This window comes from Setaria viridis, chromosome 2, assembly GCF_005286985.2.
Source record: "Setaria viridis chromosome 2, Setaria_viridis_v4.0, whole genome shotgun sequence".
In the NCBI taxonomy this organism is placed as follows: Eukaryota; Viridiplantae; Streptophyta; class Magnoliopsida; order Poales; family Poaceae; genus Setaria; species Setaria viridis.
This window is the reverse complement of record NC_048264.2, coordinates 32,413,982-32,470,091: the sequence shown is the minus strand read 5'-3', so window position 1 is coordinate 32,470,091 and position 56,110 is coordinate 32,413,982. Positions and strand designations below refer to the sequence as shown.

At 46.3% G+C, this 56,110-nt stretch overlaps 4 protein-coding genes and 1 pseudogene across 4 annotated transcripts; 4 read left to right on the top strand and 1 right to left on the bottom strand.

The window, feature by feature from the left end:
• The first annotated feature begins 4,114 nt into the window (after nucleotides 1–4,114).
• LOC117843035 (serine carboxypeptidase 1) lies at nucleotides 4,115–8,283 on the top strand. Its single transcript, XM_034723593.2, has 9 exons — nucleotides 4,115–4,237; nucleotides 4,331–4,499; nucleotides 4,590–4,697; nucleotides 4,833–5,107; nucleotides 5,215–5,481; nucleotides 7,502–7,611; nucleotides 7,708–7,806; nucleotides 7,916–8,024; nucleotides 8,122–8,283. Exons 1-9 carry the CDS (start codon nucleotides 4,115–4,117, stop codon nucleotides 8,281–8,283), a joined length of 1,422 nt encoding a protein of 473 aa, XP_034579484.2.
• Nucleotides 8,284–20,429: 12,146 nt separating this feature from the next.
• Nucleotides 20,430–22,602, top strand: LOC117845523 (serine carboxypeptidase 1). The gene is made up of 7 exons (XM_034726583.1): nucleotides 20,430–20,839; nucleotides 20,925–21,029; nucleotides 21,120–21,397; nucleotides 21,495–21,740; nucleotides 21,832–21,944; nucleotides 22,240–22,348; nucleotides 22,447–22,602. Exons 1-7 carry the CDS (start codon nucleotides 20,431–20,433, stop codon nucleotides 22,600–22,602), a joined length of 1,416 nt encoding a protein of 471 aa, XP_034582474.1. The 5' UTR covers nucleotide 20,430.
• Nucleotides 22,603–26,625: 4,023 nt separating this feature from the next.
• Nucleotides 26,626–29,116, top strand: LOC117845522 (serine carboxypeptidase 1). The gene is made up of 8 exons (XM_034726582.2): nucleotides 26,626–27,079; nucleotides 27,172–27,279; nucleotides 27,356–27,630; nucleotides 27,803–28,048; nucleotides 28,236–28,342; nucleotides 28,448–28,534; nucleotides 28,620–28,725; nucleotides 28,806–29,116. The coding sequence occupies exons 1-8, from the start codon at nucleotides 26,713–26,715 to the stop codon at nucleotides 28,959–28,961; spliced, it is 1,452 nt and encodes a 483-aa protein (XP_034582473.1). The 5' UTR covers nucleotides 26,626–26,712; the 3' UTR covers nucleotides 28,962–29,116.
• Nucleotides 29,117–38,299: 9,183 nt separating this feature from the next.
• Nucleotides 38,300–44,345, top strand: LOC117844278 (serine carboxypeptidase 1-like; annotated as a pseudogene).
• Nucleotides 44,346–49,762: 5,417 nt separating this feature from the next.
• On the bottom strand, nucleotides 49,763–54,013 carry LOC117845259 (polyadenylate-binding protein RBP47). Its single transcript, XM_034726229.2, has 6 exons — nucleotides 53,474–54,013; nucleotides 51,891–52,344; nucleotides 50,800–50,861; nucleotides 50,580–50,710; nucleotides 50,342–50,438; nucleotides 49,763–50,243 (listed from the first exon to the last, which is right to left on the bottom strand). The coding sequence occupies exons 1-6, from the start codon at nucleotides 53,873–53,875 to the stop codon at nucleotides 50,076–50,078; spliced, it is 1,314 nt and encodes a 437-aa protein (XP_034582120.1). The 5' UTR covers nucleotides 53,876–54,013; the 3' UTR covers nucleotides 49,763–50,075.
• Between the last annotated feature and the right edge of the window lie 2,097 nt (nucleotides 54,014–56,110).

The window sequence follows — 56,110 nt, the reverse complement described above, 5'->3', positions numbered from 1 at the left end:
ACCAGAAGAACAAACACGTAATGCGGCGATTTCATCTCATTCGAGACTTCGTTAACCAGGGTGAGATCAAGATATGCAAAATACACACGGATCTGAACATTTCTGATCCGTTGACAAAACCACTCCCGCAGGCTAAGCATGATGCGCATGTAAGAGCTATGGGTATTAGGTACCTTCTAGATTGACTCTAGTGCAAGTGGGAGACTGTTGGAGGTATGCCCTAGAGGCAATCATAGAGATGATGATATTCCATTTGTATCCATGATTTGTATATTGTGTTCATTGAATATCCATTAAAGGCTACTTGAATTGATTTGCAATTATGTGAATTGTATGTGAAACTCTTTACTTGTATGGTTATTCTAAAGTTTTGTCCCTAGTCGGAGTTCATGTGAGGACACACATGAATATTAGACTAGCACATGTATTAGTTGATGACTATGTTTCACAAGTCATGGACATGGAGATGTTGAACTAATAATGTGGACACATGTGGAGACATGTGCTAGGACTGACCCAACACGAGAAGTAGTTCTCTCTTTAAACAACATATACGCTTTGTCCTTAGACCTGAGATTGTCGCATGTATTCTAGATGTGGATCGACCTACTTAGGGGCTATCAAACGCTACGCCGTAACAGGGTAGTTATAAAGGTAGCTTTCAGGTTTGTCAAGAAGCATGCTATGAGACATGGTCAATCAAGATGGGATTTGCCCCTCTCTGATTGAGAGTGATATCTCTGGGCCCCTCGAGTGATCGGATCCGAAAATGCATGGCCATGCTACGTACGGTTAAGAGTTAACCTACAAAGGGATTCCGGATCACAGGATCGAGAAAGAGCGGTCGGCTTGAAGCTAGACCAAATATCGTGAGGTAAAGGAAATAACATGTATATTATGTTGTGATGGTTCATCTGATATGATCTTCGTGTGCGTATAGGAGTTGGCACATCTTGCTAGAGGCCGCTACCGACTATTGGGCCGAGTAGGAGTACTCGGGCCATGTCTATACGTATCCGAACCTATAGGGTCACACACTTAAGGGGCTGGAAGCCCAATTCGGATCTGATCCGAGTTGGATTAGGTTTAGAAGTACTAATGGGCCTCGGATCCAGAGCCCCGTCAGGAACCTCTATAAATAGAGGGGTGGGGGCGCCCTAGGGTTTACACCTTTTTGGCGAAACACACCTGCCGCGCCTCCCACGCCCTCGCCTGTTGCAACTCGCGGATCTAGCAGTCCGGCTTGCGACGCTTCCTCCCTGCACGTGTGGATACCTTGGAGGTGTTGCGCCTGCAACACTTGGACGAGCCGTCGACGAGCCGTCGACGAGCCACGACGAGCCGATGACGAGCCGCGGCACCGGAGGCGATCTTGCTGCACGTGGACGAGCTGCTAAGGAGTTGCTTGACGTGATCGACTACGTACGACTACGTTGATCGACTACGTACGACTACGTGATCGTCTTCACTGCATCGACGCATATCTACATCTTCCGCACCAGTAGTGCGTCGAGTGGTAATCCCGTGATCCTTATACGGCAGTTATTCCTGGTTATACGCGGTAGATTTTTTTGTATTGCGCTAGTGTAGCCTACCTCGTATCCCAACATACAAACATACAAGCAACAAACAAGTACAACTAAGAACAATACACCAAAATAAAAGATAGACTTTAAAAGAGCGTACTAAAGGACATGGCTCGATTCTAGGATTACTCGAACGTAGGAAACGCTGAGAACGGAACTATGGTTGAAAAGATAAAACTATCGAGAGTTTTGAATTATAAAAGAACGATAAGAGCTACAAGCTTCATTTATTTTAGTTGAGAAAAGCAATGTAAAGATATTTCAGAGAAATATCCACAGTTAGAATTAATCAAGTCATATTTATATTTTCATAAGAAAAGATGATGCAAAGCTTAGTCCAATCTTATTATGCAAAGCTTAGTCCAATCTTATTTATAAATATTTAAGTACAATTTATGTAAATTAACATTTGAGTTTAGAAGAAGCATGTAAAACCATCTCAGCGCATAACTTTATATTTCGAGTTTGACTAGCAGATTATTTTAAAAAACACATTTATATTTATGAGTCAAATTAATATTTAATTTATGAAAACTCAAGATATAACCTATGTAGCTTTTATTTAGAAAGCAAATTGAATAAACATTAATCAAATTGAATTTAATTTATGAAATGGCGAGGTATATCTCTAATTAGCTTTTAATTGGAAGAATTATTTATATAAGCATTAATCAAATTAACTTTAATTCATGAAAAACCGATATATAACCTAATTGACTTTTATTTAGAAAAGGATATGAAGTAGACATTAAACAAATTAATATCAAATTTATTTTCAAAAACATTCATGAAGGAAAACATCAACACTAACGTATAATTTATATCATCATGAACCTAACGCAAACTGAACGAGGTTAAACGAAGTTAAAGCATAGATTCTATGAACTAAGCAAGGTTGCAAGGACCTAGTCGTGATTAACCATATACTTAGGGGTTAGCAAGGGAGATTCACAAGACTCATGGAACGGTTCTCGCGAATAGATCTATGTTTAGGGTTAGATCTGTAAAAGTTCTCGGGTAGGACTGGTTTGCAGAGGATCTAAGGTTTTCGGGGGTCTGTCTGCAAAAGAAACAAGACACAGAAATCGTTGGAGTAATTACCAAGTCTTTCATGGGCCAAACTGCAAGACTGCCAGGTCTTCTTCAATCTCCCCCGGGGGGCTTGGCCGGCCGGCTTGCCGGTGCTCCGGGCGGCGAGGACCAACGGCGAGATTGGGAATTGGAAGAGGAGGTCGAGGGGATGTCGTAGACGCGCTCACCGGCGACGGAGGGAGACGGAGGCGCCCGGAATCCGGCCGGCGGCGGATGGCGAAGAAACTCGGCGGCGGCACGGGTCTTCACGCCATGGCGGTGCTCCGGTGGGGCCTTCGCGAAGAGGATAGGTGGCAAAGGTGCACCTCGACGTCGCGGAGCTCCCCGTGGCGTCGGCTCCCTCCGACTGCCGACGTACGCGGCGAAACGGCAGGCGGAACTAGCGGCGGCGCAAGGCTCGGCTCGGCGCAGCTTCTCGCGGCGACGCGAGCGGCTAGCTCGAGGAAAGGCGGCGGCGATTGGAGCAGTAGCAGGCGCACGGGGGCTCGCAGTTTTATAGGGCGTAGTGGGCGCTGGCCGGGCCTGGCACGTACGCCCAGGCAGAGCCTGGCGGCGGCGGCCATGTTGGCCACTTGGCCTGTGCGGATGCTGCTAGGCCCAGATGGGCCTTGGCCGGTCCGATGGCTGGGCGGGCCAAAATGGGTCAGGCCCACGGGCTCGGCCCAGAAGGATTGGATGGGGTATTTTTCCGTGAAAATTCTAGAAGTTCCAGATAATTCACGAAAAATACTTCAAAAATCCCCAAAATTTTAGAAAAAATCCAGAAGATACATTGGGACACGATCAATCCAAATAAAATACTTGGAGCTCATGAAAAGGATTCTATAGCCTTCCAAAAATTGGAGTTACCCTAGGAAAAGGAGAATAAATTTCAGAAAAAGTTGGAAAATTCTCAAAAGGTCTAGACATCATCTAAACGTATTTTTGAAACTTTTTTTTTGCACCCAAGGAATACCAAGATGCATCGTCATGAATGCACAGTCAGAGAACATCATTATTTAATTTAGAAAAATATACAATTATTTTTCTTATACTAAATTTCCTGTAAAGAAAAGAAAAGGGGGAAAAAATTTTAAGAATATGAGAAAATCATTGTTTATTTATTATTTTTATTCACATCCTGAAATTTGAAAATTTTATGGTGTGACAGTTTAGCAAAGTTTAGCTGCTAAAGTTTAGCAAACGGATCCAAACAGACCCTGAGTATTCACTATGCCAATCTCGCTAAACCATTAACCTCTGAACGAACAGTAAAACACTGGCCGATTGACGTGGTAGCTAGCTCATGTCGTTCGTCTTCCGGAGAACCCAAGCACCCAAAATTCCATTTGGTCCGGACTACTCCATGCCACAGTACTATATAATACCAACACCAAATGATCTTTGCATTCTCAGCAAGGACGGAGCTCGCAGAATCGATTTTCTGAGCAATCAAGATGACGAGGAACCAGATCTCGTACTGCATTTTCCTCGCGATCCTGCTCGCCGCACCGCTCCCGAATGCCGCCCTTGACCAAGCCGCGCTGCTGAGGCTGTTCATGGAGTCCCAGGCCCGGAGCGTGCCCTTGCCTGGCGAGACCCACCCATGGGTCGACCCGGTCAGCAGCTTCGGCCACCTGCCCACGCACTGCAAGAACCCCAGGGGCAGCAAGGAGGCCGACAGGATCACGGCGCTGCCGGGGCAGCCGCCGCGCGTCAACTTCGAGCAGTACGCCGGGTACGTGACGGTGGACGAGGAGCACGGCCGCGCGCTCTTCTACTACTTCGTCGAGTCCCCCTACGACGCCGCCTCCAAGCCCCTCGTCCTCTGGCTCAACGGAGGTAAATGGTTTTAGATTGCAAGGATGCACGTTCGTTTTAGCGATCGGAACGACGTGATTTTTGCGCGTGTTTTTGGCATGAGCGGCGCAGGGCCGGGGTGCTCGTCGCTGGGGATCGGCGCGATGACGGAGCTCGGCCCGTTCCGTGTCAACCCCGACGGCAAGACCCTGAGCAGGAACCGGCACGCCTGGAACAACGGTATGTACGTGGGTGGCGGGGACCTCGATCAATACTGTTGCGATGGCTAACAAGCTGATCTGCTGATGGGTAGTCATGCGCGAGACGACGAGAGACTGGTGTCATCTCACTGACGTCCGTTGTGTGGACATGCAGTGGCCAACGTGATCTTCCTGGAGTCGCCGGCCGGAGTCGGTTTCTCTTACTCCAACACGTCCTCGGACTACGACAAGAGAGGCGACGAGAGAACGGCTGTGGACTCATACGTCTTCCTGCTCCACTGGCTCGAGCGGTTCCCCGAGTACAAGGGCCGCGACTTCTACATCGCCGGCGAGAGCTACGCCGGGCACTACGTCCCGGAGTTGGCAGCCGTCATCGTGGCTGTCCGCAAACATACCGGCAAGGACCCCACGAACCTCAAGGGAATCTTCGTAAGTTGATCGCGGGCAGTAACCATGGCAAATTTAGGCAAACAGCTGCAACTAATTCTGTGAGCAAAATATATAGTATTCGTCACTTCTCGATTGATCGATTTCAGGTTGGCAACCCGTTACTTGATTTCCTAAAGAATTTCAAGGGCGGTCTGGAGTTCTTGTGGAACCACGGGGTGATGTCCGACGAGGCGTGGGCGAACATTGCCGAGCACTGCAGCTTCGGCCCGTCCGATGGCGTTTTGTGCGATGAGGCGGAGTCGCCGTTCAACCACTTTAACTTCTTTACTACAGTCGGCAACATCGATACTTTCAACATTTACGCTCCGATCTGCATCCAGGCGCCCAACGGGACGACCTACCCCAGTGGCTATGTAAGATGTCTCAATCTCCTAAATTCTAACGAGAACTAAACTATCCATCAAACCGTGAAGATGCATGGGCTAGCAATTATATATGAGAAGTCAGTTTAGCAGTTTGTTCATAAATATATATATATATATATATATATATATATATATATATATCACAGCTGATCAATATTGTTTGTCTTTGTTGTCTTTCACTTGTATCACGTTGGACTTTAGTCGTTTTGACATTTCTAGGTTTATAAATTTATTTATGCATGTAGACATATAAATATAATATATCTAAGTGGATAGTAAAAACCAAAACGATCTAGAAAAGTCAAGACCACGACCTACAATTTAGGATAGACTCTATATGCTTTTCCATCCTTTTTCTTCATTACATTGACCTCCATGTGTGCTTGAAATGTGTTTAGCCATACCTTGAGTAGGTGTTTGACATGAAGAATGATATGCGCTCATCCCTACATAAAGTATATATGTATTCTACATGGTGACAAAATATTATTTATGTATATCTTGAGTTAGTTTTTTATATTAATAAAGATAGAGGTGGTAATAATTTAGAAGCATATATAGCAATACCTTGAGATATATTTTTTTTATAATGATGGAGACTGATAGTTTAGATACTAACTGATCTAGTAGTGTAGTTTGGATTGTTTTTAATAGGATAAAGTTCATTTTACTACCCTCACCTATTTACTTTGTCCATTTAACCCCTTAAGTAAAAATTAGGCTTACTTTACTCCCGCGAACTATTTCATTTGGTCCAATTTACCCCTTAATTAGATTTCTCTTTTTATTTCTTCACGTGAAAATTGAGTTTTAATTTCAGATTTTTGTCACTTGACTTATAACATGACGCTCTACGTTAGAAAAATACATTAGAAATTTTTCATGATTACTTTTCGTACGGTTTTGTATATCTAAGATCAATTTCGTATTAAATATTCCTAACCTATGAAATAACTATGAAAAATTCTTAGTATAATTTTTTAATATAAGGCATCATGTTTTGTATCCACTCACAAAATTTGAATTCAAAATTCAACTCATACAAGAAAAAATGAAAAAGAGGAATCTAATTAGGGGTAGATTGGACCAAATGAAATAGTTCAAGGGAGTAAAGTGAGCTAAAATTTTATTCAGGAGTTAAGTTGACAAAATGGATAGGTGAGGGAAGTAAAATGGACGTTTTCCATTTTAATTATGGGTTGATGCATCTCTTTAGAAATATCCATGTTCACAATAATGCACACACACTCATCCCTATCACGTATACCACGTACCTATGAATGGTTATAATACACTTGGCTGACAGATCTTGAAATTGGGGAAGCCATAACTGACACTTGCTATCGATTTGCATGTTGCTACTAATGGAATAATAACTACTAAAAAGTACATTCACTTGTGCTAGGTCAAAGGTTCAAACCTAGATGGACATGTTCTATAACTTGATAAAGATTTAGGGGTTATTCTCTATAGATTATTTTTCATAATAAAATAAAAAGGAAAAGGACAAAAAGACTAAAGGGCCTAGCCTAGAAATGAGAGTGGTTTAGGCCCAAAAGTTTTTTTTAGGGATTTCCATGTGTTTGTCATCAAAATCTAAATCTAATTTATAATTTATTCAAAAATTCAAAAAAAGATGTTTTTCACACATAATCATTTACGTAGCCAGAATGAATGCAACAAACAATTTTTTTATGACCCAGGCCATCTTTATTTGAATTTCGAGAATAATTGTTTCCTACAATTAAATTATTAACTTATTTAATAACTATTGGGGAGAAAATTTAAAAATATGTGAAAATATTTAGTTAACAAAGTTATTTAGTGAAAATCCAAAATTAGAAAATTTTAGGTTGAAGATTCGAATACTATTGAGTTGATGCCTAGATGTTTCTGCTTTAGTGAGAATTTTCTGGATTTATCTATCTTTTCTAGCGCGCCTTGTGAGAATAATATGAAGAGAAGTTTCCTGTCGATCTTTGACACAACGACTCCTTCAACTGGACAGTTACCTGGATATGATCCGTGCACCAAGTACTACGTTACCAACTACTTCAATAGCCTTGATGTGCAGGAGGCGATCCATGCTCGTATCAATACAACTTGGTCAAATTGCACGTAAGTAGTTGGTGGTGTTACCCACCAACTCATTGAACTTGGAAAACCCGTATGCGATATGCCACGCCTAGCTAAATCCTTATGTAATTTGGTCAGTAAACTGCCGCACTGGAACTTCAACGAGGCCCCAATATTGACCATGGTGCCAACAATCTCCTGGCTTGTGGACAACGGATTGCGAGTCTGGTTGTACAGGTAACCTTCATTTCTACTTATGCTAAACTGTTTAAACTGGAAAACGAAGAATAATCAAATGGTCCGATTTGATGTTTCACATATATACCGTGGATAATTTGTTTGTTAGCGGTGACATGGACGACGTTTGCCCAATTACCGCGACAAGGTACTCTGTTCAGGATCTCAATCTGACCATCACAAAGCCATGGCGCCCCTGGTACGCCCCTGCCAACGAGGTAATTAAGGACCCAATAACACTCATATTCAGCTCTGACATTGAAATAAAATGTACTAGGATTTTGTATGAGCTAATTGTACCTTGTTCTGCCACAGGTTGGGGGCTATATTCAGCAACACGAGGGAGGATTCACGTTTGCATCAGTGAGGGGAGCCGGCCACATGGTGCCTAGTTTCCAGCCTAAGAGATCGCTAGTTCTCTTCCACTCCTTCCTGAAAGGCGTGCTCCCACCTGCAGTTTCATTGTTGCAGCCGTGAGAAGAGCTGATTTTATGCAGAAGTTATGACTCCAAGCCCACAACCAAGAGAGAAGATACCAACTGCAGCTTCTAACGAGTGTTTTTTTACTTGAACAAAAATATTTGATCCATGTGGGAAAGAAAAAGAGGCAACGTATGCTGAAAGGGAAACTGCGCGTGTTGATTGTGGCAGACCTAGCCTGTAGAATTCGTTTTGGACTCCACCCCTGGCACTGGCCCACCGATTGTCCAACACAGCTAACGGTCGGCTGTAATCCTGCCTCGCCGTTCTGCCCCGCCCGCTTCCTCGGCTGTCCCTTCCCGTCTCCAACGAAATTTTCTTCTATGCTCGAAATCCCATACATGTAAAGCCCCTCAATTGTACCACCTCACTATGTGCCTGAAACAATATAGAAGGAAACAATCTAGAAGGTGTGAAGAAAAAAAAAGAGTATCTCTAAGAATGTTCTTAACATACTCTCAATAACTTAATGTTGGACGTGGGCAACACAAGGGCTCCAACAGCTCTCAAAATCGACTCCTAATTCCGCTCGCCCAAAACACGCAGCATTGAGAGACAAATTTCCGCCGGGTTCTCTCGCACCCAATCATCGAGTTCGCGCTAGTCAGGCTCCAAAATCGACCGCGTGCGACATCATTAGCACTTTCCGTCATCCCACACACTATTTGCCTCACGCCGCACCCACCGCTGCTTCGCCTCCTGTCGTCGGCGCCACACCCGCAGCTGCAATGCTGCACCGTCTCCCACCGCCAGTGCCTCCGTGGTCAAATCGCACTCGTCACCGAAGTTCCCATCGCCTCCACACTTGCCAAGTTGCCATGTCGTCTGCACCCTGTCAGCACCTGACATGTGCTCCAATCTCCGTCCCACACCTTCGGTCCCGTCGCCTCCCGCTCCTGGATCTTCCTGCGCTAATGTCGTTGACTCTGGTCTCTGGCATTATAATTTTCTAGCAAAATCAATCGTAGTTTGTTGTTGAGCTATGTCACCTCTATGGGGAAGATTATAACCCAAAACTACAAATTTTATCTAATAAGCTTTTAATTGGTTACACTGTAACCTTTTTGTTGATCAGAAATTTTTGCTATATTTAGTATCGATACAATCTCAAAGGTACCAATTTGTTGACTTCCAACCTAAATAAAATATTTAAATCCAGTAAGCAAATCTTCGCAATCCTAAATATTTCCACTGTGGATCCACTTCTTATATCATTCCTAAATGGTCATTAACATCACAGCAGGCACACACCTAGAAATATAAAAAAAAGCTCATTAAAATTATCTAATCAAAGTGAAAAACAGTTGGTTTATATGTAGGACAACATTATTCAGCCAGTTTGGCAACAAGGCATTCGTAATACGTGGCGTATCCTGAGAGAGACGCACAAATATGGTTAAACTCCACAAACCTTCTAAATTTTTTATACAAATTTAAAGAGTCCGCTCTTGTCAAGTTTGCTTATTTAGTGAAGCCAAATCTTGAGAGTGCGTTAACAAATCAGAGTGCCCCCACGGGCAACACGGGCGGCACTGCAGTCAAACACCCCCCCCCCTCCCCCGTGAAGCGTCCCCACATCAACGGAGACTAAATGTGATACAAATATCAGTCCCAGGAGGCTAATAACACATTTATTCAACAGATAGTTCAAAAACCGTACAACTACCGAAGGAGGGGGCGGGCAAGCCACACCCAAAGGAGAAACAAACCAACAACGATACAGATCCAAGTTGCAGTCCAGTCAGACTCTGGGCTGCTATCAGAACTAAGCGACAGCGGAAGCATTCTGCAAAGGCTAACACCACAGGCAGCATTGGGTGCGGAAGCGACCTTCTAATCGAATTCCTCGGCGGCGAAGTCCGGGTCTTTCTCTGGAGCAACGAAACAAGGGTGACTACAAAAGTACTCAACAAGTCCAACCCCATCCACAGAGGGGATACAATCAAGAATATGCACAGGATATATCAAGGATAAGGCTCAGGTTTTTGCATCAAAGCTAAGTTTTTCAACACATGCAAGGGTTCATTTTCAAAAGATTTTTCACAAAATATTTTATTTAGCAACCTAATCATTAGGTGGGGTTGATCCTACACAAAGGATCTAAGTTCACACAGTTTTTAGTCCTTCTCCATGGTCTCCCGTTGCTCACTAGCTCTCCTGATGGCTAACAGACTAGCTAGTGGGATTTATGCTAAGCCGTCGCCCACACAACGGTCAAGTGGTTGCACGATAGTTAGGTTAGGCAAGATGGCACATCAACTCGGTCCTTAACTGTGATAAGATGGATATCTCCCAACCTTGCTCAACCAAAAAGGTACGAGCCCAACTTATTGGCATTTCACACAAGAAACACCCATCCATCTCATCTAAGCATCTCTTTTCTTTATTTCCAAAAACCCATTTTGCTCATTTGAAAACACTCACATATTTATTATTTAAATAAACCATTGTAGTCATGATTGAATTGAGTAACAAGGTCCTAAGCATTCTAGCAATAATTATCATCCAAATAGAGCAAATCATATTTAGAGATAATTATAGGACAATCAAGGAATGTTCCTAGCAATCAAGGGGTGGCTATCCAACCGTGTTTCAGCAGTAAAACAATATGCAATTTTATAAAATAGGCCAATAGGTTGCGTTTGAAAAATTTGGGATAAATATGCATTAAAGGGTCAGATTGGACTTGCCGTCCTCGTAGTTGGTCGGGAATTCTTGCTCGTGGTGCTGGTCCTCGGGCTCGGGCTCACGGTCAAACTCCTCTTTATGCTCCTCCTCGGATACTCCGCGATCTACGGCACACACAATCAGGCAAACGATAAATAAAAGAAAAATAAGATTTTACCCGTTGAGGTCGAACAGAGAAAGCGAACGAAAAATAGGAGGAATGAGTATTTTCATGGGATTTGTATGTGACTGGACGAGAATAAGTAGAGGATGATGTCATCGAATTTGGGATTAATCGGAGGAAGTTTGGTGCATGAAATGACGAGGCAAAGGTGTGTTTAGGGGTCAAAACAAGGCTTAGGGGCTTAACTGCGAGGAACTAGGGACTGGTTTGTAAATACTTTCGGAAGGTGGAAGGGCTGTTCTATGAAAAGAGTTTGGGAGAGGTTGGAGGGCTGTTTTGCAAATAGGAGAAAGCAGGGGGTTAGATCAAAATTGGGGGGGGGGTTATCTTCTTCTTCCCTAGCGCATGGACACAGGGAGATGGGGGGTTTCCTCGATGGCGGCTGGCCAGCCAACCTCGCCGGCAGTGGGGCCCGTGACGGGGGAAGGTGGAGGAGGGTGAGGGAATCCAATTTGGGCCCTTACCGTGGGCGTGCGGTAGCAGGAAAGGGGGCACCGGCGGTGGTCTGGGTGGTGGCAGCGGCGTTCTGGTGGTGGCAGCGATTTGGCGTGAGGGAGGCAGCTCTGGTGGCACGCGAGGGCGATGGCGCGGTGGTGGCAAGGCTCCGAGCGTCGGCCTCCTTTTATAGCTCGAGGAAGGGAAGGGGCGAGGCTCGACGGCGGTGGGGGTCGGAGCTGGTGTTGGGCGGCGTCTTGGTACAGTAGGGGCCGTCGGCGGGGGAGCCGGTGTGCGGCGAGCAGAGGGGCGGGCCGGCGGTCGATGCGGCGCTGTGTAGTGGGGGACGGGGCGCGCAAGGTCCGAGCACCGGGTGCGGCGATAGGGCCGGCGCTGGTGTGCGGCAGGGAGCGGGGGGAGGGGGTAAGAGCAGGGGCCGAGCCCCGAGATGACGAGGCCCGCAAGAGGGGAGGGCGGCACTGGGTACTGCAGGTGAGGGGCCTGGGCGTGTAGGCACCTGGGGAAGTAGGCGCCAGGCGCCAGGGGAGGAGGCCGACGGTGCACACTAGGTAGCAGGCACAGCCAGGAAGAAGAAAGGAGAAGGAAAGAAGAAGAAAGAAAAGAAGAAGGAGAAAGGAAAAAAAAAGAAAAGAGAAAAAGGGATAGGGGAAAAAGAGGAAACAGAAAGGGAGAGTCGGCGGTGATTGCGGAAAATGGTCGGAGCATGCGCGGCAGTTTGTCGACCACCACACGGTGAAATTTGCGGAGAGGATGAAAATGATTGTTTTCGGTTTTGGGTGCCAGGACGACGAAATTGCTGGGAAGACGGGATTTTCGGGAGCTCAATGATAAAATGATTTTGAAAAAAAAATTTAGTGGGTGATTTATGTTGCTGATTTTTACGGATGTTACACACCGGAGGGGGTCGTCGGAAGCCCGTTCGGCTCCTGAGGTCGGCAGTGGTGGGGCAGATTGGCAACTCCTGAGGACGGCGCCGGGTGGGATGGCGCAAGGTGCTAGGCGGCGCGCCGGAGTGGCAGTGGCCCGGATCCGGCCCTGCCGTGGGTGGATCCGACCTCCCCGCCCTCGGATCCGCCACTCCCAGCCCATCTCGGCGCGGCGAGAGTAGGCGGCGGTGGCGGTTAGGGCCATAGAGACCTTCCTGGTGCTGGCGAGAAGGAGGCTGCAGTCGGCGAAGGAGCCGAGCCAAAGGTGCTGCTGCTGGAGCACTTCCGATGTCGGAGACATCAGCGGAGGCGAGCAATGAGGGTGGCGATGGCGGGGAGCTCCGGGAGGCGGCTAATGATGAGGACGATAAGGAGGCTAATGACATAGAGTGCGCTTAGGCACTGGCCGCCGTTGCCAAGGGCGCCATGGACGCGGCGGAGGCGACAGCTAGGGTGGTCTGACTGGCAGCGCTACGACACCTGTCTCGGGAGGAGGCCACCTTGGGTGCGGTGCTACGGATGTCGACGGTGATTGTGAGATGGCAGCCACCATGGGCACCTTGGGCAACGGTGCTGCGATGGCTGGAGGCAGCGTGGTGGGGCGAGGCATGTGTGGTGGCGGCGGCACAGCGGCGCGCTGGACCAGCGGCAGGCACACGCGCGAAGGTTTGAGTGGCGCAGCTTGCGGAGGCCTACCCCGGGCGAGCAGATGAGGTAGCGCCGTGCAGGGGAAGGAGTGGACCAGCCAGCGGTGGCGGCCGGTCCAGTGCATGGCTACGCGATGGTGGCCAAGTGGGGCGAGCGACAGGTCAGGACATGACAGCTTCTGTGCCTTCAACGGTGGCCGCGTGGTGCCACGGTCAGGGTGGCCTGGGTAAGGTGTGCCAGCAATGCCATGGAGGTGCGGCAAGGACACCTGGCGCAGGGGCACGCTGGCGGCACCAAGGTGGGGCTACGGGCGTCGTCGGGCCACCTCTCCTCAGTTTAAAAGTAGGCGCCAGGTGCCAGGGGAGGGGGCCGACGGTGCACACCAGGCAGCAGACGCAGCCAGGAAGAAGAAAGGAGAAGGAAGGAAGGAGAAATAAAGGGAGAAGGAAGGAAGAAGAAAGAAAGGAAGAAGGATAAAGGAAAAAAAGAAAAGAGAAAATGGGATAGGGGAAAAAGAGGAAAAGAAATGAAGAGTCGGCAGTGATTGTGGAAAATGGTCGGAGCAAGCGCGGTGGTTTGTCGACCGGCACGCGGTGAAATTTGTGGAGAGGATAAAAATGATGGTTGTCGGCTTTGGGTGCCAGGATGGCGAAATTGTTGGGAAGATGGGATTTTTTGGAGCTCAATCCCGATCTAAATCGAGCGGGTTTCCATGAAGAAGATCTTGTTCAGCATGTTCTATTCGATACTGGTAGGAGAAGAACCTGACTCGGTATTCTTAAATGGTAAAAAGATTTTGAAAACAAATTTTAGCAGGTGATTTAAGTTGGTGATTTTTACGGATGTTACAGACCGCCTCTCGTGCCCACCTCGCCGTTGCCGGAGGGGTTCGCCGGAAGCCCGTCTGGCTCCTAAGAATGATGGCGGTGGGGCAGATCGGTGACTCCTGAGGATGGTGCCGGGTGGGATGGTGCAAGGTGCTGGGCGGCGCGCCGGAGTGGTGGTGCCCCGGATCTAGCCTTGCCGTGGGTGGATCCGGCCTCCCCGCCCCTGGATCCGCCGCTCCCGGCCCATCCCGGTGCGGCGAGAGCAGGCGGCGGCAGCGGTTACGACCATAGAGACCTTCCTGGTGCCGGCAAGAAGGAGGCCGCGGCCGGCGAAGGAGCCAAGGAGCCGGAGGTGCTGCTGCTGGAGCACTTCCCGGTGTCCAATACATCGGCGGAGGCAAGCAACGAGGGTGGCGATGGCGGGGAGCTGAAGGTGGCGCCGGTGTGGTGGAAGGACGGTGGGGAGGCGGCTGATGATGAGGACGACAAGGAGGCTGATGACATGGAGCGCGCTTAGGCACTTGCCGCAACTACCAAGGCCACCATGGCTGCGGCGGAGGCGACAACCAGGGCGGTCCGACTGGCAGCGCTCCGACGCCTGTCCCGGGAGGAGGCCACCCTGGGTGCGGTGCTGTGGATGTCGACTGCGACAGCGGGATGGTGGCCGCTTTGGGCGCCTTGGGCGACGGTGCTGTGATGGCCGGAGGCAGCGTGGTGTGGCGAGGCGTGTGTGGTGGTGGTAGCGAGCTGGACCGATGGCAGGCACACACGCAAAGGGTTGAGTGGAGCAGCTCGCGGAGGCCCGTCCCGAGCGAGGAGATGAGGTAGCACTGTGCAGGGGAAGGAGTGGACCGACCAGCGGTGGCAGCTGGTCCGGTGCGTGGCTGCGCTATGGTGGCAAAGTGGGGCGAGCGACAGGCCGGGACATGGCAGCTTCTGTGCCTTCAATGGCGGCAGCGTGGTGCCGCGGTCGTGGTGGCTTGGGCAAGGTGTGCCAGCGATGCCATAGAGGCGCAACAAAAACACCTGGCCTAGGGACATGCTAGCGGCACCGAGGTGGGGCTGCGGGCGTCGTCGGGCCACCTCTCCTCAGTTTGAGGAGTTGCGGAGGCAGCGATGGAAGAGGAAGGTGGCTGAGCTCTGGTGAGGGCTCGTGTGGCGAGGAAGTGGAGGTGGAGGCACGACGGCGTGTTGCGTGGATGTGCGGCGGCGACGCCGCCCCATATGGGCTGTGGTGACGAGGGTTTGGGAGTGCCGAGCCGTGAGCGTGCAGTAAGGGTTGGGATGCTCTGGGCGAAAGCCCTAGCCGGCATTTACTAGCGGAGATCTTGACGGCACCCTAGGGTGTCGTTCTCCCCGTTGGGGGCATCATGTCTGACCTACAACCCTGCTGCACGAGGTCTTTTAGGTGAAAATCCTGTCCAGACCCTAGACGAGCGACAGCGGCACCATTGGTGTCGTGCCCTCCTTGAAGGCGTCATCTATAGAGACCCATCTCGGTTCGTGACATTGCTGGTCCACTGGTCATAGGCGGCTACAGCTGGTGGCGGCACTACCGCTGCGTGGAAAGCGGAACGGGTGTTCCCGAGACCACATGGAGGCGATCGCAGATATGGTGACGATCAGTGGTTGTGAAGGACCAGAAAGGCGACCAGAGGAGGGTGAATGAGAGCCGATTCAAATTTTCTCCGAGAACTTCGGCTAAAAACCCACAAGCCTCTCTTCAAGCAAAATCAAGTCCACTTAGCTATGCACAAACTAATGGACCTAGGAATGATGCTAGGAACCTAATTTTAGAATAGCGGAAGCAAGAAAGAGTCCAAACAAGCTCCGGAAGACAAACTTTGAAAACCAACACCTCTATGCGGAAAAATCTAGAGGAAACCTTCGAAAAATTCCAGACGTGAGGAAATTTCCGGAGAAATGTTCAGAAATTTCTGGAGGTCCAGAGATTTCCGGAATTATGTCAGGATATTTTTGGAATTCCAAAATAGCCTGCACAAAGATGGTAGAAAAATCCAAAATAGGTACAAACGACCTCCAAAAATCACAAAATTTGAACCATAGCTTCACAACATAGTAAAGAAGTTTCTCCTAAGTAACCATCCCTAAAAGATTTGTGAATTAAAGAGAATTTCAAATCTTGAGAAGAACTCTATTTTCTCAACGCCAAAACTTGAATCGACCTGATCTATGAACTCGTGAGGTTTCAATCAAATCCCTTTGGTGGAACGGTTCAACTCATGTCCTAGTTCATTTCCAAACAATCGGATAGACTCAAAACTCCCCACAAAACACGAATCCACCAAAAACGTGAGAGGGAAGAAAAGGAAGAAAACAAGAACGCGAAGAACACAAACGGAAATTGCAAATCCAAATGGGATGGAACAAGATGGCACGAAATAGATCTTTGGATTACTTCACCATGTACAGTTACAAGCCACTTCTTAGCACAATCGAAGCTAGGATGGCGAAAAGATCAAACAAAGATCGCTCCTCTCTCCCCTCTCCTTTCTCCCAAAGCTCTCACAAACAAATGAGTAGCAACCACCAAAACAAGCCCAAGAGATGGCTGCCCCAACATCCTTCCCACATATATATAGACATTTGGCCAAAGTCCAAAATGACCTTACATTAAGCGTACAACTCAAATACCCTCCAACATTTTCTTCGTTCATCGGACGGACCCGGCGCCTTCACGACTTACCTTCGCTCGACGCAAGCTTCGCGATGGTGCCACACGTCCTCCGACTCGACGCCATCCGGTCGCACTAGACTCATCCCCCGGTTTTAAGGCCAAACCTGTCAAACCCTTTGCACACCCACCTGGCGTGACTCACCCCTGGTTTTGAGGCTAAACCGGTCAAACCCTCTCGCACGCCCCGCAAGACGTGGTTCACCCCCGGTTTTGAGGTCAAACCCTCTTGCACGCCGCGCACGACGTGAATCACTGATGTTGACGTGTGTCCGGCCTCCGCCAAGCCTTCGACGCCTCCAAGTCTTTTGCTCCCAGCTCCCGGGCCGCCTACTCGACTCGCCTCCATCCCGCTTGACTTGACCGATGACGTCTCCATCCCGTCTGTGTACTCTTGCTCTTCCGTGCACCATGTGAATCGCCCATGACTCCGCCCAAACTCCTCGGGTCCCTCAGTCGAAGCCTACTCGTGTCCACCCTTCACAACCCTAGTACATGGGCATGGACCTTTCGCACTTGACCTTCACCTCATGCCGTCGACCGCCATATCGCATCCTACACCTGCACATCACAAGCCAAGAGACACAACACACAACATACGGTATATTCAAACACCACAACACAACTCACACAACGCAACATATCCGGTTAGCCGTTAGCATAATCATGCATATATGAAATATGAACTCAATCGGTAAAGCCTCAAATAAACTTGTTAATCACTCATCACAAATAGACCAACACTTCTCAACTTGGTCTCTTAGGTTGTTGCATGGTTGTTGGCTTGATTGCTTGCAACGAACCGCAGTGGCTGGCGTTGCTTGCAACGGTTAGAGTGGCGTGGGACTGCGTCGGAAGATGGCGCTTGCGGCAACAGCATCGTGGGATAATTAGGCTTGCAGCGGACCGCGTCGGGTTGATCAGCTTGGCTGGACTACCTAGTGCAGTACATCGTCGAAAGGTGGCGCAAGAGACGTCTTTGGTTTGCTAACTTGACAGCGGAGGCTTTTGTGTGGGTGAAGCAACGATGCGAAGTCGACCTGTGGCGGCGGCTTGGTTGATCGATGGAGATCTGGTGGAGTGGGGCAGGGCTCACCACTCTGACGGCGACAAAAGAAACGGATCCGTGACGTAGAGTACCATGGTGGGCGAGGCAAGGCCCCCGTGCGCGGTGTTTCTTCGAGGTGACGAGAGCAAGGTGGAGTCCAACGGCGGATGTGGTGAGGCCCCCGCGCGTTGTGTTATCGTGGTGGCGACGGCGAGACAGCTTGCGAGATGTCCGGATTCGGTGGTATCACTCCGTCAGGTGGAGCGTGGTGTTGCAGTGGCACTACGGCGGAGGGTCCCGCATGGCGGTGACCTTCTCAGTGCGGTGCAGTCTACTTCTATCGGTTCCCTATCGACACAGGGCCATGCCTGGAGGTTTTGGCAAATATATGAGCATGAATGTTGGTGGGTGCCGCCGTGGTGAGTGGAATGACGAGGCCGCGTTGACGTCCCAATGCAACCGGTCGGGTGTGGTGTTTTTGAGTTTCAGTGGTGACCCATGTTGATGTCACTATCTAACTGGGCGAGTCTTTTTATTTTTCTTTTCTTTTCATTTTCCTACCTATGACCTTCTAGGGCTGTAGTCTTATATTTTCTATTTTCTGCTATATCAATGAAACACGCACTATCTTGTACGTGGTTCTTTCAAAATCTTGAGAATGCTCTAGGTGCTAAAAAAAACTCAAGCCAGGAAGAGGAAAGTGCTTGCTGGAAGTGACGATGGTCCGGATCAGAAACCGCATGTCCCACTTAAAGCAAGTGATGGAAGTACATCCACTGCAGGAATTAACTAATTGTGATGCGACCTTTTTCTATTTGGAGAAACTTAAGAGTCCTTTGTTGAGCGTTGGAGTTGTCCTTTGGCTTGTTTTAGCTTCTACTTTGCGTTGGTTTCATGGTGTTGGTTGGGAAGTGGCAGCTCCAGCTTTAGTATGATGTACCTTTTGAGCTTTTGGAGTTCCTTACAAGCTGCAGCCGCGCTGGAGAGGGCGACGACGGGCGGAGAGAGAAGATGACGGGAGAGAGGGGAAAGGAACGCAATCATTTATTACGGTCCCACATGAGGAAACTGTGCGTTGGGTACTGTAGGTTCTAAATGAGATCTGTTGCTGACGTAATTATACTAACTAGGATTTTGATGGGCCATATATGGACTCTTCTAACATAAACGTACCAATAATATCAATGTCCAGCATTCCTAAAATATTGTAAGGTCAAAGTTACGAACAGTTTGATCTTTGATCGTACGCTTTCGTAGATGACAAATATAGGTCATGTTTGTATCCGCTTATTTCCCGCTTATCGGTGGAAATAAGCCATAAGCCCACCCAAACGTTTTGATTATTTTCCGCTTGCTACGTAAGCCGCTTAGTGCACAAGCAGGGAAACAACTAGCATCCGGCTTATTGTGTAAGCGGGCCGGGAGACGCTTCTCCAATAAGCGAAGGAAATTTCCCCCCGCTGCCCCTCACCCCCCGACGCTCCAGTCGTCCGCCCCGCGCCTCCCGCGACCGCCGCCGCCTCCCGCACCCGCTGCCGCCTCCCGACCGCCGCCGGCTCCCGTCGGTCGCCAGGTCCCGCCACCGGGCTTGGCCCGCCGCCGCTCCTGCGCCTCCCGCGAGCGCCGCTGGCTCCCGTCCGCCGCCCGATCTCGTCCGCCGCCAGATCCTATCGCCCGATCCTGTCGCCTGCAAATCCCGGCGCCGGCGCTCGGTTCCCGTCCGCCGCCGCCGCCCCCGCGCCTCCCGCGACCGCCGCCGGCTCCCGTCCGCCGGGCTTGCCCCCACCGCCGGGCTTGGCCCCTGGCGGCTTGGCCCCCGTCGCCGGCTCCCGTCCACCGCCGCCGCCCCTGCAATCGACGCAGGTGCCGTCCGCCGGGCTTGCCCCCGTCGCCGGGCTTGGCCCCTGGCGGCTTGGCCCCCACTGTCGGCTCCTGTCCGCTGCCGCCGCCCCTGCAACCGACGCTAGGTGCCGTCCGCCGGGCTTGCCCCCGCCGCCAGGCTTGGCCGCCGCCGGCGGCCTTGGCCCCTAGAGGCTTGGCCCTCGTCGCCAGGCTTAGCCCCCGCCGCCGGGCTTAGCTCCTCATATTCACAATAAAAATGAGCTATTATCAACCTTAGGGGTATTCAGGTCAATTTACCAACCTGGACAGACAATCGACACAAAATAATCAGGATTGCCAAACACCCTGCTTATTCAGATAGCAGATTCTCCAGGCAGCAGACTTATCAAATAAGCTTGCTTGCCAGATAAGCGAGTTCCAGAAAAGCGTATACAAACAGGGCCTATTTGACCCCAGGAACATCGTCAAAAGCTGTGCAAAATCCTAGCCATAGATACGCTTGACGTGGATTCTGAGAGATTTCACCTTGGCCTATGCAATCTAATATTGTCCGGCGACGACTGGCGTGACTGTAAACAGTGCAAGTAAGATCGTAATTTACGCCTTGTTGTTTGATCACGACGGGTAAACTCAAATCAACCATGGATAACAACTTTAAAAACTCTTCTTGGAGAATCCAGACCTGGCAATACCTTTGGAGAATCCGAGCCGCATTGCATGCGTCAGTAATCTTTGGTTCTTCTTTCGTCTTCTCCCATCAACATTCTGAAACCACCTATTTAAACACAACAAGAACCCCTAATCTAATTAAGCCAGCATCTCACTCTCACGGCATTCCTCACTCCGAAAAGATGAGGAGCACCACCATTTTCTTCCTCCTCTCGCTCGCCTTTCTCTTTGGCACATCGCTTGCCACTACCGATATCTCTCAGGAGGCTCAGCTCAGCAAGTTCCTGTCGTCCAGGGCCCTGAAGAGGCTCAGGAACAGGCCCACAGGGAACGAGCCCGAGGAAGAATCCGACCCATGGGCCGACCCCGGCACCTTCGCGCACCTGCCCGAGCGCTGCAAGGGCCCGCCGAGTGGCAGCAAGGAGGCCGACAGGGTCCTTGGGCTCCCCGGCCAGCCGCCGCGCGTCAACTTCCGGCAGTACTCCGGGTACGTGACGGTGAACGAGGAGCACGGCCGCGAGCTCTTCTACTACTTCGTCGAGTCTCCCTACGACGCGGAATCCAAGCCGCTTATCCTCTGGCTCAACGGAGGTAAACACACGGCCTACTCCGTGCTGCAGCAATGCAATTCACGACGAGTTGTGTCACTGGGTGTTTCGTGAACACGTGCGTGCAGGGCCGGGATGCTCGTCGCTGGGGTTCGGGGCGATGGAGGAGCTCGGGCCCTTCCGTGTCAACCCCGATGGGACCCTGAGAAGGAACAAGCACTCCTGGAATAACTGTACGTGAAGACGGGAGCTCGTGATCGTACTAGAACAAGCATTATATTTGTTGGCAGTGAACTGATTGGATTATGACGGCGTGTGTGCAGTGGCGAACGTGATCTTCCTGGAGTCGCCGGCGGGAGTTGGGTTCTCCTTCTCGAGGAACGCCACCGACTACGACACTGTCGGCGACCGGAGGACCGCCGAGGACACGTACGTCTTCCTGGTCAAGTGGCTGCAGCGGTTCCCCGAGTACAAGGGCCGCGACTTCTACATCTCCGGCGAGAGCTACGGCGGCCACTACGTCCCGCAGCTCGCCACCGTCATCATGTCCATGAACCGATTCCCGGGCCTGCTGCCTCGCATCAACCTCCAAGGCATCTTCGTGAGTGCCTAGTCAATTGCACGTCATCGTTGTTGTCTTATATTGCCATCCACAGCCCATCTTTAACTGGCGGTGATCGTTGTTGCGCTTGAGCTAGTTTGGCAACCCGTTGCTCGATGACTACCTGAACGGGAAGGGGAACCTGGAGTTCCTGTGGAGCCACGGCGTGATCTCCGACGAGGTGTGGCGGAGGATCCTGGGCAACTGCACCTTCACCGCGTCCGACGACTGGCAGTGCTTCGTGGCGGCGCATTCGTTCCAGAAAGGGAACATCGATCGCTACAACATCTACGCCCCGGTCTGCCTGCAGGCTCGTAACGGCACCTACTACCCCAGCAGCCACGTACGTAACGTAACATCGAACCCCATCTCGATCAGCTCGATCTCCTCGTGAGACCACGTACTGAGGACTGCCGTTTCTGGTCTGTCATCAGTCGTTGCCCGGATACGATCCGTGCAGCAACTACTACATCGAACCGTACCTCAACAACCACGCGGTGAAGCAAGCTCTGCACGCTCGGCTCGACACGAATTGGACAGGTTGCAAGTGAGTGGCGACCCAAAATTCTTTGTGGCCCTTTGCATTTTCACTCCATTATTTATCTGATTTCAGGTATACTCTTTTGTTGTTTCAGTGAAGACTTGGCCTGGAACGATGCCCCAGTGTCCATGGTGCCAATCATCAAAAGGCTGGTCCATAACGGGTTGAAAGTATGGATCTATAGGTACTACATATTTGTACCTTAACCGTCCGCTGTGAAAATTGAATACATAATAGTTCAGATTATTACGCCAAGCAGAACTAGCATAACCTTCAATTTGTTTCACGAAATCTTTTGCAGTGGCGATTTTGATTCCATATGCTCGCTTACCGCGACACGGTTTTCTGTCAATGATCTCAATCTGACCATCACGCAAAAATGGCGCCCTTGGTACACCCCTGACAGCGAGGTAACAAATCCGCACTGCACAAGCGTAGATAGTAGAAATAGTTCAGATTCAGGTGCAATTTGCCAAGAGTTTGATGTGAAATGCTCTGATGGATGCAGGTTGGAGGTTATGTTCAGCAGTACCAAGGAGGCTTCACGCTGGCGTCAGTAAGGGCAGCTGGTCATTTGGTCCCTACGTTCCAGCCTAAGAGATCACTTGTCCTTCTCTACGCTTTCCTGAAGAACATGCTCCCACCGGCTGACATCCCAAACTGATCTTGCATTGGCGTTCAGATTTCCAGTTCTAGTTCTATTTGGGATGATTGATCCGATCGGGGTTTGGATTCCTCGCAATGTCTTTTTTACGTTCAGCTCATGGTCTTATGACTTAACACATCTACATGTGTGTTGAGAAGCTTACTAGTGGGGTGGTGTTCACCTGAAAAGGAATAAAGGGAACCACACATGAGATCCTGCCCTTTGCAGGGTCATGGAAATCCAGTGGTTGCTTATTGTTAACACAAACTTTTGTGACGATTCATATTAAACCATAAAAAAATCTGCTGAAATGTTTGACTCGACGGACAATAATAATGTCTTTTTTTTTGCGAAGACTCGACGGACAATGTTGTAGTAACCACATCGCCTAAATCTGCTTAATGGTTAGCCCATAACTAAGGGGAAGTTAGCGATCGCTCACGCTACAAATTCTTATTCCGTCACCTATAGCGTTCGATGTGTTGGACAGCCCAGCCATTGTAGGATAAATAAATTGGGCATCTTTCTCTATTATCTTAGTGTTTTCGTTGAACTGGTCAGAACATAAAACTTGATAATGGTGTTAGAGCAAAACATCTCGAGCCCGAATCCTAATGGATGTAATAATTAGATAAAATACCCACTTACTCGTATCGGTTTAGTTTCAACTTATTTCTTGCGCCTATCTACATGGGCCTAACCATGCAGTAAGCACATATGCATAAGTTGCACTTTCCTTTTTCTTTATCATTGGTATAAGTTTACTGAAAAGGTCTAGCCTCAAACTTATGAAAAATGCTTCATCAAACACAGTACTAGAGAAGCTGCACTAAAAATTATTTTGACGATGAAGACTAATGCTTTGTATATGAGATAAAAAGAGAAGCATCTAAGAAACTGTTGGCGCTAAAAGTCAGCCGATTGACCCTCAGCATTGGACACACGATCCGGGAAAATCTACTTAGCTCCTGTTCGGGTAATCATCCTGGTGCAGTTTGCGCGGCGTGCCAGCCAATCTGACCTGTTGATTGGCAAGGAAGAAAACGTGTCAAATTTCAGGGGTTCCGATCGGCTAAGGTTCCGATCTCGAAAAGCGTATCAGCGAATCGGCCGATTTGCTATATAAAGATAATCGGCTATGATACAGCCGACAATCACGTAGCAATTGCGAAGAAAATTACTAGAATAATCTAGACAAAGCTACGAAACCAACACTTGAAATAGATCTAATCGGCTATATGATAATGATGAATGAAAATAACAGCAACAGAGCCGATAGTTCAAATCTCAAGCTGGATAACTGGTGATAAAACTAGAATAGTAGATAAAACCTATAATTCTAGTAAATATCGATAACTTGTGAATAAATCTAAACGAAATGTCAGCGATGCGCCCGAAGTTAAAGCTTAGATATTACTCGATAAACGAAACTTACAGAATCGGTTGGAGATCGTGCCGATGCAGCCCTGCCAACCCGTACGAACTCGTGAAAGAAGAAAAGTATTGGCGAAGTCGCCGACTTGAAAGTAAAGTACGAAGAAATAGTAGATTGTTGTATTGATTGATTTGTTGTTTACAAATCTCTAAAGATGGCTAGTTATAGCCTGTTACAACCAATTTCCTAACCGACTAGGATCTATCTTTAATTTTAAACGAAAACGAATATTTACAAACACAACTCGTATCAGAGTTGGTTATTGTACTCCCACGGGCCAATCTTTCTCTATCTCGTTTCTCTGACCCACTTTAAGCCCATATTGGCCCAATCGCTCCAGCCTTCCAATCAGCCGATCTCCACCAACTCCGTCCGCCAAAACACTGTAGCGTCAATCGACCGATCCCCAACTGTAGCACCAATCGACCGATTCCCAGTCGTGACCTTTTAATCTGCCGCATCAGCCAATCCTTTCTGCCCTTGATGCCGATTCCATGCGTGTCAAAATCTAGCATCAACAGAAACATTTTGCAAAAATCTCATACTTTAAATTTCAAGTAGTTTTGGATAAATTATTGTGAAGAAAAGTTTGACAACTGGAGTTATAGTTTGTACACTTAGAACAAATTATATGAATTCACAGAATAAAAGTTTTTAGATCTGCAAGAAAAGGCAATACACCAAAAACAAAAAAATTATGGAGATAGAAGTATAGAACAAATAATATAATGTATGAAAAATATTATTAGTATAATATATTTCAATATTAAATATACAAGCTAGGAACAAAACTTTTTATAACTCAATAAAAATTTGTCTAAGGAACTAAAAGATATACACGTTAAATCTTCACTCGCGGAACAATATAGTGAGGACCCTTGGATCCCTTGCTGCACCTTGCCTTGCCTGGCTGCTGGCAAGAAAAATAGTGTTTGGTCTCTCGTCGAGCTGTCCTAGGAGATTGTGCTGGCAAGCTTTCCGCTCGCTCCCGAGGGAGAGCGATTCCCGCTCGTCTGGGCTGGTAAGGTGAGGCTCGCTCGCGCGGGCGAGGCGAGGCACACGCTCGCCCAGGAACCGAGCGCGCCTAGTGTTTCCACCTGCAACAAAAGTTTGGACAGCTAAAACAGAAAATAATAAACATGGATTGAATATTATAATATATGAAAAATTATATTATTAGAATAGTATTAGAACATTAAATTCGTATGCACAGAAAAAAGTTTGTAAATATACAACTCAAACATCTGGAACAAAGTTTGTAGACTAGAACATAAGATATACATGTTGAACATACACTGATGCTTGTACACTCAGAACTATTTATATGAACTAGTGGAATAGAAGTTTCTACAGTTGGAACAAAAGGTTGTACGTCTATAACAAATTATATAAAATCGTGGAACCAAACTTATACATATGGAACATGGAACATAAACATTATGGCGATAAAAGAAATATTCTAAGCAAATAATAAAATATATTGATAAAAAATAGAATTAGTTACGAGCACCATAATAATGTACCAAATAAAGAAAATGTATTTTAAGCCGCAAAATAAATGTTTCCAAAATTTATACAATTTTTTGCAAAAAAACAAAATAGAAATATAGATGAATGATATCGGTTGTGAAATGAAAAATGTATAAAGCTGATAAAAATTTCTATAAGAGGATTAAAAGGGAACAAAACAAGGAAAAAAGGAAGACAAGAACATAAAAATAAAGCAAAAGGAGAAGAAAGGGGAAAAAACTACATGGGCCGCTCCCATAATGGGCAGGCGATGCCCTTCCCCCATGCGCGATGACAAAAATTCTGTTGCACGCATGATGTATAGTCACCATGCAGAATTTGGTCACGCTTCATACCGAGTACCTCTTATTTATTTTATTTTATTTTTGATCCCTGCTTCCTCTAAAATGACTAGATAAGAGATGTTGAAATTATTTGCGGTCAATAAAGCTCACCGCGATATAACAATGTGAGCAAACATCCCAAGGTTCTTTGCCTCTGTGAATTAAATTTAATTATTCAAAACTAAATTCATTGCCTATAGGAACATTCCCCGTATATGTTCAGCTAATGTCATTAAGGATAATGATATAAATACAAAATACAAACTGTGTTTAGAACATAATGACGTAATTCTTCTGCTATTTTATTGAATGTAAATGATTCTTCTGATATTGATTATGTTGCCAACTGTACTAGTTTATGGTTCAATCATCATGGAGCAAAGCCATGTAATGACCCTCGTCTTCTATTGGAAAGCTAGGAGTAATCCAGATTTATTTTGAGTGGGGACTAATCCTGCTAAAGAACTATACGTCAAAGTGGAATCTTCTTGGGGAACTGTTCCAGCAAACGTATGGACAAGGCATGAATATAGATCCACGTACTGTAAAAATTTGTTTATACGGCTTTAGGACTACAAGCCAAAATGTTCTCTTCTTGATTATAAGCTTCGATACGCTTGCGTACAAGAAGGAACCCGACGACATTCAGCCGCCGAATGTAGTATTCAATGGATCAATGACCAGGACCAAATCTTCTCGAGATCCAAAATTCACAAATATTTTCAGTGCAGTAACCCCGATCATCAGTATATAATATCGGGGTATCTGTGTAAAACACCTGCCCAGGCTTGATCATCTTGGCGTTCAGCATCTTGACCTTCCTCATCAGAAAAAAAGGAGATGAAAAATATTTCCATATGCTTCCTTCTCCTCGTTTGCGTGGCTTCGCCGCAAGCAAATGCGTCACAAGAGGCTCGTCTGAGAGAATTCATCCTATCGAGAAGGAGCAGCAGTGCCTTCAGTGCACACGTGCCAGCCTTCAGGATCAGTAGAAGCCTCCGAGCAGAGTACTCTGGCACTGACCAGAGCACTCTGAAGGCGGCTGACAAGATCACGGCGCTCCCCGGCCAGCCGGAGGGCGTCGGCTTCAACCAGTACAGCGGGTACGTGACCGTCGACGAGAAGAACGGCCGTGCACTCTTCTACTACTTCGTCGAAGCGACGAACGATGCGGCGACGAAGCCGCTACTCCTGTGGCTTAACGGAGGTTAGGTTGCTGAGACGATCTCTTCTAAAGGAGAAGCATCTCATCTGCACACCTGCTTTGCTTGATCTTTGCTGAATCTTGATGAGGTACAGGTCCTGGATGCTCATCACTGGGCTATGGAGCAATGATAGAACTCGGCCCATTCCGCATAAACAGCGACAACAAAACGCTCAGCAGAAATGAGAACGCCTGGAACAACGGTGAGATGTAACATCTATCACATAGTAGCATTGTTTCTGAAGTTCTGATTGGATATGCAATTTTGAAAAATTGCAGAGGCCAACGTCCTCTTCCTGGAGTCACCTGCTGGTGTTGGATTTTCCTACTCCAACACATCTGCTGACTACAATAAGAGCGGTGACCAAAGGACTGCGGACGACGCATTCGTCTTCTTCATCAATTGGATGGAGAGGTTCCCTGAGTACAAAGGACGTGCTTTTTACATCTCCGGGGAGAGCTATGCCGGGCATTATGTTCCGCAGCTCGCAACAGTCATCCTTAATCACAATATAAATAATAAAAGTAATATCATAAATCTAAAGGCTATATTGGTGAGTAAAGATTCAATGCTGAGTGAATATCCAGTACAGAAAAGCATATATTTTTTTTTACAAAATGTCTTCCTTTTTTTTTTTTGAGGAACTCCTTTTTTTTTCCTTTGAGCCCCTTGGGGAAGAGAGAAAAATTTTCATTGCAACAGCTGAGGAATCTCTATCTTTTCAGGTTGGCAATGCATACCTTGACGATAACAAGAACACAAAGGGGCAAATTGACTACCTGTGGAGCCATGGAGTGATATCAGATGAGGTGTGGTCTAACATTACCAGGAGCTGCAAATTCAGTCCTTCGGATAGTAATGCATGCTCCGATGCTATGGCTTCATATGATTCTGGATACATTAGTGGGTACAACATATACGCTCCTGTTTGCATCAACGAACCCAATGGAAACTACTACCCCAGCAGCTATGTAAGAGCACTTCTTTCTTAATTTTTTTGATAAAAAAATATAAGATCGTTTCTCCAATATACTTATTATTGCTGACATGCTACTTACTTGTTAAATAAAGTCACTTTCCATGTATGTTTGCTTTCTGAAGAGTATTTCTTTTGTTTTGGCAAGATCATGAACAGTTTTTCTGTTCTAAATTATACAGGTTCCGGGAATTGATCCATGCAGCAACTACTATATCCATGCTTACTTAAACAATCCGATGGTGCAAAAGGCTTTCCATGCTAGAACGACAAAGTGGTCAGGCTGCACGTAAGATTTGCTTAACTGGGATCAAAAGTTTCAAACAGGAAATTGAAAAACCCTTTCCTCTTACTAGTTAATACCAGTTCTCCTTAACTGATGTTCCCTGTGCAGAGTTTTGCACTGGAAAGATGCTCCAGTGTCCATGATGCCGACCATAAAATGGCTTCTGAAACACGGACTGCCGGTGTGGCTATACAGGTAACTTGAGCTGTCACGTTTCTGAATTGGCATAAAAAAAAAACGCAAACTGCAAGAGATGTAACGGGGCGGAACACGTTTTCAGTGGCGACTTTGATGCCATCTGCCCGCTCACTGCGACAAGGTACTCCATCATTGACCTCGATCTCTCGGTCATGGAGCCATGGCGCCCTTGGACAACCAACAAAGAGGTAAATAGCATTCCCAATCCTGGCCGGCCGGCACTTTGTTTTTCTTTTCAACTGTGACAAACTTGGGTGGATCCTTGCAGGTTGGAGGCTATGTTCAGCAGTACACGGGAGGTCTTGTGCTTGTTTCAGTGAGGGGAGCTGGCCATCAAGTTCCTTATTTCCAGCCTGAGAGAGCACTAATACTCGTCAGCTCCTTCTTGAAAGGAACACTCCCGCCTTATGTAACGGAGCAGTAAACCTTGTGTAGGGAGTTCGGAGTGTTACCTTGATCGTTGTTGTTTGACATTAGTTTCACAGCTCGCATTAAAGTGCCAAGACAATGCGATAAAAATAGTAATCTATCAATGCTGCAACGCCGTATTCATGGTACATCCATCCTAAAAGTACTGAACTTCAGGACATGTCAATCGTATTGATATTAATTTGAATTTTCTATTACTCCTTCTTTACAAAATATAAACATTTCTAGTTTTTCCGTAAGTTAAGAATAACAATATTCACGGTATTAAATTAGTACTATTGGATTGATTACTAAATGCACTTCATTTTGTGTATTTATTTGATGGGTAGATGTTGATACTCTTATATACTCCCTCCGTCCCAAATTGTAAGTCATTCCAAGAATCTTGGAGAGTCAAAACATCTTAAGTTTGACTAAAATTATAGAGAAAAATATAAAGATTTATGACATCCAATAAATATATTATGAAAATATAATTGATAAAGAATCTAATGATAGTTAGTTGACATCATAAATGTTATTATATTATCATATAAATTTGGTCAAACTTGAGATACTTTGACTCTCCAAGATTCTTGGAATGACTTACAATTTGGAACGGAGGGAGTATAAAATTGTCAAACTTAACAGTTTGACTTAGAAATAATATAAAATATGCTTATTCTTTAGGACAATGGGAATATTTGTCGGCACACCTTAAAGCACTGGATTCTAAAAAAGGATGCCCATAAGAAGATGTATGCATGCTCAGGGCTGATGGTGTGGCATATATGACATTTTTTTTTAAAACTTGATGAGTCTTTGCCACACCAATGCATATAACTATATAAGTTTGCGTATTTGGCATACTTTAAATACTCTCCTTCTTCTTTTCCTAATTTGTCACAAATTTTGACCAGTACAATTCTTTTGTGAAATGTAATTTTGAAATTTCTCATTCCAGTTCTACTCCTGTTGCTCCTATGGTGTCAGTTCACGTCTTATTACTTTTCCAACATCGGATTGGACCTTGTACGTAAATATATCAATGCTACATCAAGGCAAAAAACAAGAATGCTCCTATTGCTTTAAATTTGGATATTGACATAGAATAGCATCTAGGATCCATTTGCAATGTGATAAACCAAAATATGCAAGTCCTAGTGGAGTAAAAGAAAATCATATTGTTATGACCTTGTATTTGTACATTTGTTCACAAAACTAACCCCCCCCCCCCCCCACCCCCAAAAGGGCCCAAGTCATGGCAACATAGCATTGTCCGCCATGTTCCAGTCAAATATTTTGTTTCTTGAAGTATGTTGTGCATCAGGATGTCAAGAAAAGAAAGGAGTCCAAGATGCTTTATACAATACACACGCATACGTAACACCCCAAAAGAGATTTTCTGGTTACAAGATGTGCGCCAGTAATAAAAGAGAGCTACGACCAATGCCGGAACAAGAAAATAAAAATTAGGTGGGGGAGAACTCCATTGACAAGCTAAACCAAAATCACAAAAAACACATACACACCACATATTCAAAAATTAAAGTCGCACTATTTATAGCAAAACCATGTAAACGTCATAAGGGGAAGTTTTTTTAAAAAGGCAATACCTCAAATTTGAAGAATGAATAGCCGCATGATCTTAAACAACTTCGCCAGCTATAGAGGGTTGGGGGTGCTTGCACCTGCATCCTCATCTCCTCCATCAGGTGTTGTGCTGGTGCACTAGTGGCCTATCCACAAAAGAGAATTGATGCCCACCGCAAATGCTAGTGTTCAAACTTAGACTTGCAAGGGATAAAAGATAGAAACGCTGATAGATGGAGGGGTTCGGGCGAGGTGGGGGCGAGGTGGGTAACTGAGGATCGAATCATTTGTTTTGGGCTTTACTCACTTGGCTTCTTCATGTGTTGGCGGTGCTATCCATTCAAACTAAATCTAGCTGATTGCAAGCTCATATCTCTTTGGTACTACATCTATTTCTTCCATTGCATTCTTCTCTATGAAATAGTGACAACGGCTACTGCCCCCACCTTTGTTCTCCTCGGTAATCACAATGATCGCACCAGAAGTTGGTAGAAATTGGAAGGGGTATGTTTGGGGGGGGGGGGGGGGGGGGGGGGGGGGGGGGGGGGTTCACCTTCTGAGGCTACCCAAAGGGTTGAACTATGAATGAGCTAACTCTGTTTGTGATTTTTCTTTCCTGAAGGGAAAACTATACATGCAGGGCACCGATGGGCTAAACTTGGTGGTAATATTCTTACAAAAGACTCTGAAATCGGTAGGGAAGTGTTCCATCATGAGAATGAAGTCTTGAAGGGTCAAGTCATACGAAGGGAAGGAGTTCTCTGGTGCCACACTCCGGAGGGGTTAGAAGGAGCACAAGACCGAAGGGGGGAGTGGTTGGAAAGCAAAGCTGGCTCAATGGTGAATATACCAGAGTACCCTTGAACACTATAAGGATAGGGTGGTTGAGTTGTACCATGATGTAATTGCATATAATGATGGTTCACCTCCGGGTTTCTATAATCGAAAAGACAAACCGAAGTTTTTCTCATAATTGCCATGTTATGTTTTTGTTCTTAGTATGATTAGGTAGGTAGGTAGGCAATTTAGTTTAATATCTGGTGAAGGGTTAGCGAGTTTGACCCTTGGTTCTCACCAGGCTATTGTGACGAGATTCTGTATGAGCCATTTTCCACCAATAGGGTACTAGTGCTCACCTCTAGGCCCTAGCTACGACCGATATAGAGTGGGAAGATTGTGTGAAAACAAAAGCAAAAGTACTATTTCAAGTGCAGAAAGCCATTTCTCAGTAATGTTGTGAGCCCCTTAAATATAATTTAGTTCTTCAACTGAAAGAGAAAGCTCAGCCCCCTTCACAACCAAAAAGTGAGTGAAAGTAGTATTTACTCTTGATTTCCTCACGAACAATAATAAAACTATGAGATTCATTCTCAGTCTATAATACAAAACAAGATAAATCATTTTGAACCTTAGGGTTGCAAATTTGCAGTCCCTACAACAGGTAATTTGCACCAAGACATGTAGTCACATCCTCACCAATAAACACACGAACTTATATAATAGTAGTTAATATCTCCAATCTTGTATACTATCTTTTTTAAATGAAATATTGTGTCCTATCACTTCATATCTATAAATTAGAACACGAATTATTGTACTCTTCTTTGCTTCATATGGACAATCAAGTGCTTTTGCCATAGATGATAAACAATGATGTATAGGTTATGGATCCAGGGTCAAATAAAAAATGAAGGTGACTGTAACAACTCTACCTAAATTAAGTACTTTTAACTATAAACCAGTGACAAATCAAATCCCTAAGTTAAGAAGTGAAATGACCTTTATAAACCTAAGAAGCTCTTTTTGGAGTTTGTATTAGAACTTGAAATTTTACATATCAACTTAAGTTTCTGCCCAAATAAGAGTTGTGAAACTTTTTAATTCCAACAGCTTTTGTTAAAGGCACTTTGACTAATTCGGAGTAGAAGGAAGTCAAGAACAGCAACCAAAGCCGGTTTTTCTATAGGACCCTGAAATCTCTTAAGTCCTGGAATTCGAGTTTTCCCTCATCTTTGCAAGCCTCATCTCCCGTTTCCTTATCTAAACTCGAGTTAGAGCCTTAATGAAAGTTGTAGTACCTCGAGTGCGTTCCAACTCTGTTACACTGACCCAGATCCAAATCGGACCCGAACTTGTTCAAAATCCCGGTCAAAGTGAGGTAAACCAGTCAACTCACCCCGGATGCCTTAAATCCTAAGTCTGGAATCCCAGATTTTTTTTGGCTAACTTTGGCATGAATTATCTTCGAATCCTTTCACAATCTAAACCAGCACCTTAAACAAAGGTTGAAGAACGATCAGAGTTGAGCAAGTTTGTTTAAGGGAGTTTCGGAAGTTGTGTTGAAAGATTCGGGGAAGGATCGCTCCAAAGCTGGTCGGACTTGCTGGCCGAAGGGAGCCTCGACGCCCGCGCGCCCGAGCATGTTCGCTCGCGCGCCGCGCGCCGCGTGGCCGCCGGCCACCGGCAGCTCGCCGGCGCCCTATCACCAGCGCGATAGCGACAGGACGAGAGCCACGGCGCCCTACCCGCGCCTGCGACAAGACGGAGCGAACGCCAGGCCAGCCAACCGCCGGCCGCGCGCGTGCCGCCTTCCGCCTGCCACGGCTCTGCTCCGCCAACCCTGTTCCGCCCGTCCGCCGGGAAAGCTGCCACGACCGAGGCGTCCCGCGTCTCCGCCCGCTCGCCCAACCCCCACGGTAGCCCTTCCGCCTCGCCCGCCCGACAGATCGGAAGCCCCAGACGTGCGCCGCCCAAGGCCCATCGCCGCCGAAGACCACCCGGAGCTCCGCCTCCTCTGCCCAATGGCGTCGTCGGCCAATGGCCGCCTCGCCCGAGCACTCGCCGCTCCCGGCCTTATCCTTTCCCCACCGGAGCCCCGCCTCGACCCTCCGCGTCACCCCGGCCCTATAAAAGGGAACCCCCTCACCGGCAATGCCAACCCTTTTCCACCGCCGTCCTGCGCCACCGCTTTCTCCTCTGAGCCGCCGCTTTCTCCCCGCGCCGCCGCTAAGCTTCCGTGGAGCTCACCCCCTTGCGCCACCCCCACACTCCGGCGACTTCGCCGCCACACTCAAGCCGCTTCTCCCAACCCACCAGCTGCCTCTTCCTCCGCGTGGTACTAGAACTTGCTTGTGCCCACAAGAAGCACCGCCATCGCAGGAGCGCCGTCGAAGCCCCGCCGTCGCCAAGCCTTAGCGCGTACGACCTCCCGCCCCAGCCTACTCCTGTTCAGCCCTAAGGCTTCACCGGTAGACCTGGAGGTAAGCAACCGACCCCTTGCGTTTCGTCTCGACCGACCCCTTCCTTTTCGGTTCGCCCGACCCCTTCCTTTTCGGTTCGCCCGACCCCTTTTCTTTTCGTCTCGCCCGACCTTTTTCCCTTCGCCTCGCCCGACCCTGCCAAGTTTAGCCGACCCTTTCTCCGCCTCGCCCGAGGGCTCGGCTGTAACTTTTTCTTTGACCCGAGGGTATCGGTGAAATATTTTCGGGGATTCCTCTGTGTTGAGTCTGAGGACCTCGGTACGGTTTTCCTTAAACCTGAGGGTCAGACCCTAAGTTTCTCCCAATCCGACCCTCTCCTCCTGTTCTCCACCAACAGAAGTTGAACTCCCCCACCTTTCCTTTAGCTTTGCTACAAGTGTCCGTGTTAAAACATGGGTGTGTTGATATAACCATCTAAAATGTTTAACCCCTGCATTGCATTTCCGTGTAGAGTTGAATCTCGCCGACGGAACGTACGAGCTTCACCCGGCACCGGAAGAAGACCCCGCCGAGGAACTGCATCCCTTCGAAGGAGAGCCCGAACCAGAGCAAGACCCCGAGGACCCGCAAGCTTTTCTTGAAGGCAAGCCCCGGAGCATAAATTCCTATCTTGAGTTCATGCAATATTATTGATTACTTGATTGCGCATTTACGTTTCTAGGAGTTGTAATGGAACCTTAGATGCATAAACTTAGTACCTTGATCTGAATACTAGTTGCTAAGGTCGAATAGTTGCAATGCTTAATAGGTCTCAGTAAAAGTCGAGTGATTTCCTGTCACTCGCGAGTTATAGGAGTTGAATGTTTATTTATGTCGCAACTATAAGGATGACGGACGGGGTCAGGCTTATGTTCGATACTTGGTGGATTGCCCCGTCTGTCTATATGAAAATGAACTAAGGTCGAAATGTGTCGGCGTTCGTGATCAAGTGTTTGAAAGTACTAATCTCATACCTAATATGAGATGGGGAAGTCTAGTACCTGATTGAACTGGGGCGTGGCATACCCTCCGGCTGTCCTTCGAACGTCGTTCCCATGGTGCATCATGTGGGTGCAAGTGCGGTCACAGTGCAGCAATAGGCCGGGACTGTGGAGCATTGCATGCCAAAGGAAGTTGGCCCTGACACGTGCCTAAGGGATCGATGGGGACGGCTGACAAATGAAGCGACCCTTCGTGGGGCGCGGATGTCGTGAGATTAGGTTTGCCATGCATGGTATTCGAATCGATTCGTCTGCCTCTCACAGTTTGGGACTACTTGATCGCTAATCTGCACTGAGTAAAGATGGAACACGATGATGATTTTAATATGGATACTTGTTAAGTAATTGCTTGAAAATCATGCTTGTTTAGTATAAGTTGCTAATCTAGACTGGATAAATAACGTATAACATGAGCTAAAATGTTGAAAGTAAGGACTGACTTTAGAAGCTTTGGCATAGAAATCCCCAGAGCCAGAAAGCCTTGCATGTCTAGGTCTCGGTCGTGTCTTTCCGATGGGTCAGTCTTGCTGAGTACTAGTTGCTCAGCCTTGTTGTGGCTAACCTTTTTCAGGTAATAGTTTGGGTGTTGGTGCCACTTGGCCGACCCAGCTTCCTCCAGGCTGGACAGTCGAGTGGGATCCTTCCTCGAACGGCGAAGGAAGGAGTTTTTGATGTCACGATCGGCTCCGTCGTGATGTCATGTATCGATGTCTAGCTTCCGCTAGTTTTTTTTTTTGACTTCGAACCTTGCAAATTTCGGTCTGAATTTCAAAAACTCTGATGTAATAAAATGTGGAACTTGTTGTCGTGATGGAATGTTGTAACCTCTGTACTACTCACCTTCGCGTGAGCGATGCTTCTCGATCCTGTTTATGTGGTTAATCGGATGAAATCCGACGGTCGACCAAGTTGACTTGCTTAAAGTGCATAATCGCGTGTCAGGCGACTTCAATGCATTTTAGTCAGGTTAATTTGGGCGGTTCCGCCACAGTGACCTTGCCACTTGCCTTTTATACAGCAGCAGAGCAAGAAACTCAAGTTTTACATTGTTAAGAGGGACAATAGTGTTAAATTTTCAAAATTTAGTCAAAAATTGAAATTTTTTAATGGAAATTTGCATGGCTGGGGGGTGGGGGGGGGGGGGGGGGTTAGGGGGGCCTTGGCCCCTATGCCCTCTGCCTACGTCGCTGCTTTTATAGTGTGTTGAGGTAATCTATCATAATAGTAGTGCTTTACCTTGTCCATGGTTTTATCTAAAATTGCTTGAAAACAAGGTATTATTAAAAAATTCACAAACAAACAAAAATATTATGAAAAAAAATAAACTCATACTATATCAAAACAACCGGATTACTACATATTATGTCTATACCCATGTTATTGTCGTTCAGCCACGCTAAGCCTCTCACGTATTGCAGCAACATCTTGTCCACCCTCCGTGAGTGCTTTTTTAAGCTAACCTAACCAGTTACCACATGTTAAAAAACATAACTAATTTCAACTTATTATTTTTTGCACCTCCCGAGGATTCCAGCAAGTGCCACATATGCCATTGACTACACTTTGATCCATCTAATAAGATTGATCGCCTAGATTAGATGTAACTGAAAGTTAGAAATATTTATCGTCATCCAAACAAGAAACCATTAGATCAAAGGAAATGAGTCTGGAGACTCTCGATTACGATCCATTCATTTATTTGCCCATCACTAATAATGACCTAAGCCCTACTAGATAGCAACAACCTTGCTATTTGACCAAAAACATGTTCTGAAAAGTATAGTTAATATCTCATAGGCCTCCTGATGATCTAAATCTAGCCTCGGCTACACATGACATGTAAGTTTTTGTGTCTACAAAATTGTGTAAATGTAGATATTTCAGACAGAAGAGGCAAACCAATGGTTGGGATAATGGGCGTAATTTGGAGTGAACATTTAAGGGGTTCCAAATAAGGTGGATCAAAATGAGTACCAATATAGAACCACTCTAAAGGTAGATATGGCTAGATCGTTCTTCGTCAAGTAGCAGCTTGACGATGATAATGAGCTGGACAATCCCATTCCTACACTTAATCTGCACATTTTAGTTTCTTGCAATCTTTAGTTATTAGTGGGCTAAGTAGCAGACCCACCTGTCCTATCCTTTAGTGGGCTTACTATCGAGCTGAAGAAAGCTTTTGAAATTTTTTTTGGTTCTCACGCTGCCTATTGATAAAAAACAGGTTATTTACATATAGGAAGCCTTGAGAAGCAATCACAATATTTAATTTGTATTCTTTAATTTTTAGGTACGCATTCACAAGCAATCAAATTTTAAAATAGGTTCTATTGGGTGGGCATAGCAAAGAACAATGAAATGATACATTTTACGGGGACGTATAGACCTGAGCATAAAAGATATGGCCCGGCTTAGCCTGATGGTCATTTAGGGGCAGGGCATCGCTCTGAATTTGTCAGCCGGCCAGCCCAAAATTTAGTAAAACATTTATTTTCCCATTAAAAATTGTTTGACAGCTCAGTCCGAGCCTAGCCCGATTTTGCCAGTCCAACCCGTATTCTGCTCAGGTCTAGGGATATCCATAGATGTTGTCAAGTGTCAATAAAGCCTATGAATATGTACACTCCTCAAGAACATGAAAACATGTAGAATGCAGATTTCCATTGTGATAGGTCTTTTGTGGTGTGAAACCTAGTATCGACAACAAGAGTATTTATATTTTTAGCTAATTATTCTTTTATAGGTAGATGATTGTGTGTGTCGAGAACGAGAGACCTTCGTGGTGACTTTGTCAATATCAAGATCTACCAGCCTAATATTTCATAGACATTCATGTTGTGCTTTGGGGAAAAAAAAAGTAGATTCGCATTGTGATATTCTTTAAAAAACCATGTATAGAAGAAATTCTCCAAAGAAAACAAACCATGTATAGATGCAAACATTGAGGGGATGTGCATTTCTGTACTGTTTGTGTTGCATATATGTGCACTGGAGGACCTCATACGATTTCCCAATGGATGCTCGATCTCTCGTAGCAAAAGGTTGGGGCCTGAAAGAGCACGCGGAACATACGCAGATTGCCATCGATTACCTCCCAAATCATCTTTTTGAACAGAGAACGCAGCCGAAGAACGGACCAAAGGCCACTACAATAAGAAATCCTAATGGCCGCGCTTGCTATTAATCTACGCACATATTCGCTCTCAGTAGCCGGCAACATGTCCTTTCTCATCGAACCATTGCCATCTCCGCGAAGGAAACCGTGAATGAGAGTTGCTATTTGCTAGCTCCGCTCTAGACGGCCAGCCTGGAGAGGGAACAATGATCGTAGAACAGCAGAACGTACAAGGCGTACAGCTAGCTGCACCTGCATGTTCGTTTGCACTCTGAACATAACCACCGAAGGATCCAAAACTGCTCGTTCAGAAAAAAAAAATCTCAGTCCATCAGGGGCTTATATAAACCCTTGCCAAGCGAACTGTAAGTCTCGCACTCGCAGAGGCACACATTTCACTGTAAAGATGAGGAACACTGCTTCCCTCCTCTCCTTGTTGCTCCTCATCTGCGCAGCTGCGCTGCACGCAGATGCGTCCCAAGAGGCTCAACTGAGAGAGTTCCTCAGGTCTAGGAGGAACAGTCGTAGTGATAAGGGCACGTTTAAGGTGAGTAGCATAGGTAGCAGGGTTGCCAGCAGCCTGCAGAGAACCAGCTACTCCGGCGGCGCTGACCAGAGCGCCCTGAAGGCGGCCGACAAGATCACGTCGCTGCCGGGGCAGCCGGACGGCGTCGACTTCGACCAGTACGCCGGGTACATTACCGTCGACGAGAAGAACGGCCGCGCGCTCTTCTACTACTTCGTGGAGGCGCCGCAGGATGCCTCGTCAAAGCCGCTGCTCCTGTGGCTCAATGGAGGTAAGGATCGAACGCGCGACACGCACATACGTGTCGCATGCCAACACTGTCTCTTACAGGATATCCTTGTTCCCGTTCACAGGGCCAGGGTGCTCCTCGTTTGGCTACGGAGCAATGCAAGAACTGGGCCCGTTCCGTGTAAACAACGACAACAAAACGCTGAGCAGGAACCAGCATGCTTGGAATAACGGTAACTTAGTCAGCTTATATACCCACCTTCAGTTCCCTTTTGTTTAAGTTTGAAAAAAAAATCATTGACAATTTTTTTATTTGAAACTCTAACGGGATAATTTTTTTTAAAAAATGTAGTGGCTAATGTGATCTTCTTGGAATCGCCGGCGGGTGTTGGATTTTCTTACTCCAACACCTCTTCGGACTATGACCTCAGTGGCGATCAAAGGACAGCCGATGATAACTATTTATTCTTGATTAATTGGTTGGAGCGTTTCCCTGAATACAAGAGCCGTCTATTCTACATCTCCGGGGAGAGCTTCGCTGGACACTACGTGCCGGAACTTGCAGCCACCATCCTAATCCAGAATTCGTACAACAGCAAGACAGCTATAAACCTACAGGGCATCTTGGTACCTGAAATTTTTTTTACTTGAAAAGCAACTTGGTTATAATCTGACAACAATCAACCTGGCCTTAATGGATATCCTTTGTTCCTTTTCCTTCCAGGTTGGAAATCCACTTCTGGACTGGAATATGAACTTCAAGGGTAGAACTGACTACTTCTGGAGCCATGGGTTAATGTCAGACGAGGTTTTTACCAACATAACCAGGCACTGTGAATTTGACGACTCAGATAACAATAACGTGGTGTGCATTGGCGCCTATGATGCTTTCGATCCTGGACAGCTTGATCCTTACAACATATATGCTCCAATCTGTGTTGATGCGGCCAACGGAGCATACTACCCCAGTGGCTACGTAAGATTCATAATTTTTCGCTGCAATGAGATTCTTAAATTTGATTCTGCTAAAATTATTGTTCTAGTTAAATCACTAACATTTCCTACACATTACAGTTACCAGGGTATGATCCATGCATCGATTATTACACCTACGCCTACCTCAATGACCCAGCAGTGCAGAATGCTTTTCACGCTAGAATGACAAAGTGGTCAGGATGCGCGTAAGATTTTTTCATTGGACCCATCATGCCGATCTAACATCAGTGAGCTAACAAAATATGTCTTGTTTCACCTCAAACTCATGTGGTTTTTTGCAGAGGCTTGCACTGGAAAGATGCACCAATCTCCATGGTGCCAACAATCTCGTGGCTAATTAAGAAGAAGTTGCCTGTCTGGATTTTTAGGTAATTTATTATTGTGCAAGCAAGGACCATAGAGCAATATATCTGGACATTCGAAATAACACAATCATGCACTTTTTTCAGTGGTGATTTTGATTCCATATGCCCACTCCCCGCTACGAGGTATTCCATCCATGACCTTAACCTGCATGTCACAACTCCATGGCGCCCGTGGACAGTAAACATGGAGGTATGCTTCAATACTGAATGTGCCAACTTTGGAATGCAAGCATTTGGTGCGATATAAATGCATCAACTCTTATAGGATTTGCTGCTTCTTATTAAACTTGTATGAGAACCTCATGCTCCAAAGGGAGCCTTACATATGCACTACAAGTTTGTGAGCTTGAAATTCATTAGTTCTGAATGGCTGTGATTGCAGGTAGGAGGATTTGTTCAACAGTACAAGGGAGGATTCACATTTGCTTCAGTTAGAGGAGCTGGTCATATGGTTCCTTCCTACCAACCTGAGAGAGCACTAGTATTGCTAGACTCCTTTCTGAAAGGGGTGCTCCCACCCTACGTACCGGAGCAGTGATTTCATAAACGGAAGGTCTTGTTGCGCAATGGATAACTCAATAAACAAGAGCTCTGGTTGGACAGAGAGCTGCCTCTGGCACTTGGTGTAACTTTTCTTATTCGATGTTTTATTTATGTGGGTAACTTTGCTTAATGTTGGTTTTACATTTGCTGGTTTGGGTTTAAAATTAAAAGGTTCATGTTCCCTAAGTGGACATGGAGTTTCTGTTTGTATACGACTTGAAAGAAGAGAATATTGTAACGTTTATTTTGAATGTCTACACTTGTGAATATTGTACGCCATTGTGAGACAATGCAATGAACTCTATATAGTCTCTATTCTGTCTTTCAACTAAGCTTATTTTCAGTGAGCGCTCTTTGTCTATGTTGGTTTGGAGATGTCCTATGGAAGCAGACTACTCTCTAGTAGATGCTCATGTAATCTCCTTCAAAGCAAGCCTTCCACTTTCCTTCAACTTTCACATACCTCTTTGTCAAATCTAAAGTGAAACTAAATGTTTCTGTGTCGGATCAGCTTGTAACGAGCAGGTTCATTGCCTTGCCTTAGCGACGGCATATATAGGGCTAGTTTGATGTGGTTTTGGGGGCTCCGGCTTCGGCTCTGACCACTGTAGCGTGGCAGGGTGTCTGAGGAGCCGGAGCCATCCCTGGCTCCTTGCCGGTTTGTGAGGGGAGGGAGAGGAGAGAAAAAAATGACTTGTATGAACAGTATTGCTACAATACGTGAATAGTGAAATGGCAGGAGGAGCCGAGGCCACTCAGAGCCGCACCAAACTGGCCCATAGCAATGTCTCTCGTGAGGATTAATATGGAGTCTGAGGAACTGGTTTCTATAGCTCCAGAAAAACATATAAGATTATGAAGGGACATACTGACATCCACCCTATCTATAAATGACTATGGAAAAGTTGTTGTCAGACAAAACACAAAGTGTTTTTCTAGCTTCTACTCAAAGATAGACTCAGTACAAGAGACTTATTACATGTAATAGAAAAACAATGGACCTGCCAAGCTATAATTGTGTCCTTTGCCAAGGTAATATAACTGAAGCTATCCAGCATCACCTCATGCGGTGTCCCTTCTCGAAACTCTGCTGGAACTTGATCAATTTGCAAATATCTGATGACCTATCAGGATATTATAACCTTGCTCAAAAATCAGATGGCCAACCCTTCTTTCTGGAAATAACAGTCCTGATGGCCTGGAGCATTTGGATAACACGAAATGGAATCATATTTGACAATCAAGATGCCTCAATACAGAGATGCACAGATAACATCAGAAAAGAATTTGCCTTGGTTATCCATCAGACAAAGAAGAAATATCATCCAAACATAGACCTCTGGGCCTCTTCGCTGTTGTAATTTTTATTCGCCATTGTAACTCTCCTTTAGTCCTTTTGTAAAAACTTTTGTCTTCTTGTGTATATATACAATAAAGATGCCTCCATACCGGCTACTACCAGTTTCATAAATACTCTGCCCCTCCTGTTTCATAAAAAGAAGTATTTGTTGATGAGCCTTAAAAGCGGGTATATGGGAGCTACAAGACTTGTACGGCAAGGAGCCTCTAGAGATAAGATGAAAATCAGGTATAGTTATCTTAATGAATTTTACATAATCTCCGTTGTAGTAGCTGGTGCCGCTGGTTGGCGCCTACCATTCAGCGACTGGTTCAGCTCGGCGCTTGATTTGCACGTTGAGAGTGTCGTGTTGCTGGAGCAACCCATAACTTCTTACCGTGTTCTAAACTTTGAATGCTATTTGGTGAAATAGTATACTTGGATTTTTGAAATAAGGGACTTTGAATTGCTGACTTTTGAAATAATTCAAAATATATATACATATCAGATTGTTTTCTAGTACAGTTAAGAAACTACATATTCTTTGCCGCATGTAAGAAACTGCACCTTAATGCGGTTGTACAAACAATAACACATTTCAAGACATCTATGTTTAAGAACTACACATTTCAGACAGTATGTAGAAAACTGCACATTTAGTGGTACCCACTATAAAGAAAAACTACAGGTTCTCGCATTGCATATATTAAAATGTACAGATTTAAGTGGATGAATGAAAATCTAAATGTGTCATCCTTTCATAAATTTGTTTAAATGTGTTATCTTTTAATGAAAGGTGCCCTGATATGTGTAATGTTCTATTAATATGTCAATGCTTTTCTAAATTTATTTTTCTTGTAGCAACAATTTTGTGAACAATGCCATGGCGCAAACTATTTTTCAAAACGGGCCATGTCTTGATGAGGTAAAAAAAACAATTCAACGGTAAACATCCAAATGGCCACCTCGTCCGTCCAGCCGGCCAAATCACAGTGGGGCTCATGGCAACTGGCATCCCTCCAAAGACACCCTACCAAGCGGCACTGGTTGAAAACTTCTCATCCAGTGCAGGATCAACAACAGAGACAACGAAAATGAACGGCATCGAAGCATATCAACTCTCTCCCCCAAAGTTTGCCGCGACATGCAGGACAATAACAACAAGAGCCGGCTCAAACTCTGAAGTCTGAAACTGTACCCAAAAGATACTTTGGGAAGCATGTGCTTGTCTCGGAGTCGCGCATTCAAAGCTCGCGTGCCTATATAAACCTTCTCCAATGTGTGAAGCGTATCGAAGATAATCTTTTCTCATTAAGAATTTAAGATGAGGATCGCTGCTTACCTGACTCACCTAATCCTCCTGCTTCTGGTCTCTGTGGGCTGTGGCTGTGTTGCACGCTCATGCGTCACAGCAAGCTCAACTTGAGAAATTCATCTTGTCCAGAAGAGCTACCAGAACTAGCAGCAGTGAGGCTAGTCTACATGGGTCTGGTGTCAGTGCATGTCAGGAGCAGCCTCCAAGCAGGGTACTCAGGCTCCGACCAGAGCGCTGTGAAGGCGGCCGATAAGATCCCGGTGCTGCCAGGCCAGCCGGAGGGCGTCGACTTCGACCAGTACGGCGGGTACATGACCGTCGACGAGAAGAACGGCCGCGCGCTCTAGCTTCTACTACTTGGTGGAAGCGCCGCAGGATGCGTCGTCGAAGCCGCTGCTCCTGTGGCTTAACGGAGGTCTGAAATAGATTGCTTGCAATGCGATTTGATTTGCATGATGCCACATTGCCATGGTTCTCTGATCTTACTTGTTATGTCATTTGCGACATATCCATGCATGGTACGGTGCAGGGCCTGGATGTTCGTCGCTTGGGTTCGGAGCAATGCTAGAGCTGGGTCCATTCCGCGTGAACAACGACAACAGAACACTCAGGATAAACAAGTATGCCTGGAACAAAGGTTCTGTATTTACAACACTGATCAAGCATCTTTGTTTCGGAAACTATAAAGGTTCAACGAAGTTACAAACTAACTCATGAAAATTGCAGAGGCTAACGTGATCTTTCTGGAGTCGCCCTCTGGTGCCGGATTTTTCTACTCCAACACATCATCTGACTATGATGAGAGTGGCGACTCCAAGACCGCCGAGGATGCCTACATATTTCTCGTCAACTGGCTCGAGAGGTTCCCTGAGTACAAGACGCGGGCCTTCTATATCTCTGGGGAGAGCTATGCTGGCCACTACGTTCCACAACTAGCTGCCACCATCCTTAGTCACAACTTGTACAACAACCGAACGATCGTAAACCTTCAAGGCATCTTGGTACGGTTTCTTCTTTCTCTGTCTTGTTCATAGCATACCAAATTCCAAGGAAAGCTTGTTTCTTCTTCCTTTGAAGGTTGGCAACCCATATCTGGATCAGTATAAAAACGTGAAGGTCGTATCTGTAACTGATACATAAATGTTGCATCAACAAATTTTTAGTGGGGATTTCGATGACATATGCCCACTCGCCGCCACAAGGTACTCTATCCAAGATCTGAACCTGTTAGTCACAACACCATGGCGTCCATGGACAGCAAACAAGGAGGTAATAAGTGGACTCTGCATAATAACATCTTTCAATAATATTTCTACTTGCTGGACAAATAACTTCAATGATGGCTACAGGTGGGAGGCTATGTACAGCAGTACACAGGAGGCTTCACATTTGTTTCTGTGAGGGCCTCTGGACATATGGTTCCATCTCACCAACCTGAGAGAGCACTCATATTGCTCCATTCTTTCCTCAAAGGGGTGCTCCCTCCTTATATACAAGAGCAGTGACTTATACTCGGAAATATTGCTCATCATCAGTCAAAAGCCAGCACGAGGAAGGAGAGGACTAGGAGGACCAGAAAAGACCTAGGATGATTGGCCTGGGACTTCAGGGCCGATCAACCTAGCTCATTCCAAGGCCCAGTCGACCTCCTGTTTCTTCAGCGTGAAGTCTATGATGATGTCTAGGGTTTTTTCACCGACATTGACCTAGAGCTGCCACCTATTGGAGACTATAAATACCCCCTCATGGACTTCAAGGAAGAGGAGTTGGAGAGAGAGGAGAAAATACCATGCAAACACCATCCACCGCCACCACAAGGAGAAAAAAACAGAGAGAAAATTGGATCTAGGAGAAGCCACGTGAAGCGGAGCACCAGAGGAGGGAGAAACCTTCCAAGCCAATAGGCTTGGAGGTACCCAGGCCGATCGGCATGGGGCTTTTCTGCCCCCGTTCGTTGTCGTCTTCGGTCCAGTTGATCTACAGGCCGATCTTTACCCAGAATTCTGTCAAGATGTGTAAGATCATGGGGTAAAGTCTCTGTTTGTCCTCGAGGTTGTATGGAGATCTTGATTTGTAATCATTGAATCTCTTGTTTAAGATCTGTTTGTTATCTATCATATCTTAATAATGCTCTTTCATGTAATGGCTGGCCAGCGCTACTTCGGGTTGCTTATTTGCTTACCTAGAACGATCATCATGCCGTGTTCTTTTCATTCAATAACTAAGTACCCTCATGTGGTGACAACGTGCGAGAGGGAAAGTGTTGAGCATGGTTCACAGCCACTCACGATAACACTTAGATTTAGTTCTTTCATGCATGGCGATTACATCTACAAGTGATCCTAGATCCCTAGGATAAGCATTTTATCCATCTTGTTTACATCCATACTCTCTATCCGCTTTAATATAAATCACTAGTTCTTTTGTTAGTTCAATCTTATCATATACAAAGAACATTCGATTACATAGATTAGTGCTTATTTAAGCGTGCAAATTCATAGATTGATAAACCTTAGGGGATTACTCTAAGGGAAGAGCTACAACTGATCCGTACGCTTGCGGTTCATAAATTGGCATGCTAAATGCCGTCAACACTCATAGTAGCACGGTCCATAATGTGCAACTTATTGAAAAGCATTGTAACTAATAGCAACTAAGAATGTCATGGTTTAAATCTTAGAAAATATTTGTGGTACTAATTATTATGTTAATCAAGTTTTAAATTAGGTCCTTTTAAATCAAACATGCACAATGTAAAAAGATATGACCATCATCAAACCCTATCAAGCCGATGTTTATAGCTTAGGCAGGGCCAATCACATGCACCTAGTGATCACCATTTTTCAAAATATAGCATCATATCATTTCCCATTTTTGAATAATCTAACTTTTGTCTGAGTCATTGTCCCGCCTTTTGGGTACCAAGGTAAAATGAGCCATGTAATACGTGGTGGCTAATAGTATGTACCACAGAGGGAACTTTTCCATGGGAGGATGAAGAAGCAAATGACGCCGCGATAGAGGAAACCTTGTGCACCTATCATTTACATCCCTTGTTGAAATGAGCTATGCAAAAATCATGTGTTCTCTCATTGATAATTGAACCCTTGATATCCAAAGGTGGAAAGATCACGCATCATCATTCACAAATTAACTATGGGTTACAGAGAATGGGGCTAGAAAGATGCGGCGGGGCTGGACCGGAGAATGTGCATCGTCGTTGTCATTGATGCTAGGATAGTGCTAGAGAATGTGTGTCAGTGTCATCTTCAGATCATTGAGGAGAAAGCACATTGGAGTAGGAGTCAGGGAAAAGAGAAAAATGGTTCTGTAGCACTGAAAGATCACTGTTTTTGGAAAATACCATCGAAAGATCACCATCACGTGAAATACCACCGAAAGAACTAACCGTTATCTAAAAATAGCATTCCGTCACGTTTTGAGCTCACACCGTGAACCCCATCGAGCTCCAGCCTGAAAAAAAAAGGACGGGTGATCTCCACTTCGAGTTGTTGCTCCCTAGGCCCGTCACGTGAGCTGCGCCATGCCATGCGCTGCCGCCAAGCTCCATGTGTCATCCAATCCATGTGCCGCCGCCAAGCTCTACTCGTTGCAATGTGAAGCTAGACCTTGATCTCCACTCCGAGCTGCTGCTCCCGTCACTAGCTAATTCCCTTCCTCTTCTCATGAACACACACAGCAAGCAGCCAGCCAAGAACCAGCACCAAGCCAACCCCCTTCCTCTCTGCTTCCCTCCCCACCAAGCTAGAAGCAATAGCATCTCACGCCATCCTTGCCTCCACCGCATCTTGCAGCTCTCTCTGATTTCTAATTCCAATCAGCAGCGCCAAATACAACATTACACAAGTTGCTCCATCTCCAAAACTCAAAGCTTCAGAACCAACAACAGCCTCCTACACCTACAGGACATGGCGGCCTGAGCATCGATTCCCTTGGGCTGCACGCCCGTATGGTGCCTACGAGGTCGCCAACCAGGCCGGAATCGCCTCTTCATTCTGCTCCACTACTGTGCGAAGGACCCCGAGGACAAGCCCCACTTTGGCAGGAAACGCACGAGGACGGTAGTGGCAGCCGAGCAATCCACGATGCTGCATCAGCTTCAAAGCAAGCTCTCAGCGCCGCTGCTTGCGCCTTGGCTCTGTTCAAGCTCCGCAGCGGCGTTGCTTGCGCGAAGCTCCAGGACCTCGACGAGGCGCGCCACCACCCAGCTCCGACGAACACGCCGCCTCCTCAAGCTCGCACCACCTTCGAGTTCCGCCCTTACCCTGGGCCTGCTGATGTACACCGCCTAACTCCTGCTATGCTGATTTTCTTCCGCTGGCGCTCAGGGAAGGAGGAGGGGACGAGATTGCCCGCCGGCGCTTCAGCGTGGGAAGAAGGGGAGAAGCTGCACGGGTCCATGTAGGGGTGGTAAAGGGCCATAGCAATAAGTATTCGGCTCAATAAAGGTCGGATCATAATACTATATGGTTTTGAGCTAAAAATAAATAGGGCTAAGTTGGATTGTGAAGAATGCATGAGTGCCATGATCCATTACCACTCCAAGGTTCACGGTGTTGGCTCCCAACTATGATGGAATGCTATTTTCAGATGACAATTCATTTTTTTGGTGGTATTTCGACGGTGATTTTTCAATGGTATTTCACGGAAACGGTGATCTTTTGATGCTATGGAACTAATTTTCCCAACTAGAAAATGTGCACCCTCTTCATCAATGCCTGAGCGGAGATGTTGCGATGGCGGTAAAGCTCTGGTGAGATGCAGGCTAGAGTTAACTAGGGTTTTGGGAAGGAAAGGGAAGTGGGAAGAGGCCTATATATGTTTACAAATAAGCATATGACAGACAACCAAATATTTAAAAGTTGTCGTGTTTGCTTTAACAGATATGTCTTTTTATCATCGGTGATGTTGGAAATATGTAATAAATATGAAATTAGGTAAACACAACATGTAATGCTCGGGGGCAGAGCTCGCAGCACACGTTCATGACCAAATTGTGTTTCAGATAGCCCTAGATGTTCAGAACAATACATCAAGATGTTCATGCTTAATTATCAGTTGTCATCCTCGCAAAATTCTTTCATTCAGCCTATCATCGTCGCAAAAGCCTCCAGTTAGTTTGCAAGATGATATGGTACTTTTGGAAGGGGGGTTCTATTCTTCATCATGTACATTTTTATTCAGTTGATTTATGAAATTTTTACGTTTTCTAGCATTGACCATCTTGCTCGTGAGGTTTTTTGTGACCGTTTTAATTTGAATAAAATGGCATATCAATAGACGGTGATTAACATGTAAATGAGGTCAATCATGCAGTTTAAGTTTAGCATTGGTTACGAAAACGTGACAAATTATTTAGTTCTAGGAAAATGTGAGGAATATGGTGACATTTCTCGATTTGAATTTTTAAAAAAAATGAATGCAAGGCATCTCGCTAGAACATGAACATCAAGATCTTGGCTTGGTAGAGGTGTTGTGATTCTTCTTCTTTTTCTGCTCATAACAACCCACAAGTATTTAACTAGTTTTAGACGATAGAGATATAAATTTGTGTCCCTTAAAATTATTAGCCTACCTAGGACATGGGTTGATGGACAAGTTCACATCAATGTAAATAAAATGGATATGAACTAACAACTGATCAATTACCCATTAGTGTCTTTGTGAACTCATTGCCAAAAGTTATTAAGATGGGTACATTGCTGTCATAGTCCGTTCTTATGGTTGCCGCCCACTCTGGTGGTCTAAACTTGTATAAATATGTGTCTTATGTCACCTACAGTATTAGGCTTTAGGTACGACGATTCCCCCACTTAACAATCTATTACCTCAAGTATCCCTTCGTAGGTTGCTGAGTACAAAACACCGACACTATCTCATCCTCTCACTAAAATGTTGGTTCAATTTACTCCCTTCTATCGATACGGGCTTAAATTTAAAGTAGCATACGTGGACATTATTTTGACCGGTCTAATCTGTTTAGACGTATGATGTGGAAAGCTTGGGCCACGGTTGACCTTGCGGCCATGACACGGCTAGCCAAACCAAGCCCTTTGCCCATCAAGCGCCCAGCCGAGCCGGTTCGGCCCATCTCAAGCGCGGCGCGCCTGCTTACGCGGACGACGGGCAAATAGATAACTGCGAGTGATCGGTCAGGGCAGCGGCAGCTCGGCCGTGGCATTCGCGAGGCGCACTCCTGGACCCATTTTACATCCTAAAGCTAAATTTTAGTCGGCTAAAAATTAGCACTGATGATCCAAACGGTGAGGTTCAAAACTAATGTTTCTGATGGATCTAATTTTAGACACGAACGACAAAAGACCGAAATACCCACCCACTAAAATCTTACCATTTTCTCATACACCTCTCAAGAGAGATATGATGAACTTTTACCAATAAATAGGTTAAAAATAACTCTGGCTTTAAACAAGACTAATATTAACCAATTAAAATTTAAACTAAACTTTAGATTTAGTCCAAACAGGCAACCGAACAACCCACACTACACACTAGTGCAAAACTCGAGCCAAATCGAATAGCAGACACCAGGATTTCATTAGCTTATTGTTCTGCTTCAAGGTCGCATACAGCTCCAAGCCATCAAAAATTCTTTTTGTCGCTGAATCCGACAGACCGTGGCGAGTCAATAGGTGTCTCGGACTCCCGGTGGCGCTAGGCGCTAGATCGTGTAACAGTAACGCACTTTACATAAGCAGTCACTGCATCTAGATCACCTAAGAAACCATCGTCGTCTACCTTCTTCATCTTCTTCTACCAAGAGCTACACCTAACAGCCTAGTACCTGCAGGCTCCAGCTTCGGCCGAGGCGCGCCGGCAGTTCAGTTCAGCTCAGCTCACTTGCGGCTGGCTGCCGTAGAACGGGTAGGCGCCGTAAGCCGGAGCAGCGTACATGCCAGGGTCAGGGAATGGCGCCGCAGGGTAGCCATAGCCGTTGTAGAACGGGGACGCCGCGTAGTACATCCCGTTATTCCACTGGTTGCCGTTGTCGCCCCTAAACTGTGAGCAGGAGATGTGTCAAGGTTCTTGCCTTCGTTATGCTGCAGAGTTATAGAGTCTGATTGCTGGAACTATCACTCAGAGGTAGTTTTCTGTACCTGCTTGTTTGCTGGGTTGCGGCCCCATGAAAGGCGCACGGTCTGTTTGCCAATGGTGCTTCCATTTAGTCCTTGCAATGCATCTTCTGCATTCTTTCTGAAACAGTAATAATGGCAACAATATATAAGATATGTCTTCAAGGAAAATTGATCAGATACCACAAGAAGCAGGGGCGATTAGGCTGATGCAAAACAGGTTATCTTGGGAATTGAAAATGTGAAATTTATGGGTTCATACCTCTGAGCAAATTGCACGAAGCCACATTGTTTCCCGACTGGAATCTTTACGGAAGATATTTCTCCATACTGGGAGAAGGTCTGCCTAAGGTCCTCTTCACTAACATTTGGGTCGAGCCCGCCAACAAATACCTATTTATGTTCAAACAACTGTGATGAAAAGAGAAAAAAGAAATTTGACTACATGAGCCATGAGTTTCAGGGAATGAATATGTACTCACAGTTGTGTTTGTCAAGTCTCCTCCATCTGATCGAGCAGATGAACCATTTGATCCAGTAGTACCTAAACCGGTACCATTTTTTAAAAAAACTTAGAAGTACACTACCACCATTATAGCGTTATCCAAAAAGTGTATATGGTTCTCAAAGAAAAATTTATTCATATTAACCATAGCAATTCACAAGCTAAGGCTTTGTTCAATCATCATTCTTAGGTCTAAGTAAATCACTGATCCCATGGGCTATATTAAGTTATCAACTCGTCTCAGTATTTTCTAAAGCATTCCCTACCTTCTAATGTAAAAGGAGCTAAATATGAATCGTTCGTACATCAGGTTAAAGTCTCTAAGTATCTGCTGAATTAATCAAACAATATCCTCCGTTTCAATTTGAATTTACAAAACTAAGCTACCAGAACAAGATCATATCATTCCTAGAACAGAACAGAAAGAACAGAACAGCCATAAAAAGAAAGAATAAAACGTTATACTAAATGCCCCACTTTATTTAAATGATGTTTCTTTCTTTTTGACTGGCAAATGATGTATTAAACTATGGGGAAGGACCTTATACATGATAAGAACGAAAACAGAGGGGCACTTTGTTAGCAGTTGAAACTTGAAAGGCTAGTCAATTTGATAACAAAAATGAAAACAGTCAGAGTATAAGAGAATTTTTATAATAAAAGACAAAAGAGATGCTAAAGGCCGGAGTAATGTGTGAAAAGGTAGTTTCCATTTAATTATCCAGGAATGCTTAAGTCAGCAGAAAATTGCACCATAAAGTAATCAATAGCCAAATTCCGGTACCATAGATATGAAATTCAACTTAAGTCATATGAAAAGTGATAAGAGGATCTCAATAGTGTCCAAACTCCAAACTACCATTGAAACAATAAAAAATTAATTCATTTAGGATCTATGTAGTTTTAATTTCCAACAGGTTATATAGGAAAAAAAACAAAGAAACAGTAACAGGCATAAACTATACTACAGAGACAGAGGGTTTGACGGTTTGTGAAAGAATATCAGTGTGAAGAAATAGTAGGTATGGAAGTTAGAAGATATAATAACTGAAAAACTTGTAACTGAACCTGATGATTTTCTGGGAGTTGCAGGGCCTATTCTCATGGGCCTAGAAGAGCAATACACACCATTCATCTCAGTCATGGCATGTGTCTTCTCACTGTCATCTCCAAACCTCACAAAACCATAGCCCTTGGATCTGCCAGTGTTAGCATCAATAACAACTTTGGCACCTTTGACAGAGGAGTACCTGCTGGAGAAAGTCTCCAGTAATGTGGCATCATTGACATCAGAAGCAAGGTCGCCCACGAATATGGAATGATCCGAAGCAACATCTGAGCGCCTATCTCCCATGCTAAACGATGCCCAATTTAACCTAAAAGGTTGGTCGGTATTTGGCATTATATGACCAGAAAAACCTTCAAGAACTTTTTCAGCTGCACCATGGCTGTAGAACTCAACAAATCCATATCCTTCCGACTGTCCAGTCTGCTTGTTGCGAATAACTTTAATGGCCACAACCTACAAGGTATGAAAGGTATTAGTGCAAGTTTGGACTTTGGACATTCAAATAAACAGAAAAGGATGCTGAATTGCTTCAGAAGATACGCTTCAGTCAACACACTAAATATCCACCGAACTAATAAAGCAACACAAGAATTGAGTTTTAGTCAGCAGCTAAGCAAAAAGTACAAGATAAACATGTCCATTTACACCCAAGGTTGCCATGTTTCACCAAACCCTTCTCCAGGGTTCCGATATTTCTTCATACTTTCATTTAATACTATGGTAATAACACTTTTTCCACTATGGTAATATGCCAGCATTATTAGTTTTATTTTCCATTCAATCTGCTTGATGCACGAGTTCATTCAAGCCGTGGCATCGGTTATGTGGGTGTCATCATTGTTTACTCCAAATAAATGAAAGCGTATTAGTATTAAGCAAGTTTTATCATAAACAAACACATCATAATCACCAAAAACTACAAACGAAAAAGCACAGAAATCTAAAAGTAAATCTACCAATCCAGACTGCAACAGATGTACAGCGATGGTACATCACGGCCACGGGCCGACGGGCGTGCTCTGCTAATATACCGCGACCCACCCATGACCAATGAACCTTGTACATGAAGCCGAATATTTTCGCAGAGCAGTACAGAAGGCGGCAGCACCTCCGCAGCCAATCTAACGAGCTGAGGTTGCCCAGCGGGCACTGGGCACTGCCAAGTTTCCAGTTCCAGCTCGCAGATCATGCCTGCCGTTTGCCTAGCGGTTGCTCAGCCGTTTCCTTTTTCAGCACAGTGACGGACCGACTGACCCAATCATATGTACCCACATCTGCCGCTGCAACTACCTATGCTCGTTTGTCAGATCCCTCTCTCTCTCCTACCTCGCGCAGCCCAAGAAACCAAGCACATTTTGGAAACGAACGAACGCATCAAAATGCCATTTTTAGTTCGCTGAGACACAACCGAACACAGCTTGGTGCGTGTCACACAGGCTTGTCACATCAAGAAAAGAAAGATTCATGGGCGAGTGGGAAAGAAACTTTAGTTTTTGTTTTGTTTTTTGTGGAGCTGGCTCGGGGACAGCATGGCCATGGTCAAGATCTGGGCTTGTGAGGGCGCGCGCGCATCCGTGCTCACCTCGCCGGTGTAGCCGAAGCAGCTGTGGAGGTAGTTCTCGTCCATCCAGTAATGGAGGTCGCCGACCCAGACGGTCTTGTTCTCCTCCTGGCCGGCCTGATGCGGCGCGGGGGAGCCCAGGGCGACGGCCGGCACGAGCGCCGCCCGCGGCGGCGGCGGCAGCGGCGCAACGGCGTGGAACGGCACGAAGTGCGCGGGCGCGAACTGGGGCGGCGCCGGCGCCATCTGGTGCGGCGGCATCACCATGGCCGCGGCCCCTGGCGGCGGCGCGAACGGCATGGCCACCCAATGGGGCGGCACGACGGCCGCCGCCGGCGGATGCGGCGACCCCACCACCACCTGCTGCGGCTGCGGCTGAGGCTTCTGCACGTCGCCCCCGCCATTCACCGCCGCCGCCTGCATGGTCCCTCACTTCAGCCGCGCACCGGAGAAGAGAGAGACAGGGAGAGATAGAGAGAGAGGGGTGTGGCTCTGCCGAGAGAAGAGAGAGAAAATTTGGAGGCGAGTGGAGGGAAGAAGAGGAGCAGGAGCAGCTCGCGGGAGGGGTTGGGGAGAAGCTAGGCTAAATAAAGCAGGCAGCGGCGGGGGATATGGGGGAGCGGCAGCCGTCCGATGCGGCGCGTGGATGGCTCCCCGGCCGTCGATCCTAGATTTTGACCGGATCCACGCCGATGTCGGCCTGACCCGGCCCCTGCGGGTTACACGTAAGAGTCGTTTCTGACTTTCGATTAGGGTGCGGATGGGCATGGAGCCAGGGAGCGGTCGAGATGATAACGATAAAAACAAATAATAATTTTTTAGTTGGTGAATATATTCAGAGTGAGAAAACATGCAGAGACGTAGAGTGAAAAAGCTTGATTTTTGCCAGGAAAATGAAGTTTTCTGTTAGAGATGACGAGCATGCAAGGCAATGCAATATCTATTATTAGATCATATGCATGTTGGATTTGTTATTAGTGAACCTGAACCATAGAAAAGAGGAGAGTTTCGAGGGTTTAAAAAAGAATCCTTTAGCCTTAAACCGCAATGGGCGCTGTAATTAGCTTCCTTAGTTTATATGCGGAACAAGGTGAGATGATAAAAAAAAATTAGCCTTAAACCGCAAATGTGAGCATCAGGATTCACTTTATCTGGGAGGTTCATCTGTATGACCATATCCAGTTATCTACCTCTGCTCACTGAAAACACTGAAAGAGACAAGTTGCATTGGACCAAAATCTTCAAGTTCTTACTGAATCTGCATCTACTGCACACAGGTTTAACACTCACATCTGAATAAAGTAAGAAGTAACCAACCGGCCATAGTGAACACCCCTTGCGCGTTTGCCGGATGATATGCGTCGGAGCCACCACACGCGCTACTGCCGGAGGAAACAACCGGCTGAGGCCGCTGCAAGTTGCACCCACAGATTCAGCCTCTAGCACTTGTCCACATTCCGCCACGGACAAGAACCCTACCATCATCATCGCATAAAAGAAAACGGGGCGCGGATCACACCCGGCGGCCGAGGATAACACCACATGTCAGGGCCGGCGTTCCACGGCCCTGCACAGGCGAGGCGCCCCGGCCAGCGTATGGCGCCGCGAGTAAGCGGCCAAAGCTGCCCGGCTGGGCGCACCTGCAGGCAGGCCCTTGCGCTGGCGTCAGGTCGCCTGCCTGCCCCGGGCGCCGGCCGTGTTGAGTGGGCAGTAGAATCTTAGAATCTCCATCTTTTCCCCCAAGAGTGTGAGTGTGTGTGTGTGGGGGGGGGGGGGGGGGGGGGGGGGGGGGGGGGGGGGGGGGGGGGGGTTTGCTCATTGCAGTTGGCGCCCGGTGCCAGCAGGGGCAAGCGAGCAAGCAAACAACATGGAGCATGTGGGGTGCGAGCGAATGGCAGCGCGGCTTTGCAAGTTGCAATGTGGTCGTCTGGCCTGTCGCTTCGCATTTCAGCTGGCTTCAAATGATTTCAGGCAGCAGGCATGGGGGCAGCCAGTGATGGATGAGGAGCCTGTTCGCTTCAGCTTATTCAGCTAACAATGTTTTTCTCTCACAACAAATCAGCCATTTCAGCTTTTCAGCCAGCTTATAAGCTGAAGCGAACAAGCTCAAAGGTGGTGGCGTCGTGTCTGAGCTTTGAGATGGGAGGAGCCGAGGAGGATTCTTCATGGTAAATGACTTGCAAATGGTGACGCCGGTGATAGAATGGGAGCTGAAGGAAATTATTTTTATCTGTTTTGTGGTCAGGCTGCAGTGATGCTGTCCTGTCCTCTGTCTGAGACTCTGAGGTTTCCGCCAATCAGAAAAAAAAAAGGACGGGACGCCATGCAGTGGGCCTAATGCGGTGGGCCTGTTAGTGTAATTACGTGCGTGGGCCAAATCTGAAGTCCAAACCATGTTAAATGACTTGCCTTTGTTGTTGTGTGGCAACGTCAACGCCCCTCCTATTTGATTCTTCATCGCTCTATTTCTTTTTATTAGAGTGTGTTTGGTTTGTAGGGGCTCCTAAAATTCCTGTCACATCGAATATTTAGGTGCTAATTAGAACTAATTACAAAACCAATTGCACAAATGGAGGTTAATTTGCGAAATGAATCTATTAAGCCTAATTAGTTCATGACTTGACAATGTGATGCTACAGTAAACATATGCTAATGATG

Bases quoted from the DNA above. Each gene is read 5' to 3' on its own strand.
- LOC117845522 (XM_034726582.2), top strand. From the start codon at position 26,713: ATGAAAAATATTTCCATATGCTTCCTTCTCCTCGTTTGCGTGGCTTCG. The intron at 27,080-27,171 runs GTTAGGTTGCTG...GATGAGGTACAG, and splicing joins ACTCCTGTGGCTTAACGGAG to GTCCTGGATGCTCATCACTG. The intron at 28,726-28,805 runs GTAAATAGCATT...GGATCCTTGCAG, and splicing joins CTTGGACAACCAACAAAGAG to GTTGGAGGCTATGTTCAGCA.
- LOC117845259 (XM_034726229.2), bottom strand. From the start codon at position 53,875: ATGCAGGCGGCGGCGGTGAATGGCGGGGGCGACGTGCAGAAGCCTCAG. The intron at 50,711-50,799 runs GTGAGTACATAT...GAACATAAATAG, and splicing joins GAGACTTGACAAACACAACT to GTATTTGTTGGCGGGCTCGA. The intron at 50,439-50,579 runs GTATGAACCCAT...TTACTGTTTCAG, and splicing joins TTCGTGCAATTTGCTCAGAG to AAAGAATGCAGAAGATGCAT.
- LOC117843035 (XM_034723593.2), top strand. From the start codon at position 4,115: ATGACGAGGAACCAGATCTCGTACTGCATTTTCCTCGCGATCCTGCTC. The intron at 4,698-4,832 runs GTATGTACGTGG...GTGGACATGCAG, and splicing joins CCGGCACGCCTGGAACAACG to TGGCCAACGTGATCTTCCTG. The intron at 7,612-7,707 runs GTAAGTAGTTGG...TAATTTGGTCAG, and splicing joins ACAACTTGGTCAAATTGCAC to TAAACTGCCGCACTGGAACT.
- LOC117845523 (XM_034726583.1), top strand. From the start codon at position 20,431: ATGAGGAGCACCACCATTTTCTTCCTCCTCTCGCTCGCCTTTCTCTTT. The intron at 21,398-21,494 runs GTGAGTGCCTAG...CGCTTGAGCTAG, and splicing joins TCAACCTCCAAGGCATCTTC to TTTGGCAACCCGTTGCTCGA. The intron at 21,741-21,831 runs GTACGTAACGTA...GTCTGTCATCAG, and splicing joins CCTACTACCCCAGCAGCCAC to TCGTTGCCCGGATACGATCC.